Source organism: Aythya ferina, assembly GCF_964211825.1.
Source record: "Aythya ferina genome assembly, chromosome: 7".
Classification (NCBI taxonomy): Eukaryota; Metazoa; Chordata; class Aves; order Anseriformes; family Anatidae; genus Aythya; species Aythya ferina.
In genome coordinates, this window is record NC_140302.1 from 6,199,655 (window position 1) to 6,271,743 (window position 72,089).

Consider the following 72,089-nt stretch of genomic DNA (forward strand, 5'->3'; position numbering starts at 1 on the left):
ACTTGCTGGTGGCAGGGCTTCCTGCAGGTGGTTAGACCCCTGCGAGAGCACTTGCTTAAGTCCAAGGCAACAACACAGTTACACGTTTTCATGCCTCTAATTTGTCATAGGTTTGTGGTTTCTCATTTACATACAGACTGCACGCACACGAGACGCTGCAGGTAATTACTGCTTCCATGTAGGGTTTGAAGACTTGTATCTGTGACTCAAGGGATGAACTGCATGGTCTTAGCTTGAGCCAGAGAGACCTGGAGTTTAATTCCCTTTGGGAAACCGGGTGTTATTTGCTGTGTTTGTAAGAAAACAATTGGCAAAATCTTAAACGAAAAGAAAGGAAGGAGTGGATGAAGATTGTTCCTTGTGGGGTTGGGAGATTTTTTTTTCAGGAGGTGGACAGGCAGGAACTCAGATGACCTTTTACAGTGTAGTAACTGTCTTGACAGTGAGTGTGGCACTTGCTGTGTATTCAACAGCAATTTTTGCTATTAGAGCTAATTAATGCAAACAGGAATTGCCTTCCTTTAGAAATATGTGAGGTGAGAAGTGGGATTCAGCTGCCCAAGTGGCATTTTGGTGACCAGGGGAGCCCTGCCTGGGCTCCTGGTGCTGCCGAGGATCCCGTCAGATCTGCTGGAGCAGAGGGGAGGGCCGTAGGTGCTCTACATGTTGGCCACCTCCAAGCAGCAGGTGATGGGAATCCAAGGGATGGTATGAAAATACCAGTTGGTGGCATTGTGAAGGAAGCAGCTTTCAAACCAACATCAATTTTTAAAATAAGAAATGTGAGGAGGTGGGGTAGAGGCAGAAGCTACAGCTGATCCAGTTGTGAGGGATTCCAGCACGGGAGCAGACGTGGGCATGAACCACTATGCGGGATTTTAAACTATGCTTAGCTTTTGATTGCTTGCTGGTTTCTGTACAGCTCATCTCTGTATTTGGAGGTCAGCTGCTCTTGGTTTGACGTTTGGGATGCAAAACATGGGCTTTTACAATCAGTGCTACATTTCAGCTTCGTATCGGAGCTATTTGCTTTCCCCAGAAATATACCCATGGCAAATTGTTTCCATATATATGGCTGCAAAATATTAAATATTAAAATGGTAAATAGTCTTCCTTTTCTCTGAGTATATTTAGAAACATTCATTATACAGGCAAAAAATACACATCCATTAAACCAGAGCTGTTTGGGCTTTGAAATATCTCAACCCATGTAGTATTTTAATGTTCACTGTTCATTTCTTTGCTTTACTGAGTAAATTAAAAAGAACTTTCTTTGTTCTTATACAAACATTAATAAAAAGAAAAATCTTCACTTCAGCAAGGGGTTTGCTTGAACAAAAAGGCAGCGCCGGGCCTTGGAATAATATTTTTGCAGTGGTTACGTGAATAATGAGCTTCATCTCTGTGACTGCACAAAACCCAGAAGGAGATCCTTGGCTGGTACAAAGCATCACTCAATTTGCACTCCGACTTACATCAAGCAAACTTTCTTTTGTGTGTATGTAGCGCGGGGACAAAGACAGGATAAATCTAGGCAGAGAGTTGTTTTTTCTGGTGCTGTAGTGAAGAGGCTGCAGCACTGCGAAGTTGGCCGGGTTGGACTTGTGGTGCGAGGACTCCAGCCCCAGCCCAGGCGGGTGGATGACTCAACTGCACATTTGTGGACCCCTCCTTCTTTCTAACAGGCTGTTTGCTTAGAGGGAAGAATCTGATATTTGATGTGGGCTCGTGGAAAGAGAGCTTCATCTTTGGAAACAATGATTATTGACATTCTGGTAATTCATAAGGAAATACTTGGGTTGATCAAGTACATTGTATGAGCAGTGAGTAACTCAGCCCTTTTGCACAAACTTCCTATAACACACTAAATACATGGAAGTTCACATCCAAATACAATACAGGTCCTGAATTATTTACATCCTGCTCCCATGTCCCGCTACCTCAGTGGCTGCGCTGGTATTTCGGTGTGTAAGCAAAGTGCCAGGAGCACGTGTGATGCTCAAAGGACAAGGCAGCCTCTTCAAAGTGGTAAGTAAGATTTTAGGTAGGGCAACACTGGATTTGCACAGGACAAACGCTCTGGTTGGAAATGTTCATTGCTCCTGCTTGTCAGAGTGTATAGGAGGGTAGGATTAAGTTACATAAAAAGTACAAAGTTTTAACACTTCTAATTTTTTTTTCCTGGCTGTGTGGGTGGAGATTTGGAAAGCCTCTCTGTTGGTTGGTGAACCTCACAGATTAAGTTTTCTGTAAGAACTGATACGCTTCAACATGTCTGAAGAGAAAGTTTTTCAGGTAACCAGCTTAGATCAAGCCACTAACACTGCATTTTTTCACCTCTTTTAGTAACGGGGAACATAGGACAAATTTTGTTCCCGTTGGCTCCAAGGGGAATGCAGCTCTGCTGATTTTAGAAGGCGCGGGATGTGGCATGGTGTATGCAGCTTGCAGGCTGAAACAAGCATGCATTTACAAAATCTCATATATAGAACACAATTTTGTCAAAGTCTGCAGAATTTAAGTAATTGCATTTTCATCGCTTAAGTCTGAGTTTACAGATGTAAATGTATGCACATTCAGAGTTCAGTCTTGCTACGGGGGTTGCCAGGAGGAACTTGCCACTGACTTTCTGGCACTGGTAAAAGCCTATCTATAAAACAAGGTAATTGAATTAATGCATTTGAAATGGATCTTATGTAAAATATAATGGAAAGACACGTTTATATTAATTTAAAGAATATGAACATTAAAGTGCTGCCTTGTAAAGCAATTTAATTCAATGGTCTGAAGACAATTTTTAGCTAAATTAGTGTAACTCCTGAGAAAACACAAGAACAATTGAGTTACTCCAATTTATGCTCATCTGCCTGAGACTAGGATCTGTCCGAAGGCAGATAAATACATCACTGCACATTACTGTAACTTGGTAACGTCGCAGAAATATTAAAGCATAAAAGTGCATCCTGTGTAGTTCGGCAGTTCAGAATACAAGAGCCTGCTCTAAGTCTTTTGTATTAAAGCCCACAACCTGTACTGAAGTCTATCTGTAAGCTTTTTAATGGTAGCCAAGGTACCAAAATATATTTATAGGGAAAAAGTGCATTATCAGCACAACCAGTCCTGCCAGGAGCTGGTGTTACTGGGAGAGCTGGCCGGGTAACAGGCTCTTGTGAGGTCTGCTGGAAGTCTGGTGTAAGGCAGCCTGTAGGTGGTGCTGGCCAAATAGTTGCTGAATGAAAGAAAACTTTGAACGGTAATCTGGCTTTCTTTGTTTCAGAGCAAAACAGTAAAATGTTCCAGAAACTGGAAAAGCAGAGCAGTTAAAAACCATGGTGCATCTCAACCCTTCTGGAAATGGTGCTTCATCTTGTGGCTGTAAGTGACTTGTGCCAGCAAGAAGGGAGATGTTGGAAGCAGCCTCGTGTTTGACAGGTGCTAGTTTTGACTTTTATTTATTTATTTTAAAAACACACTTTCTGCTACCTTGTGAGACAATAATTATGAAACTATGGTACAGACATTGGAAGGGAGCTGGGATATCAAAATGAGAAATGTCAGAGAAATGTGTGAGTGTGATGAGTACTTCAAGAAAGGTGAAACCTGGGAGCCTTTGCAACTCATAGAAGGCTGAAAACTCATCTTGCAGTTTAGGGACAACTGAGTATTAGGTAAAAGGCGGAGAGGTGCTCGGAGAGGGACTACGAAAGATAAAAAAATTAACCCTAAAAGAGTTCATCAGCAAGTTATTCGGCAATTGAACTTACAGTGTTGGCAGTGCTTTAAATATGTGAAGGAGGCAGCAAATCTGGAATATCCCAGGGATGGCCATGAGGTAGGATGTTAGCTGAAGCTCAAAAGTTTTCAAAAAGAAGATAATTCCAAGAGTAAATGGATTAAAAAAAAAAAAAAAAGAAAAAGCCTGACAACATAATAGTGAGTGTTAATACAAAAAGGTAAAGACAACGAGTGGTTGGACAAAGGAGGTGACAGTGCCCCATTAGCCTGGAGCAATTCTCCATGGGAGCAGGGGACAATGGCACAGCAGAAGATGAATGGACTGTATTATCTGTCTCAAAGCTGAGGCTCTTGGTTGGTACTAGAACATAGATCGGTGTGTTGCCAGAACCAGGGATATCAGCACTGGGAGGAAAGCTAGAAGCAGGGGGAAGTAAACTGATGAGATCCAAGGCTTTTAGCAATGAGCTTATCTCTGCTGAATGGGTATTTCTACAAAAGACCTGAGAAAATAACCACTTGGAAAAGGTGCAGTATGTAATTGTACCTGGATGGGGGGACAGGGAACCAACCCAAGGTCTGGTTAGAGAAGTGCCAAAGCCTTTCGTCTCATCCAAAATTGCTTTCCCTGGGGAGGCAGGGAGTGAAGGCAGGAGCGGCACCGCTTCCAGGATGCTGCAAAATGCGGAGGCGCTCCCAGAAAAACAGAAAATGGGGCCAATGGGACTTCTGCAGGCAGGCTGTACCTGGCACACCTGTGCTGTTCCTGCCCCATGTTTTTATGTAGTGCACTGAGGTAGATAATGCAATTACATCGGCCTCTGATGATGCCCAGGTCTTGCGCTGCCTTCTGGAGGCTGCATTGGAGGGGAAGGGCACGTGTATTACAGGCATCAGTTGCTCATATGTCTCTTCACTGCAAATAGTGATGTTTGCATACACATTTTTGTTAGCAAAAATACTTAACATGGGGAATTAAGTCTTTTTAAAGTGCACTTTTCTGAGATGGATGGTTAGTAGGTCTTCACATACAAAATCAGTCTTTTTTTGCTGTCTTATATTAGCTTTCAGTGGGTAGTAGTTCTGACAAAGAGAAAAGAAGCTAATAGAAAATAACAGCTAATAACCTGTCATTCTTGGAGATAATGAGGTGAATTTTGATTCATATATATAGAGAGATCACAATAACAGCAACTTTCCTCATCTACAGCTGCGTCTTCAAAACCTGTCTTAAAATTGAAGAAAGGGGAATGAAGATAAACTGTATGAAATAAAGTCAATGTGGAAACATCTTTCTCGGAGTGGCAGGAGACCCAAGCTTTGCAGTCCCTTTTCCTGTTGACTTGAAGTCTTCTGGCAGGTTAAAGGTCAGTTTACCTCTGAAAGAGGTCACTAGCTTAAAGTGGAACAAGATAACTAAAAATGTCAGTGAGAGCAGGAGAATTCCTCTGTACAGCCAGTATGGAGTGCGCGCACATCCTCAGTATGAGAGGTTTTGGGTTGAATATATCATTTCTTAAAAAGCCTTTCCCTTTTGTTTCACATTTCAGAATTAGTGGGATATACAGAAAGTATGCTCTTTTATTGCATTAACCCTTCTTGTTAAACCGGAGATTTTGGAAACTGAAATCAAGCTACATCGTAATCTGAAATCTGGCAGACTAAGAGGTAATGATAGTGTATCTCACCCTTCAGGCTTGCCTTAAGTTGTTACCAGCACTGAAATTATTAATACAGGAAAAAGTTGTCATGCTCTACCAGGTCACTGAACAGTTTAAAGTTTGCAAACTGAGAATAAAAGAGCTGCCTAAATGTGGTGTAGTTTCCTTGCCTGCACGTTTTGGAGGATAAACCTTGGCACGAGCCTGGGGGAGTTGTTTCTTGTATTTATACAGACCCTTGCATGTATAGGGTTTGTGTGTTCAGGATACACACCCTGTGTGCACAGCTGGGGAGCAAAAGTAAGGAAATGTGCTGGGCTACTACTGTCTGTCTGTGCAAGCTGTGTTCTTAACTCACTGGCCTGGATTTCTTTACGTTCTGAAAGCTGCGTTCCGGGGTGGCACAGAGGAGTGAGAAGATCAAGAAGGTAGAGTTACTCACTGATAAATGACAATTTGGATAAATTCCTGTAATTGAATGCTGAGGTAACCTGGAAGAACATAATCAGGATGGAACATCTGTAGTGCTTTTTAAAAATGCCATGAATTGTAAGTTACAAGAAGGTGATTTTCATCCCTTTCTTGTTTTGCCTATTGCAACAGAGGCTGCAGCACGTGCCTTGTTGTCTCTGAAGGGCTGTTACGGTCCAGAGTGCATCTGTCCCCCTGTAAGAATGCTGTGTGGGATGAAGAGAGCAAAAACTGCATGTTGAGTTAGATTCTCTCTCTTCTGGGGCTACAGAAAGATCTCGGTGATTGGCTTAGACCCCAATTATGGGACGTCTGAAGTTGGGTGACGTCTGCACAGGTGGGCTAAGGCTGTTTTCTGTGCTGTACCAGAAATTGTTCCAACCTGCAAGGAAAAACAGAAACCTGGCATTTGATCAATGTGGGGAGAAAAGTGGCCTGGAAAACATGTAGGGGAGAGAAGCGGTAACAGTCCTTGCCACTTGGCAGAGGTTCCGCGTTTCCCTCAGCCATTCACTGGTGTTTTGGGGGGAGAAGGTTTCTCTCTGCTGTGAGCACAAACTGGGTTTCCAGCAGGGTAGATAAAGGGTGGTGCAGAACTGCTCAGTGGGGAAGAAAGGCTCGCGGTCTGGCTAACGAATTCTGAAACAGGTTTAATCTCTGAGATTTCTGTTACTTTTGCATGCAGCTGAGGTTTGGGTTTGTTGGGGTTCAGAGGCTACCTGCCTTCTCCCTGATGCTTATAGGTCTTAAAAGAAGAAGTGCTGGAGGGGCAGGTCCCTGCAGACCCATCCAGCATTTACAGCTCAGCCCCCTGGGCCTGATGGTTGACCAAGAGGTTGTTTTATTGGGACAACCTGAGGAGGGTCTGCTCTGGGGCCTTTGCTCCAGTTGGCAAGCCACATAAAACTGTTACTGAAGGACCATGGGTAAATAATGATTCTTTCTTCTCTCTCTTTGGGTTATAAAATACTGTGTGATAGATTAGGAAGATTCATTAAATCTGCAAACAGTAAGTAGAAGTGACAGTCTTTACTTCTTTGAGTTACTTTGTCCAGTAATGAACGTCTGAATTCCTCTGCCATAAGCAGCAATGATACACGAGGAAGGACAGCTTTGTAGGCCTCCTCTCTAGGCATTATGTTTGTAAAATTAATTTGTTGTCATTTCCCTATTATATATTGTTTTTACAACCCACCAGAACGTTAGAGGCTGAATGAAATGAATGTAAATGAAAGCAGACACCTATGTACAAACAGAACTAAAATGGATAAATATGTAACAATGAGAGAAATGTTTAAAAAGATTAATTTTATCATTAGCTGAATCTTTTAGGGCAATTTTGCTGTCTCCAAAGCAACATTAATAAGTGAGTCTACGGTAAGACAGAGCAGAGCTGTGATTAAAGAGGGATAACAGTGAGCTAACTGCACCTCCCAGCTGCACGGTGCTCGCTCAGGGCACCCACATGCGAGGGCCTTGCCTGCTCAGGGGCGAAAAGGGAGGTTTCTGAAAGCCCCAAGCGTAGTCAGATTCAGCAGTGGCATGTAGGGATGAGAGAAGACGATGACCTGTTCTGGTAGGAGTCCTCCCTCAAATGTCAGGACTGTAATTTAAGGAGAAGCAAAAGAAAAAAAAAAAAAGTGTATGATTTCCCACTGCTTCCCCTTTCTTTTTTTTAACACACATTATGAGGAATAAAAATGACACTGTAATTAAATAGTAAAAGGCCTTCTCATTCCAGCTCTGGCAGGAAGTGGGAGTACTAGAAATCTGTTATGTTTTTTTATATTAAAAGAAGCTGGGCATGTTTTTTTCCCGTCAAAGATAGGCAGGAAAGTCTTTGGTACTTTGCATTGCACATAGAAGATTTACCTGGCAGTGTTGATAGAAGCCATGGAACAGGATATGAGAAATCCTAACCTTTAATAAAGATGAGGATCTCTCCGATATGAAGTATCACATGCAGATCTGCAGGGACATGCTTCATTCTCCTATGTTTGTTATTCACCAATTTAAAGGCAGTTCCTTACTTACATAAGGCCAAGTCTTGGAGTTCATAGGTAAACTTGGACTAAAAAAACAGCTGGAGTCAGCTTTTTTCTAATGACTGCAGTGGCCTTTGGATGAGCTTCTCAATTATTCATTTTTTTAATATTTAGGAAAACTTGTACATATCCTTTAATTTACTTGGGTAAGTTCTGAATAAAATGTGGTGATGCAATTAGCAGTAATATAATACACAAATTGCAGTAATTTGGTTGTTGGGTGCAAGTTCACAGGCTATAGAGAGTTCTTGCTATATCTGATTTTAGTTTATAGTTTACAGTGAGACTTAAAAGTTTGATCAGTTTTATATTGCTTAAACTTTTGAAGTGAATACTTCAAAACCATTATAATCATTCATTAAATCAGCAGTTACGACTTTGCTAGATACGTTCCCAGTTGGAAATAACTAGTTCAGGCTGCAGAAATCTGACTGACAGCTGACGCTGAATTGCTTCTAAATTCTCAAGAGCAGCATGGTAGCTTCAAGTTTGTTTTATAATTGTTAGAGATTCACGTTCAAAGGTGTAGTTTTGACTTTCTGCTAATCCTTCTGATTTAATCAGTGTAATAGTCTTTCAGCAAAGCAAGTTAATCAAAAATAATGAGGAGTGACAGGAGAAAGTAGATGGTACATCAGATTTTTTTGGGACAGTGCCTGAAAGACTCAGTGGGATCATATCTAGTGCGAGCACCTAAGACTATGCCAAGTACCACGATAATTATACGAACTTTGTGTTCTAGTAAGTCTTTAAATACCATATAATGAACTGTGGGAACAAGCTGAAGTTCCCACCTAATCAACAAGCAGCGAGAGATGACCTGCTTTTTGGGAAGATGTGTATTTCAACTCATCGTGATTTTTCTATTCCTAATCAACTTTTCAAAGGGGAGAAACCACGGGCAGCAAACAGGTTAGGAGCTAGGAGAAGTGCCTCCTGTTCATGCATACTTGCTTTAGAGGGAGTTTGTTAGGAACAGAGCCAGGGCTGAGTCCTGTAACCCTCACACGTGAATGGTGTAGATGTGACTTAGAGGATCTGGCTCTGTTCTCACTGGAGGTTTTTATTCCTTGGTTTTTATTCTATGTCTTTCTGCTGTGGAATTCCCAAATTCACGCCATTCAGTACTTACCTTCTGAATTCCCACCAGCTCTCTGTCCAGAGTCCCACTGCAGTCCCAGGAATTGGTGGGCGCCTCTACCAATTCTTCCGCAGCCAGCTGATGAAGAGAGTCCTTCCATGCTGCTCCAGGTCTCATGAAAACCTTTGCACAAAGAGTCAAGGAACAATGAAGATTTAGCAGTTGAAAGCTGTTAAAAGGCAGAGCAAAAAAACAATCAATGTATTGGCTCTAACCTTTGTCTTTGGAGAAGGACATAACCCAGGTGAGGAAAAGGTGTGACACAGTTAATGCCATTTGTACACAGTGACTGTAGTATGCAGGTGAGCATCTTTGCCCGAAACATCTTTACCTTCAAGGCCAATGGCTCTAAATGCTTTTTATTCTTTCTCTCCCATCTGCCATGTTCTGACAGCTACATGCAAACTCTTTTGATATATTTGTGGCTTTTTGATCACTTTTTCACTGGTCACAGGACCCTGAGAGATAGGATGGCAGCGGTGCAGCAGGGTGATTTGTACACATTGAGGTGATGCCAAGGTTCTCTTTGAGAACCACATTTAAATTCCTGCTCCAGAGAGAGGTGAGGGGACCCAGCCTTGTTTCTCAATGTTGATGCATCTAGCATTTAGGATTACTAGTTGGTAGTTGGTGTTGCATGGTACCTTAGAGCTTTGGGTGTAGACCACATGCACGCTGCTGTCAAATACAGAGCAAAAAGCTGTTCCTTCCCTAAGAGGGCCTTCAAGTGTAATTACATGTAGAAAGCAATAGATAGATCCAAGCAGAATATGGGATTAAAATAAGTAAATCAAAATGAAAGGAGTAAGGGAAGGTTATGTGCTAGTCTCAGCCTATCTGCATCCTATCCAGATGGTTGTATATAGTAACCAGAGCATTTTGGGAAGGGCTTTGAAGAAGATACTTGGAAACTATCTTCCTGGAAAGTCTTTGAAACTGTAGTGGGCAACATGGGAAAAAGAAACAAGGACGCATAAGTGCGATGTGCAGGTGGGCACTGGGTGCAAGCTATGGTTGGGTTTAGGAGGGCAGATGTTGAAAGATGTTTTCGTCCTCAAATAATGATGAAAAGCTGTCAATACTCTCACTGAGCTTCACATGGGGAAGGCTGGCAGAACAGGAGGGAGAGTGTTGGAAAGACACCACCGTATAGGTACAGAAGAGGAAGGAGGTGACAGATATTTGGATAAAGGCAGGTCTCAAAACCTACCACGTTTAGCTGTGCAAAGACTTGAAGCAGAGGAAGAAGAGAGGGAAGCAGTAGAAGAGCCTGGCTGCCTTGCAGGATGGGCATGAATGGCTACAGGAGCAGGAGGAGAAGGGAAGATTTATCTTGCACTTGCTCTATGATCTCCTGAGATGGCATTAGTTCTGGTGAGTCTGATAAAACACACGTCCTCTCGCTCCTTATCCTTCAGCTGCAGGAAGGAAGAAGAAATTACCTTCTGCTTTTCATCCTTCTTTCTCTCTCTCCTCTCCCAAGGAGGACAGTGCATAGCCTCCCAGGTTGCCTGCCTCTAAAACCACAGCTGTATTTTAGCAAGTTTGCTTATCTGCTTGTGGTCTCAGGGAGTGAATCTGAACTGCAGTGATGCACTGGCTCTTTTCTGTCTTCTATCATTTCTTCTATTATTTTTTTTTTTTTCAATTATAAAAAGAAAATTATAAAATTATTGTAAATTATAAGGGAAATTATAGAAATTGTAAGGAAAGGTACAGCATAATGAAGCGCATAAAATCAGTGTTGATACTGATTTTACTTCTTTAACTTCTGGCCTTCAGCAGAGAAGATTCGCGTATCTTCATACCAATGAACTAGTAGCACATTTTCACATGAGTATTCCAAAATTTTTACGATTTTCCCAGCAGGTTTCGTATTACGCAACATTTCAATTAACCATGGATTATCACTAGAGACGGAGGCGAGGATTCATCTGACAAATGATGATAATTTAAGTAATGATTTAGGTGATGTGCACTTGAATGCTAATTCTGTTGTGGCTTGGAACATGAGACGTGATTAATTTAGACAGTTTTCATGTGACTAAAAGGATCCAGATATCAGCCCACAGCTGTTCCCTTTTTGGAAGGCAGCTCATATTTTTCAAGAGGTGATAGAGTATCAGTTTGCGAGGCATTTTGTTCTCTGTTGTATACTTCCAGACTTCTGTGAGCAAAGGCAGATCCAGAAATGAGGATTTAGTCTTCCAGCAGTGTGTCAAGAGCAGCCCGTCCCCTCTCCCAGGTGTGCAGGGACACAGAATAATTAGCTATGATGAGAGTGATTTCACTGCTCAGGGATGCGTACAGAGCATCACTGCCCCATGTGGGGTTTTTCAGCATCCCACAAGGATGTGTGTGCCTGAGTGATGAGCTCAGCTTGCAGACAAGCTGTCCCAAACACCACTGTCCTTGCAGGGGGCTCCTCTTGGGCAGGAGGCAGCTGCCCATCAGCTCCCAGGAGGATGGAGGGGCTTGGGGAGGGCATGTTTGGAGGAGAAGGGGAAATCCTGCATGGGATCAAAGTGAGAGATGAAAAAATGTCAGTATATTTTTTTCCTCCATTCAATTTGTATCTTGTTTTGGAGACTGTAGGTGCTGCCCTCATCAGAGCAAGCCCATGGAAACCAGTCCTGCTGGAACTTGAGGCCCCTAAAGACATTTCTATGAATGCAGATTTTGAATATAAAGCAACAGGCAGAATCGGCCAAATTATGTCTAAAATGGGCCTTGAGCTCCTGGGTTATTCGGATTCCTTGGAGATGCCTCAGTTCTGCATTTCCTGATGTGTGTGTGCATGGACAGAGCTCAGCTGCGAGGTGGCTGTACACACCGCTCTGTTCCTACCCCTGCGTAACACTCTGTAATTCCATAAATGATGTTAACTTTAATGATTTAACAAGAAATATAATTACGGTTTCTACAGCAACCGTGGCTTTAAATATCCTGAATTATGTACATGTATAATCTCAAACATAATGAAATAGTAATGCAGCTCATTGCATGTAAATTACATTCAAAGTTAGGACTTTTAAGAGAAAACTGCTTTTGAGTGGTCAGGATGGAAAAATATGTATGAGAAGCCCCTCCCTAGCATGAGAATTTCTGCTGATTCGTGCTTGGAAAGCTAAAAATAAAATAAAGCAGAGGGTTGGTTTTTGCTTTGGTCCTCTGAGGTCTTGCTTTGGGGTTGGTTGCTTTTGGAAAGCGCGTGTCCTGGGAGTGGTGGTAGCCCCGTTGTTCAACCAAAAAGTGGCCAAGAAACTTTAGCCTTGGGGAACAGATGAATTTGTGGTGGTTCACTTGTAGTTGGTTCATTCTCTTGCAGAGATGTAGCGCACTGTGCACTCGCCAAGGAGAGGAAGAGGGGTGTGAAGACGGGTGGCAGCAGTGTTACGAGCAGGGAAGTGGAGGGAAGGAGTGCAATGCGTTGGCTGATACAACAGATGCTCCTAAAATAGCTGGGAAAATTGCCAGTGGGCTGGAAACACCGGAGTGATGGGTGCACGGGGCCTCCCTGCCCACCTAAACACCGAAAGGAGCAGTCCTGCCCCCGGTGAGCAGGAGCTGTGAATTCTTCTTGTTTTAAAAGGCTTTGAGGCTGTGCTACAGCGTGGGCTGGCAAGGACTTTTTTGATCTCTTGCAATCACAGCCCTGTCATCTCGGGTACAGGAGGGGAGGGCAATCCAGCTTTCTCACTCTTATTTAAAACTGAAGTGGTTTCTTTTTATGTTTTTTATCTAACCGAGGAGTTTTCTTTCTTCCTTTTCTTTTGGATTTACATTAGTGTAACTGAGAGGAGGATTTGATTTTATGTCTCCAAATGAGTAGTTCTGTGTTTCATACCCTAGTAGAAGATCTGTGGGTATATGGAGGAGGTTTAGATGTGGCACTGAATACTTGAAGTTTTAATAAGGTCCTAGACTTAAATTATGAATCCTTATAAATCACTCTAATAGTCATTAAACTGTGTTATTAATGAAGATAAAAAAAGCATGGATCTTTGACTTTGCCTCAGAGTACCTGCGCTTTTCTTGTTTTTTGATCCTACAAGTTTAGAGATTTTATTTCTGAGCTGTTCTAGCTGTAGGCAAGCACTTCAGTAAAATTATACTGGGGAGTTAGTGAACTTTTAAACAAGAAGCAGCACACCAGAAGTTAGAACAAAAGACACGGTAACTAGGTTCAGGCAGAGAGAATGATTCTGTCTAGCAGTAGGATTTAAAATATTCAGTATCTCCTGTCTCTTGCCCCCATCATACTCTGACTAAATCATGGTAAGTTTAAATACCACTGAAAGAAACATACATTAATTTATGTTGAAAAATCTTATTATTATTTTTTTTTCTTCTACTGTAAGCAAAGCTGCCAAATCACCATAAACAAGGTGACCTCTTGGGGTAAATTATTTACCTCGGTATGCGCAGAGGCAGAGAATAAGCTAATCCCTTTCTCTCTTTACAGGATACTGTTGTTGAAAAAGTAGAATTTATGTTTAATACTTCCATGGTTGATTTCTCTCCTTAGGCTTATATAACCACCAGATGTCTCTAAAACCATATTCTCTCATAAACATTTTATAGTCTTTGAAGATGTTGAAAATCTGGGATTTATAGGACTATTACATCCATCTACCCAGGGATCAAAAACTCTATTACAATTACCCCAAGTGCAAAGTCAGAAAATTTATTTAGTTCTGCAGATAAGTTTGAGAATTTTCAGAAGTCCTCATTTAATCTGTATACAGTAAAATTTAATATATTAACCTCCTTTTGAGACATAAAATTAAAATCCCTGTAGGATACAATAGTTTTATCAAAAATGTACGTAAAAGAAGATTTATTAAGCGGGGTAGCAACTCCGTGAATCTGAATATGCCATATGGCATTCTGCTTCCTTGTGCTTGTTTGAAGTTCATTTGGTTTCTTACAAATACACTTTTCAGATTCAAATAAAGAAGTCCCAAATGAAGCAGAATTCTGGATGAACTGGAGAAAAATGTCTGCCTCGTGTTCTGAAGGATGCCTGCTGCAAATATGCTGCCCTTCATCTTCCTGTATCAGATCTTGAAGCTGGTAGTTCAGGCAGATCAGATCAGCCAGGACGTGATCTCACAGGTATTCAGAACAGGTATGAGCAAGCTGAATGAATACCCTGCTCTGTTGTCACCTCTGCCAGCGGGCAGCAAAAAGCACTTCCCCTTGGAAAAGGTGAACTTGACCCTTACAAATTAAGAAGGGTGAGGAGGAAGAGGGTGAACCCAAGGGTCTCCAGTACAGGATATTACCCATGGCTGGAGCAGGGAATGCCTACATCTGGTACTTCCTAAGGGGAACCACTTAGCACTATCTTTGCATTTGCCCTTCTGCCTTGTCTTGGGAGCATTCAGAGCTGTGATCTGAAGTTAATTCACATCCAGCTGGCGTGGCTGTTGGGTTGGAAGATCTGTAAGAAGCTCCTGAACAGGGCAGAGCCCCAGATGTAAGCTCAGACACTGTGGTGGTGTCTTGTCCACGGAGCCAAAGCCCGAGGAGAAGGCACCGAGGGCTGCTGCGATGCAGCGGGACTGCTGCTGGTGGCTCTTGCACAGCATCTGCCTCGGTTCAGCTCTTGCTACCCTCAGAAGCATGGCCATGCAAAAACACTGAATTGGCAGAGCTGCAGCTGTGGTTTGGTGTTTGGAAGCCTTTGTCTTGCTGCCTCCTTGGCTGTCACAGGGTCTTGGGGATAGGCTTGTGCTCCACCTGTGTCTACAGCCCAGCTAGCACTCATGAGCTGTGCTGAGGGCTCTGTCAGGCAGCAAAGACAAGCTGTAAACCTGACTTCTGTGCAGGGGTGAGTGTGGGCTACTAAACAGCTGTTAGGTGATAATAAGTTTCATTGCCAGCTTGAGCCAAATTGGTTTCTGCTATTGTATGTTTTACCTGCTTCGTATCCACATAGATGGTAGGAAACAGCTCTGCACCTGGAATGTAATTCCCAAAAGAGGGCAGAGAAAGCTCACTTGGGATGGAGTCTGAGTGCCCTACAGGTAGAGCTGTGCTGCTATTAACCATAAGCAAATGGTTTTCAAAGTTCTAACTACTTTTATGATCCAGTCTTGCTAATTTTGTTTACCATATGAATGCTATTACTGATGTTTATTTAGAGCAACATAACTATAAAATGGCGTGTATCTCCTTAGGAGTCCCAACTCTTTAGTAGCATCTTTGCAGTTAAAAAGAGGTAAGGAACTCTTTATATTTGCAGTGGAGGGCACAATGCCTACATTCCTAAGAGTTTGCAGCTCCTGCCCACTACTACATCTGCAGTGTCCCCACTGTCGCCTCCACTCCCTCCCATGTCTGCAGTGGCTGCTGCAGAGGAGCACAGAAGTGTTGAGGCTGGGTTTGGGGGGTGGGAATGCTGGCTGGCTGTCAGGGTAGTTGTGCTGCTTCGCAGCAGCATATAGCTGTGGAGTTGAGTCTGCAGCCCTAGTGTAAGTGGGAAACCCACTTACAGCCACTTACAGAAAGGCTGCAGACTGAGAGGCATGATTTTATCCCGTTGCCAGTGTTAAAAAATTGTAGGAATTTAAAAACTTCTGAGACATCTTATCATATTTGTTTGTAATTGCCCAATGCGCTCGGGGATTCTTGGAGGAAAAGCAATTTTAGGTTGCATGGAGTAAAACTCAGTAAGAAGGCTGGTCTGCCTCATTCTGTGCTTCACTTTTCCCCCCTTAGTTCAGTAGGAGTAGTCTGTAATAGGCTGCAAAAAGCTATTTTCTTTCATGTTAGACCAGAAGCTATTTTTCTCATGACCATGTTGCTTTGCTTCACTAAGTGTGAAACAGGACCTAATGCAAAAGGCCAGCTCAGGAAAACTTGCAGGCCCTGATTCATTCGCATGTCAAACACGTCCTTGTAACTCCAGGCTTGCTTAGAGCTTAGAAACGTAGTGAAGGGTTTGCAAGATCAAGGCCATTCTGGTTAAATCTAGAAAAGGGCTATACAAGTATTTCCATTCATTTTTAAAATTTTTTTTTATTATGAGTAGCTCCTGTATATTTATTTTAATGACCAATATTTATTGTACTGAGACCTGATTACAAAGTGTTGATTACTGTCAAAGTCACCTTCCAACAGCATCGTTAATTTGGGAACAGACCCAGCACAGGCAGCCAAAGTTCAAGAGGAGAATGAAGTTCATTTCAACTGACTTCAGCCCTCCAAAGGTCAGGAAGCGGGGCTAATGTTTCTCTCTAGCCTTTCCCTTCATCACTTCCCATTCAGGAAAATGCAGTAGATGGGAAGAATTGTATTCTCCAGTACCACTTTTCTTCCACTGACCATAGAGGAATGCCATTAACAAGCTCCAGTTAGGCATTTAGATACTCTACCTACACGCATATATGTAGAACATATGCACAAATCATTAATTTTCCTTCCCTGATGTGCAGTTATAGTTAGCAAGTGGACATATGAAACACTGAAGCCCTTTTTTGCCTGAGTAGGCTGTTTATTACCTTATTCTGTAGAGAACGCAATAAATTAATTAGCACAGTGAACTGTATTTACGTGGTCACCTGTACACTGTCAGGCGGAACAAGGTTAAGAGATGCATGGGCAAATTTTGTGGCAGTAGGAATGATTTATTATATTATTATTCGTCTTCTGTAGGAACCATTATTGAGTTAATGTAGTGTGTGAATCTGAGGCAAGAGTTTTAAAAAACATGTGTGCTAATCAATAGTTTGTGAGAGCTTGAGAAACAGGTTATTGAAATCAGTCATAATTGGCCATAGATAAAATCCTAATAAATCACTGGTAATGCAGTAGTTCTCTTCAAATTGAAAAAAATTGAAAGATTATGAGAGGATTGGAGCAGTGAGCTGTGAAATTATTCACGAAATGAAATGATGGCAAGAAGAACTGATAGTGTTGCAGGGATACCTGTATGGGAACATCTTAGTGAAGAAATCACCATTTCCTGATGGACAGGCCTTCAGGGACGGAGAGAAATTGAGAGGAGAAATTGATTATAATTTCCCAGGAAGCAGCAGCCTCCCTTCAAAACCAAGGCTGTGTGCTACCACCATTTGCAGTGGCTGAAATGCATGCTGTAATTTTTCCTTTCTGCCATATGATTATTTTAAAATGGGAATATTTAATTTAAATCAGAAAACTTCATCTTTCAGATGAGATGAAATGCCAAGACCATGCCAGCCTCAAGACAGATTTTAACGCAGGGTGCTGAATTATTTTAGAAGAGGTAAATCCACTCTCTGTCCTATGCAGAGGACAGGCCCTCCAGAGCACTGGCATTGTAGCTCCTGAAGTATTGTAACTTAATGCAAACCAATTTTTACATGGAAGCCTACTTAATGCAAACAGTCTCTAACAGCAACATTTACATCCCCAGCAGCAGCACAATTTCTTTAAGAAGATATTGGTGTGGGTCAAGAGGGAAAAACAGCTGTCTCCAAGGTATTGCCTTAATACTGTATGAAGTATTTCTTAGATCGTGTTTGGAGCATAGGGTCAAATTTTGGCCATCCAATTTCTAAAAAGATTAAAAAAAAAAAAAAAAAAAAAAAGGCGAGCTAGTAAATAATAAAATAGTAGAGTAGCCAAGATAACAGATAGAAATTTGATGCAGGAAAAGACCAACAACTGGATTTTTTTTTGACCAGAACATAATTAAGAATCAACACTTAGTTTAACTAGTAGTTAACTAGTTAGTAGTTAAACTAGCTAAGGACCTATACAACGTTTTCTTATGGTTATGGACCCTTATAGCATGTCTTAAGGACCTATAATATGTCTTTAGGGTACACGGTTTCAGCATAGCAGCAGCCATAAGTATTGCAGAGCACCTGCAGGTGGAGACCAGGCACATGCAATAAAACCATTGTTGCCAGTGCAGCTTCAGGTTGACAGCAAAACAGAGGTCTAATTGCACACAGTTGATTGAGATCACCTTTACAGCACCTCACACGTTGCTGAAAGCCATGCACCCATGGGAGGGTAGAAATTAGGCCTGTGCTTGGTAACTGCATGGCTGTGAAAATGCTGCAGCCACGCTTGGAAATCATGTCGCTAAACTAATTTTCCAATGTGCAAACCTTGTAATAAGAATCTCTACACAAGTAGCATTCAAATTGTCTTCCCATCACAGTGCACAAGGCTCTTAATGACATTGTCACAGCATTTTCATGAACTTCCTAAACAATTTCTTATTATATTCCTGCATTACAATGACACCATCACGGGCTCTCTGCAGGTTGGCATTGAGCTATTATTGTTGTTGTAATCACACACACATGGACTACATAAGGATGCTCTAAATATTTTATTTCTATGTATAGTAAAATTGCAAGACGGGAGTTATATGAAGTGATTTCCTTCGCTGTGAAATAGGGACCGTTCACAAGATTTTAGCTGTTCACCTTCATCTGTTGAAAAGACTTGTTTTTGCAAGATGTCTGTTGCCTCCATTTCCATGGAAAGGGCTCTAACATGGAAAACTGCATCTTTTGAATATGCTGTATTTAAGATGTCTTCAGAGCTGTTCCATTTAGGCCTCTTGAGCCAGAGGCAGACAAAGATAAAATATTTCTTTTATTTGTCAGTGTCTAACCTGATGTGAACCATTAGAAGTAGTATATTCTTGGTTTGGTTTTGTTTCAGGAAATACACTTTTCCATCAAATAACGCTTTCATTTGTTACAAAGGTGATCAGGGCTAACTACCGTATCACTGCTCTCACAAGGTCCAGCTACCAAATGGGTCAGTGCTTTGGTGAAACTTGCATTAAAATAATACTATAGAGAGTTGTTTTTTTTCATGTACCAGACAGAAAGAACAGTTCTGGTTACATGCATTATGATCTGGAGTTCCTCCTTTCGCTTCATCAGGCTTCAGATAATAACACCTTCTGTTGCTAAACTACTTCTTCCATATCTGTTGTCACTATGAAACCATTTGAAGTAGAACATCAGTGAAGTGTTTTGGGCTAAATAAGGGATTATAGACCAAATACAGTAAACTATCAGCATTTTCTCTGGAAGAATAAAGGTGATGCATAGGTTTCTACAGCTAGACAATTTACACGTGAGAAAGCAGTAATTCCAAAAGCCTTAGTTTTATTTTTTATTTTTATTTTTAAATTAAGCAATTTCAGATTTGCTGCTCTGGAGACCCAGATTTTTTGTTGTTACAATGTTTCTTTCTTTTTTCTTTTTTCCTGTGTTACAATTCCTGTTTGCTGAATCAAATTTGCATGGCTTTTGGAAGCTAAACTTTTATAGGACCAGTAATAATCTTGTTGCCATCGTATTATCCTCTTACTCAGGCTTAAAGGCCAATATGACTGAAAGGGAATATCTGCAACTGGTAGGTCCCTGAATCTAATTTGCATGTAAATTAAACATTTCAGAATATGCCTATGATTTCTGAATACATACAAAGTGCACTATTTTGATTTCTGGAAAATAAAAATGCATAACATTAATAAGAAGAATATGATTTATATAGTGGCTTTTTATCTTACCAATTTCTGTTCACTCAAGCCTTTTTTTTTTTATTATTTTTATTTTTTAAAAAAAAGCTTCAGTGGCAATGGCAGATTATTTCTGCTTGTAATGTGCATCAGGATGAGACAACCCCCCCTCGTTTCCATTCACATTAATAGATGACTCTCAGGTTAAATGCTGTCTGAAGCCTAACATACTAGGAATTGTTACTATCAAGCATTATTTTACTATAGTCAGGTGATGAATGTATGAGAGCAAACGGAGCGGAGGAGATTTTAATGTATGGATTTGTTCTTTGGCTTGTTTTGGTTCTTTTTGTTATACCCAATTATATTAAACACTGCCCTCATTCTTTGCTTGAGATGGACATTGCAAAAGATGGTTTCATAAGGATAGCTGAGAGAAACTAAAAAATCAATCAAATAACAATAAAAATATGATGAGAAATGGAGTTGAGGGGGGAGATGTCTGCTTGATTTTAGCTTGTATTTAGAAAGTGTTTATGGATCCTAAAGGATTCACTGAACCTGCTGAAAATTTGGGCTGTCTCTTTGAAAAAGAGTTGCTCATATTTACTGCCGAGTTATTGTTGAGTTTATTACTGAGTTACTCTAATTGTTTGGTTATTGGAAATATGCAGGCTCAGCAGCACAGTCAAAAGGGCAAAAAAGCACCAGAAGAAGTTGGGGGATGTGTATGTGTGTATATATATATACATATATATATAAAATTATTTTTTTTTATGAGCATGTTAATAATGAGAGACATTCCCTGTGCTGGAGCTGCTTCCCTTTATTCTAATGAGGATGTGATGAGCTAACCACAGGATGCTTGTGTCTTAAAGGCAGCCGTCAGCCTTTGCTATGTGCAAGCTAGCAAGAAAGAAAGATGTGGAGAAAAAGGGGGGTTGGTGTGTGTGCAGGAAGAAGTCTGCATGTGCAGGGGTCAGGGCTTAGCCTTGCTTTGCTTAGGCAGCCTTTGAGGAGGTTGAGCACCTGCTGATCCCTGTGGGAATTGAAGATGCTCCATGTTTTGCAGGAGAGAGGCCAGCCTCTTCCAGGTCCGTACTGCCAGCTGCTGTGGCAGCCAAAAGAGATGCAGCTGGGAGCTTATTGATCTCAGCTGATGCCCATAGTGTGAGGTAAAACTTAACTTTTGCAGAGCTGTGGTGTCTGTGCTCACTGTCATGGTTTTACGTCAAAATGGAAGCACCCTGCTTCTTTAGGAGCACAGTTGCTGTGTGTGTGGTGTGTCCAACCTGTGTAAAAACCAACCCTCATTGTGAAGGCCATTATGAAGAAAACTATATGTGAATTGCTATCCTTTATTTTAAACCCATTCTCTACACTCTGTCCAGGAGAGGAAGCAAATCCACCCAGGTTAGCACAGCTGCATGGATAAGGAGGGATTTTCTCTGCTGCTTCCCTGTTCTTGTACATATGATTTAAGCCCAGACTGCTTTCTGCTGCCCTCCCCACAATTCCCTCTCTCTCTCAGGTCTACCAACTTATTTCCCACTTGCTTTTGATGCTCCTGAAGGGCAGACTTTGGACTGCTTGTGCTTGTTGATCCAGCTCTGCATTGCAACAAAGTGGCCAGTGTGGTGGGCTGCTGGCTTGCAGGAACAGCGTGTGGGATTTTGTCCATCTTAATGTGCTCCCTGGCAGTTGTAGGGATATACCTGACGTAGAAATGCCAGCATGGGACTGAAAAATACAGCAGTCAACCAGCATTAGTGTGCAAACAAGGAAGCATTTAAAATGAATGTTTTAGTACGATGCTCTTGTTACTTTTTGCTTTGCGGAATATAGGTCAGCTGCCTGGCACAAGCGCTAGGGTTGTGCTCGTTTTAATCAGCCTTTGAAAACTCATCAAGTTCATGAGCTCATAAACACTTTAATTAGAAATAATAATAACCATAACTGTAAGAAGAAACCACCACCACAATAAAAAACCTCTTACCTATAAACTTCTATTTACTTGTTTAATTTGACAAATGCTGAGAAAGTCCCCTCTGCTGGCAGTTGGTGTAACAGTTTTTCAGACCACAAGATATTTGTACATCAAAATATATATATACTTAGGGTTTTCTGAAGAAATTTCTGACAAATCTTAAACTTTGTTTCTTCTATCAGCTGCACTGGTATTTTTGACCCTGCCAAAACACAGGGGATATTATAATGCACAGCCTTGCTATTAAAAGGAAGGTGATATTGAAGTTAGGAGTGCAATGAAATATCTGGAGAGATGGAAAGCTCTAGTTGAAAGGATGCTATTATAGTCCTTTCTGAAAGTTATCAGTACAGAAGGGCCGTTTTAATATACAGCGCTAGTTTCAGAAAGCATCAGATTCCTGACACTGTCATTAGTCACACTGCTCTTTCATTCAGAGCGGCAATACTTCATTTTCTTACTGAGCGCCTGTAGACTTTTTTATTTCAAATAGTTTCATAGCTGATATCAACAATTGAAAATGTGCTGATCAAACATCAGGATCTCAGAGGACTTCAGAAAATTAACAAATAACACCTCACAAATGACATGTAGTGTGTGTGTTGTTGTGAGACGAAGAAAATAGGTGGCTGTGCAACTAGAGAGCTGGTTTTGCACGAATTGTCATTTGGGACATTTTCACCCTGTCCGTATTTTCTCCAAGGCTCCTTTTGCTTTAACCCCATAGTGTCTCTGCCCTTTTACTGGGGTTTGGCTGCTGCTTCTGGCAATTGCCACAGCAGCTACACAAAACTTTTCTAAACATGACCTGGGATGAAAACCTGTCCCTGAATGAAAAGCGAAGGAAATTCAACAGGGTACAATGTCGTCTTGTGTGCTGAAAATTCGATAGGCCTTTTGGCTGGTTACTGCTTTACTCTTCTGCAGGAACGTCTCCTACATTTCTTATTCCCAGTTGCGTAAGCCTTGTCAACACTCAGGAAAAGGGACAGGACCTGGAGATGACACCCTACTTTGGAGTGAGGACAGATATACCGCAGAAAAAGTGCTGTAAGCCCCATCTATATGCAGCTTTCATTCTCACTAAAATCAAAGAAGTGCTGGTATAAAATTATTCCTGTTAGTACTGAACACTGACCCGGGAATGAACCTTGGCCTCATTTGCAGCTTGCATGTGGCAGCCTGGAGAATGCTGGAACCTTCTGGACAGCCAAAAGGGCTGTTGCTGTTTAAAATGTATCTTTAGAAACATCAAATGGAGTGAATAAATTAAAATGTGGATAGCTGTCATCACTGAGAATGTATTTCTGGTTCACTGATCTAATGTAGACAATTGTGGTTTTCCATGGTGATTGCGTAGTAAGTCATGCGGCTCGGAGAATTAATTGAGTTGTAACACCTTGTGATTTAGGTGATGAAATGTTTTCTTCCCTTCGTAAGTTCTGTGACAACCCTACGTGCACAGCTGAGTACGTGAATATTGGGAATGTCTTCAAAGTGAGCCAAGCTCCATTGAGGAGCAAACGGGAGTAGTTGTAGGGCAGAGCCCTGCAGTTAGGAAACCTCACTGTGGGGCAGGATTATAAAGATGTTAGGGTTGATTAATTGGAAAAAAACAGAAAGAGTTCTGTCAGAACAAGCACCCCCAGGATGTATTTTGACAACACCACAGACAGCTGGGCAGGGAGCAGCCTGAATTTATGGCGGTGATCCTGGACTGCAAAGCCAGAGCATCGCACCGTGTGTCAGCCACCACTTGGTGCATTACAAGCTGTTTCTCATTGCCTTCCACTTTTCTGGAAGTAAATTTTTTATCATGCTATAAATGAGATAACTGAGGGGAACCTGCTACTGGCAATTTACATGCTAGTTTGTCTCTAATTACTGGAATATCATTACTGAGGCTAAAAGCACGAGACGATAATATGAAAAATACACAAAATCCATAGGGCTAAAGGGCAGTAACTATTTTTGGATGAGCAGCTTTGCCTTTTAACAGGGAAGGAAAAAAAAGCACCTAGATTTATTACTAATGATGGTATAAACGCAGACTAATGCAATTTTAGAATTCAATTAAAAAGGGAAATCTCAGAAGTGATCTGTAGTATCATCTAGTGAAATACCTGATAGAAGAAAAAAACACAGAAAAAAGATGAGACCAGTGCTGTCCCAGAGCCTTAGTTGTCACAGTGGAGCTAAAATAGTCAGGGGGACCATAGTCTTTGTGAGAGTTTGGGATATGAAGGAGCTGTGCCTTTGGACCATTGGCGTCCCCTTTAGTGTAGGAGATGTAGTGACGTGAGTGTGCGAGGGCTTGTGGCTGCCTCATCTGGTGTAAGAAGGGACTGGAAGCACTATAGTTGAGGTGTTACCAGAGCCTGTTCTCTCACCTCGCTTTTCCTGTCCATAATATATCTAATGAATAACATCTTTCCAGGTCTTGTGGTACCTCAGACAAGTCTCTTTGCTTGTCTTGCTTCAGGTAGTGCTTCTCTGTCAGCCTGGGGAATATCAAAGTATGGCTATTTTTTTATTTTTCCAAAATAATGGATTTAAATAACATCCTTGTCTTCTGCTTTCTGTCAGCTAAAGCAGCATCTTCCTCGTGCAGCTGTAAGTATGACTCCTAATGAGTCAGTAAACAGCTACATGTATAATTTGTTATCTAGCTCTGCCTTATTTAAAGAGGTAATACAGCTTTCAGTAATATTCGATGACTACAAGCGAGGTGATAAGTTAGGAAATTGCTAGCAAAGTTACTGATGCAGAACAACTTAAGTAAGTGTAAAGTTTGTCAGGCTCTCACCAGCTTCCTCCCATCCTGGGGATAGAGGGCTGTGTGGGGACATATCTGTGCAGCCAGAGGAGGCCGATGTGGGATTTAGGGGCACTTTTCCTCCACATATGGCATGGTGAAACCTCAACAGTGAACAAAAGCACCCTGTCAAGAAGTAAGAGGATGTTACTGAGAAATACTGCCTCAGAGAGCTGCCTGAGGGGTTCTGTGAGGAGACTGCGGCACTACCTGGGAAGTTCTAGAAGGTTCCACCACAGGGCCTGGTTTTGGTGGTACCTTTGTGGAAATGGGCAGAGGACCAAAAAAAAAAAAAAAAAAAAAACTCTGGGGAAGGGTGTTCTGAGGTAATAATCGTGGGGAGCAGCCCTGTGGGCCCCGAGGGGCATTTGGGGGTGCTCCAGGCACCAGGCAGAGCCCCCTGCAGTCCCCAGAGCCTGCGGTGGGGCAGGGAGAGGTGGGAGGGGAAGGGGCGGCAGTGAGGGGCAGCAGGGTGCAGGCCGAGGGCAATCCACCACATGGGCAAGCTCAGAAAAAGAGGAATAAATCTGCAAGTTGTTCATGCAAGCTGTTTTTCTTAACAGGAGGAAGTTTGTGTCTGTCTGAAGAGAGAAAATTCATCTTCAAAGGCTGTGGGGCACTTACAGAATGAAATAGACGCTGACTGATGGAGTGTGGAATGACCACAGGTATGTTCCCGCTCATGATGCTGACGCTAACAATTCCTTTTCCTCACTATCGCCTCACAGCTCCTGGTCTCTACTGTGCCAAAGTGGTACTGAACATCCCAACTGTTAAGATTGAGACCTTGTCCTCGTCTTGTCTGACAAAGCCTTCCTGCTCCCCAGATAGTTTCCATGGGGTTTCCCTGCAAACAGTTTGGTGAAAGCTGAGGGCAAATGGCTTTTTCCAGTATCTCTGTTTGGAAGGTTTTTCTATGCCACTGCAAGTTTAGTTGCTGCTATTTACATTTTACACTTAAAGGATACCTTTGGTTCTAGCTATAATACCAACATGGGCCACTTTGTAGTATTTTGTCTCCTGGTGCTTTGCCATTCATGTTATAGCTTGTGCTTATATGAGCTGTTCAGTGTATGACTGAGTGGTTACACAGGTATGTTGTGGGGATTTATTTTCCATTATTCAAAAGAATAAAAAGTATTTTACTGGGCAGAAGAATTAAGGTTCTTGGAAAAATCTGATTCTTGAGCTGATACTTTGAAGCCTAGTTAGGTAAGAGACAGGCAGTTTAGCAGGTATTTAGCAGTTACAATGAAACAAGTAGAAATTTTTTCGGTATAGAACTGCTGGATCTCAGTCCCATATTAACAATGTGAGCACAGTGCTCCCTATCACTAAAGTTATTGTTAATGCCACTGAATAAGTAAAATATTATCTCTGTGATACAGTAACACAATCACAAGTGAAATTACACAGTATAAGAAGTTCTGCTTTAGCGAGTTGGATGGAAAGATCAATACACATCAGTTTTGCTTTGTTGTATTGTAAAAGTGAAATGGTATCTGTGGTACAAATACATGATTCCAATTATATCATTTTGTAAAAATAAAAAGTACAGGCTTTTGGACAGGAATAAGAAGTCTTCCAGAAGATACCTTTAAAATCCAGAAAATAAGAGACTTGTGTTACATCACTTCCTTTAGAACTGCTTGTGCTGAATTCTCCATTAATCTTCATCTGTATTTTCCTTTGAAGTAGATATGAGCTGTAACACTTAGCTTGTGCTTGTGGCTTCAACTTTTTGGGGTTATTCAATTCACTAATTGATTGGACAGATTGGAAACTACTTAAAGTAACCTACTACCAGGGTATAGAAGTGTAACATAATAGCTGGGTTTTTATTGTTGTTTTTTGTTTGGTTTGTTGGTTTTGTTCTTTTTATTTAAATCATGAAGTAAGTGTTTTGTAGTACACTTTGAAAAAGGCAAAGGTTACTCATGCACTGAAAACTCTATGTTTTTAGTTGTCAATTGAAAATGCAGGTACTAAGGAAAGAAGTAAGAACGTTTTAAAAATATTATTGTAATGCTTTCACATTTTCACCTTCAAAGCTTAACACTACTGTGTTTGCATAAGAGTTACTGGGATAAAGTCTCCAGGGAGAAAACTTGCTGGAGTAGAGAAAGAAACTTTAACAACTGGGGCTGCAAACTGTTTTCCCAGAAAGGGACCAGCCAACCAGCCTTAAGCTCAGAGGACCTTTAAAAGTTGTGCTGGTTTGCTGGCAAATCTTGTGCTTGAGCAGTATGGATGTGCATTTATTGTCTCCTTCTCTTCTACTTTTCTAGATTTCTAAGTGCTAAAAGCAGGAAAGACTCACTCCTTTTTCTTCTCATTTCATACTCATCCTCCTGTTACTGAAGTTGCTTTTGTAGCCAAGTGTATTAAAATGGTGAGACTCCATGTCACACATGGTTACAGAGCAAAACGACTTCATACCGTCCTCTTCCTCTCTCATTTGTGCATAACTCAGAGCTGGATGTTTTACAAAACTTTGCACAGTTCTTGGATCTGACCTTTCAAAACATGGTGGGTCAGTTTGGAAATAAAGCCTGAAAATTCAGCTGGGGCACACAGTGTGGTGTCTTGGTGCTTTGCTTCTGGGGTAAGGAAAGAGACTTGTGATAAATCATCAGTAGTTGGAGCTTAGTAAAAACTACGGCCTCTTTAACATAGTCAGAAACAAACAACATGGTGATTTAATGTGCAGTTGATTTTGATAGTTGTTTTTTTTTTTTTTTTACATTTGGTTTTGGTGAGGATGTTTTTCTCCTCAAGGGTATGTTCAGGTAGGTAGCCTATGGTGAGGAATCCGGCTGTATTATCACATGAAAAGGGTGGAAAGTATGCTTTCATAATAATGTGTAAGAAGCATAAGATGTATCCTAACTATATTAAGAAGCAGAACCAGTTGCATTATGGAAGCACAAGCTGAGCAAAATCACGTTGTATAGGTGTGCTTCTTACAATAAGAGTTTCCTCAGTTGATTGAAACAGCGTGCTGGGTGAGCTTCAGGAGCATTTGGTACAGACAGCTTTTAAAAGCCCATTCTTTGGCAGAAACAATACATGTTGCCCAGTAGTGGTTTATTCAATTGAGCTATTGACTATGGGACTTCAGAGTTGCCTGCTGCTTATCAGAATCTCGCAAATCTGCCTTTTAATTCAGAGATGGGAAAGGGTCAGAGCTCTTCCCGAGCTGTTAGCGTTAAAGGACCTTGGATTCCCATTAAGGAGCAGGCTTAGCCCACCTGTGAGTTAATGGCAGCCTTTTTTTGCTGTGATTTCAGCTGTGTTCTCTTTCAAAACCTGTCCATTCCTTTCCAGACGTGTATATTTGCATTTTATTGTGCTGGCAAAGTTGAAGACACTTGGGAGGAGAAATGGAAGCAAACATTTTAATTCCTTAAACACCCTGGATTAGGGAAGCTTCTTAAAGCACAGAAAATATGGCAGAGGTTTTAGCTATGTATGGGCATAGTCAGTGTAGTCATAGTCAGCACTGCAAGTTCCTGCTGCATTTTTTTTAGATCGCTTATTTACAGCCAAACTTTTTAAGGAAAGAGTAAGTCCTTTTTTCAGCCTGATTTTTATTATGGTAGCTCATTTTATTTAACACATGATCAACTGTGATTAATACTACACAAAATGATGCAGAGACCAAATGAATCTAGCCGTGCACAATTAAGTACATACCCTGTCTGTAGTGTTTGTAAAGGACTTTTCTTAAGCTCAGTTTATTTATTTATTTTTTTTTTCAGTTGGTCCCTAGGAAACAAAGAACTTTCGGTATTTTATGCTAGGTGTTGGAATGTATAATTAATTACTGTTGTTAATGTGCTTATGTGCCTGAATTACAAATTAAGTAGTTCAACTAGACTTTTTCAGAGGCAACTATATTGGTTGGTCCATGTTTTTCTCTTCCATGGTAGAAATTAAATCTTTTTCCAAAGTGAAGGTGACCCTCGAACAGATTAATCCAAGTTTTAGTATGGTATCCTTTAAAGAATGTCTACTAATCTTTGAAATTAAGACACCATTGATGTGAGCAGATGGGGGGAGTGCTATTCCTCCCTTTGCTATTATTATTTTTTTTAAATTAGCTTGAGGCAGCAGGTATCTGTATGACTAAGTTTAAAAAACAAAAAAAAGGGCAGAGCTTTATACTGTGGAGGGTCTTTGTAATGTAAATACAGATAAACACAAGGATTTTTTGTTTTATATCAAAGCCTGGATCTTGAGGGAAACAGCAAAAGTGCAAAAAAAAAAAAAGTGCAAAATTTGCAGAACCTAATTTTTACTTTCTGCAGCCAATGAAACAGTGAAATATTAGAAATACCAGAAGCTAGCAATGTCACTAGTCCACTGTTCATAAAACCTGTGCTATCCTTGCTAGCAAGAAAACGGAGATCTCTAACAGTTACATGAGTTTTCAAGTCATCTGTTTCTGCTGATCCTGTTTGGAGTTTCACTATCAGATCATAGAATCACAGAACCACCTAGGTTCAAAGAGGCCTCCAAGATCACCTAGCCCAACCACTGACCTAACACTAATCAGTCCTCCACTAAACCAGATCACTGAGCTCTACATCTAAATGTCTTTTCAACACCCCCAGGGATGGTGACTCAGCCACTTCCCTGGGCAGCCCATCCCAATGCCTCACAACCCTTTTGGTAAAGAAGTTTTTCCTAATATCTGACCTAAACCTCCCCTGGGGCCACTTTAGCCCATTCCCCCCAAAAAGAAGCACTCACACAGCCCCTGAGAATCAGCAAGAGCTGTTTATTGCCGGGACATCTTGCAGGCAAGCCTGCGGGATGTCCGTGGTGTTTGGTGGCTCCAAGCTAATGCTTGCGATGGAGCCTGAGCTACGAGCAGGGGGCTTCACCGCACTGTATGGCTGTCCTCGCACACAAGGAGGCCTGCTGCTCGCCTTGCTCTTCTAGTCTTCTTCCTGCCGCCCCAGCTGGCAGTCAGAGGGCCCAGATGCTCAGCGAGTGCTGGGCCAGCTGCAGGGGGCCTGTTTTATAGGGCCCGCAGCAAAGTGGTGGCCACGGTGGCCTCAGAAAGCCTCTGCGATGGAGTGGCCCACTCGTGGCCAAAGGTGGCTGTGCTGGGAGCGGCCTGGAAAATGCCCTCCCGGGGACAAGGAGGAGGGTTGGGGGGCTGAGGGCCCCTTTTCTGGGGCTGGCTCACCAGGGCCATTTGGCTTGCCAGAGAGAAAGGCTGCCCCTCGGCCACAGGGACTGCCCTGCACCTCCCAGCCTGTGCCTGGGTTTTCAGTCTTAGCCAATGATTCTCGAAATACTGTGAGGGAGAGGGGACTCTGAAGGATGATTAGGCAAGCCTTTACCCTGGGCAGTCTACGTATGTGCTTAGTATTATTCCAGGTTTGCTCTTCGCAAATCTGAGTTCATGATCTCACCTCCCATGCTCTGTTATATCCTTGTCTGTGTTGTTTTATGTCACCACTGCTGCGTTCACCACTGAGGCAGATAATTAAATCTGTCTTCATCCTTGGTGTTCCTTCTTCTCTCGCATCCAGGTTGCTCGGGAAATGAAGCAGTCAGGGCTTGTAGCCACCTGTACTGTTAAAGCATCAGCAGAGGCACTCCCTTAGTTTTGCTCCCTGCAGTTGGCATGGCAGGGCTCTCCCAGCCAATGGATAGGATGTGACCCTGTTTTGGGGGATGTGAAGAATTCAGCTGTTTGGACACAACTGTGCAGGGATAGGTGACAAAAGTGGGCCTTTTTATTTAGTGGTACAGCGTGGAAGTCAGTGTGGAACCAAATTGTTCCATGCTGAATATGCCGAATAAAATACTTAAATCTGCATTCTCCAGTCACATTTCTTAACTGCTGTCCAAGCATTTCCTTTCTCAGCTATTTCACCTCTGTTTTTCTTTGTTATTAACCAAGCTAAGCTATTCTTTAGTCAAGAGACTGCCATCAAAATTTTCATTCTTGTAATTCATTGTCATCATTGCTTGTTCTGCTTGCCCATGTCAGTTCCTGTGCCTTATGCCAGTGACATTCCCTACTCTTTGTTTCATCTTTTCCCCATATCCCTCTTTTCCTGTTTCACCAGGAGCTACCTTGTGTGTGTGGACGCTCTTCTGCAAATGTGCAGTGAACCACCCTGCCTCCTTCAAATCCCTGCTGAAAGTGTCTCTGCTCACAAAAGCAGTAAGTGGGAAGGGGGAGGGTGGGGAAAAAAAGAAAGCAAAAAGGTGGCCACAACCAGGAGATGTGTCACAAAGCCTTTGCTGAATAACCACAGTCATGACATTCTTTCATGTATTTTTCTCAGTTCCTTGTTTATTTACGACCAATATTTGCCGTTGTGTTCAATTCACATCGAGACCAATTTGGGAAAAGGTGACTGCGTGTTATTCAGAAGTACAGTCCCCGCAGAAATGCACGAGCTGGCTGTGCCAGGAGGCATACAGAAATTAAGCAGCCTGGAGTCTCCCTTGTATCCCCATTACCATGGAGTAAAGGTTACCTTCTTCCTCATAATTGCAGCCCCCTCTCAAATGACCACATAACAGCATTACCTGGAAATGTAAAGAAAATAAAATCACAACCAAAAAGCAGGAAATCCCATTCATACTGGCCTTAACAGTAACTGGCTGTTGAGAATCTCCCATTTGCAAAATGTCCGCGTCTTCTCTTAAGCTTTTGTCTGTGCTTGTTATGCCTCACGTTAATTGCCAAGTTATTTATTTATGTGATAGTACCGGTAAAAGTGAAGGTGGAGCTGCGCTGGCACGTCACTGGGGATGCTTGGAGCTTGCTTGATAAGTGGCAGACAGCTAGTGGCTGCCTTTGGGTGCTTACGGCTCTGCTCACCCCCTGAAAGCCGGCGCTAAGCACAGGAGGTGTGGTAATTGGATATAGGTTGATGGCTATGCAGTTGGCTGCACAGTGATAGGGTGTGGAGCAGCACTGAGTAGGTGTAATAAGAGTGACCCACCACGTCAGCCCCGACTGACCAAGCTGTGGTGGAGAGCTGCTGCTCCAAACCTCCCTCTGCCACTGATTGAGATGTGGCATGAAAAATGGGGAAGGCCTGGCTGCCCCCATTGTTCACGTCCTGTTACAGTGTGGTTGGACAGGAGCAAGCGACTTAAAAAAAAGGTTTTCCCTGTCTCTTCTTGGGGGATCGTAATGTTGTCACATAACGGAGACTGCCTTTCAAGCTCTCAAACCTGCTGAAAAGGTCACCTCCAAGGGGGCTGGACAACACTGCACCTGTCTGGTGGCACTGACAAGTCCTGCAGTTTGAGCCCCCCAAGTCGCTTGTGTCGTAAATCCACCGAAGCAAAAGTGCTCATGTGTGCTTGAGGTCATCAGGCACTCTGAGTCAGAAGACAGCTACACAGTTATCCACGTTTTAAGGCCCTTTTGTGATTTAGCTGTTCAGTTCTTCTAGAAACCCACTGAAAGCTTCTGTAGGAGAAAGCCCTGTCTGAAAAGAACCCAATAAATGCTGAGGGTTGAGAAGCTGTTGTTCAGCCACTGCTAAAGAGACCTGGTGTGCTGTGGAGCTGCGAGAAGAGATTTTAACAGGCTGGATGCTGCCTCTGCTTGGTGCTTTGCCAGGTGGCCAAGCCCTTGCCATGTATCCACGATTACCTGTTTGTGCTCCGTGCTTTTCATTTCACAAACCAGTCACTTTTGCCACATTTGTAATGCCTGTAGTGATTAGGCAGGAGTTTGCATTTTGCTTCTGCAAGAAATGAGTCAGGTTCATCTCTCTGGGGTTCACATCTGAAAAGAATTTGGGGGGGGATTTCTTCTACTAAATTACTTTGATCGTTTCCCATTGCTGCGAAAACCACAGATTTAATTTGCACCAGAGCTCTGCTGAGAAAAAGTGTGAAATGGAGATAGTGAATCCGTATCTTTTCCATCTTGCTGATGCTAAAACCTTCTCCCAGGATTGCTCTGCCTTTCCTACAGGTCCCGCTGCCTTTCACTGCTGCAGCTGCCTCTTAGAGAAATGCTCTGTGCTCTAGGGGCACCCATATTGATTTGTCTCAGTTTATTTTCAGCCCGCTTCATATTTGAGATGTATTTTTAGCTATGAAAGAGAGCGAAGATGTTTGAGAATCCAGCTTTATTGATCTTGTTTTAAAAAAGGTCTGGATGTTTGTGATCTGAAAAATATCTGAAAGGTGTCGTAGTTATTCAAAGCTATATATTTTATTTTCCCTGTTTGTAGTGGCTGTGCAACAGGCTAAATGCTGGTAGTTTTGCAAAAATCTACAGCAGCAATGTTGCAGCAAGCAGCATAGCTGTTTGCATGTTGTTCAACTATTTTTCATGAATATAGCTCCTGATTGACTTCTAAACTATGATTTTCTGAAGAACCAGAAGAAAAGAACCAGTATTCTGAGCTTCCAAATGCAAACCCAGTTTTCGAATGATATTTGCATGTTTTATAGCTCATGGCTGTATGCATATTTATAATGTTATTTGTGTCAGGGCAGATCTCTTAAATATGAGAAAAATATCTTAATTTGCCCAAGTAATTGAGGTGGAAAATTCCCAAGTAAGTATAAACATTGATGAAATTTCATGTTTGCATTTTCCATTTCAAACCGAAAAATACTTATTTGGAGGATATTTGAGGGTTCCTGAACTTTTGAGTAACAGTAGTTCAGAAGCGAATGTGGCTTTGACAGGGACAATATGCAGAAATATGCCTTTGCTAATGTTTTGTTAAAAATGTATATTCAAAATTCCTTAACAAAATGGATTTATTTCAAATTATGAAGTTAATTCATAAATTTACAATTGAAAAGTGGAGGGTTTTTTTTTTTTCTATTTAATGATACTTGTTAGATTTTGCAAAGGTTGCATGGCCCAACAGATCTAAATAGAATTTAAATGAATTAACTCCTCAGCTGTCTCCAGTTAGAAATTTTGCATGATGGCTTCCCTGGCACATAGCAATGGAGGTGACAGCAGCGCTTCCCTTTTCATCAATATAGAACCATCTTCTGTTACAGCGTGGCTTTGTCTTCTTACTGGGAGAGTTGCTAGTTAGTTTCAATGAATTTAAGTCTGAACGCAGTGTATTTTTGAGCCATTTTGGAGTAACAACTTGTGGAATGATATTTCCCGCTAGTGGCATTCTTGTACCCTTCCAGAACAGATCCCATAACCCACGTGTTCCCGCTAGTGGCATTCTTGTACCCTTCCAGAACAGATCCCATAACCCACGTGTTTTCAGGTGGTGGGTCTCTGAAGCCACATCTCCTTGGAGATCATGCTCTGTCCTAAGGCTTGTGTATCTCTAGAGTCTTTACTGTTGTGAGATCCTCTCTGGTAAGGTGCTGTTCAACCTACACAAAGACAACTGTTGCTTTCAGGAGGGATGAGTCGCTCAGCATCGCCAGGCCTTGCTAGCTGACCTATAACTACTCCACTCTGCTGTACCTCTTAGCAAGAGGCTTGAGCGAACCATCACTCGGCTAATTTTCAAGGTGAGTTCACAATCTGGCGGTTGTGCTCCAATGTGATGACTATAACATAAAGCAAAGGTCATATTCAGAGTTATTACAGAGTAAAATCTTTGTGTAATAAAAGATAATTCACTGTCTTGAATATATCCAGTTTAATGCGGATTTTCCACAAAGATTTCTTAAAGCTCTCAGCTGGATATAAATCTAGAAATAAACTTTGCAACATGTGAACAAAATAATTTAAGTGAGGAAGCACATATGCAGCAGGAAACAAGCTAAAGATTTCTGTTTTCCAGTCATTTATGTTAGCAACTAGAATAAAGTGCCCTCTAATAAATTGAGGTGCATAGTGCCTGATAAGCTCTAAGTGATTTTTATCACTTGGGCAACATAAAGCAGCCACTGGTGCTTAAGTTGGGTTTATGAATGTTTTGCTTTGCCAGTGTGGAACAAAGAAGCCCAAATAAAGGGTCTGCTGGCCTCATCTATTGGAGTTGATTGCTCAAGATAAACCACTGCAAATTAGGTATAACTAATTTAATCTGTTTAATGTAGGAAAAAGATGATATGACGGCAGCTATGCATGTCTCCTTTTCCTTGCAGTGATGTTTCATATCAGATGCTTTTTAGTTAACAGGTACATAGTGCTCCTTGGAGAAACGAATGTGTGCGAGTCTTTTCATAAATAATTGCAGCCAAGTAAATGTGAGTTCTTCTATCAGCTTTACAGTAAGATCTGAGTCACTCTGAATTCTCTCTTTTTTTTTTTTTTTTTTTTTTTCTTTTTTTTCCCCACCACTGTATACATAATGTTGTCGTGGTTTAACCTGGCTGGCAGCTAAACACCACACAGCCGTTCGCTCACCCTCCCCCCTCCCTCTCTGGGGTGGGGGAGAGAAACGGAAAGTGAAGCCTGTGAGTTGAGATAAAGACAGTTTAATAAGACAGGAAAATAATAATAACAACAATAATAAAATAATAACAATGATGATAATAGTACTACTACTAATAATGTGTACAAACAAGTGATGCCCAATGCAATTGCTCACCACCCGCTGACCGATGCCCAGCCTAACCCCAAGCAGTCCGGCCCCCTCCCCCAGCTAGCCACCCCTATATATTGTTTAGCATGACGTCAGATGGTATGGAATACCCCTTTGGCTAGTTTGGGTCACCTGTCCTGGGTCTGTCCCCTCCCAGCTCTTGCTGCACCCCCAGCCCGCCCGTTGGCAGGACAGAGCAAGAAGCTGAGACGTCCTTGGCTTAGTATAAGCACTGCTCTGCAACAATTAAAACATCGGGGTGTTATCAGCACTTTTCTCATCCTAAGCCAAAACATAGCATTCTACCAGCTCTACTAGGAAGAAAATTAACTGTTCTAACTGAAACCAGGACAAATGTTCAGTAATTTGTTGGCAAAAAAGAGAAAGCATTTTGCTGCCCAGTAGTATAAAATCATGAATAGGGCTGAAGTGGTTGTTTTTGTGGTAAGAAAAATCTGCCATCTTAAGGCACAAAATAAAATCAGCTCCACAATTTGTTCATGTTTCATTGCTAGCACATGCTAGAGGCATGATTAAGAAGTCACCACTGCGCCTGTTAGTCTGGAAGACACTATATAGTCCTTCAGCAAGTGCTCTGGGATAGCACAGGGCCTTTTCTGAAAGAAATTTTAATTGAAGGCTCATCTCACTGTCTTGGAGACAAACCCATTTGAAAGCAGTTATCTTGTGTAGTCTGAGGCTGATTTTTGCCCTGTAGGAATATGTTTTGACTTCTGCAAAGTGATAACAGCCTTTTTCTTTATGATATACCATTTAATTAAAAGATACATGTTGTTGCTTCAGTCGATGCTTTCAGAGACTGTCTGCCATTTCTGTTAATAAACTTGAAAGTAAGTTCATCTACATATTGTGATTAGAAAAATTCCACAGGAGGAGAACAAATAGAAATTGCTGAAGGTGGTAGGTTTGCTGGCAGTTTGTCTGGATTTTTTAAAAAAGGTTGAAAACAGAGCATTTTGTTGTCATCTCTTGAATCAGTTTTACTACTGCACATTCTTGTGGCTACAATGGATAACACAGAGGTACCAGGCATAGGATAATGAAGCATTTCCTAGGAATAACTTATTTTACATTGATTCAGGCTAAAGCCCATCTCCATTGCTGACTTTACAGGGATCTTACGCTTTGGGACTCTGGCTTCAGCTGTGTGTAGGCTGTGAAGCCTGATTCTGAGCTACTCATTATAGAGATCAGAGAGATTACACCTGGCATCCGGACGTGGCTTCATTTGGGGGAAACACAGCCCAGTAACAGGAATTTGTGGACATGTACTTTACCAGGATGTCATTATTTTCCTTTTCTTATCTTTGTATTCCTTTTACAGTTTATAATGTCAGAAACAAACTGTACAGACTTCAGAAATCTGAAACATTCCTATATTGTATAATGGCTCCTAACACTGTAAGTCATGTGCAGATAGGGACTGAAACAACAGATGGCTAGTTCAGAGGGAGGATTGTTGTCTCATGTCTGGAAGTTCATAGGTGCTGTCAGCTGGGTTGCTTTTCAGTAGATTGCAACCCTTTTCTTCCCTTTCACGCAGCTATGAATAAATATATGGTCCTCTGGCTTGGGATAAAATTATGTTGTAAGAATATCTGTGGAATCAGGACAAAAGACTTGTCACTCTTTTTGGTCCAGTGGTCATTTAAGTCACCAGGAAAATACAGAGGATTTCATTCATTTCATTCATTGCAAAAATCAGAAGTCTTTTTTTTTTCTTTAAAAAAAAATAATTTAATTTAATTTATTTTTTCTTGATATTATTTCACAGAAAAATTCAGAAAAGTTGAGCCCAAATCACATGATGGTGAGAGGGAGGGAGGAAGGGATGGACTTTTCGGAGAAGACCAGACTTCCAGACTTTGGAGATCCTGTAGTGTAGAAACTCTTCATGTGGACTGTGGGTTTCTTCACCTACAGTTAGAATTTTTTTTTTTTTTTTTTAACATACAAAGTGCTGTCATGGAGAGTAACGGATTGGGAGGATAATAAACAGATTAGTAAGTGGGCAATGAGTTGTTTAAGCTGAGTACATATGCAAATGATTATTATCTGTAAGAAAAGGATCACAAGAAAACACTTTTCAGGCAAATGAAGGTATCATTTTCAGCATTAGGTAGAGTCAGATTTTTTTTTGACAGGGAATTAGGAGAAACAAAAGGCTTCCTGTAAAATTATGTCAGAAAGCTTATTGTGATTCAAAACAAAGGTTTGGGTGTCATTCTGGCTTATGATATGTTGTTGTCTTTTCCTTTTGGTGAAATACAGCTGCAGGATGTAATTACTGCGTTTGTAATGTACCTTGTCCCATAGTCATCTTTTCCCCTTGAAATATCTTATGGGAGCTAAAATGTCCTGTTGTAATAATGACCCATTGCAGTAATAAAATTGTCAGGCCAGGTGTGTGATTGACCACTTCGTGTTGTTGTAACCGTCCTTTTCATATCGCATTAGTCTGCCTTTATTACTACTGTGCATCATGTTTATGGGGACACCATCAAATTTGTAGGCACTTGCAGTGTATTCCCCTTTCCCCCTCCATCAACGGGGGCTCTTTTTTCCCACTCTTCCATTTTCACATTTTGTTGTACAAGAAGTTCTTGTGCTATTCTTTTAGTTTTGGGGCAGAAAAAGACGTGAAATTCAAGGCTTCCACAACTTGTGAAAGAGTGCTGGCCACTGAACGGGAAGGTAATGGCACCCGCTGCTTCCACTCTGATTTTGTTTTCCCTGGCCAAAGTCCTGGACCAACTTCAACACTGATTTTCAAGTAGTTTTGGATCTAATCTCTAGGATATAAGCCCATGCAGAAGTAGTCCACATGCAACAGCAAGGCTGAGAAGCCCAGAGTCAAATCCAAAGTTGAGGCTGAAAATGGAAGTGCCATCTATTTGACACTGTTTTCTTATAGTATTGCAAATTAGTAAATAAGTAATTTGTTAGTATCTCTGGGGGATTATACAAATAAATTGCTTATACCAGTTTACAGCCATCAAGCTAGAGTACAGCTTTATTTTGAGGTCTGCTGCTGATCGCCTGCACTGGTGGTCAGCTGGTGTGAATTATCTGAAGGGCTGCTTTGGGTGCCTTAGGGGACAAGCAGCGTTCTCCATCACACAGGAAAGCTGGGCTGGAATACTCCCAGCTCAAAATCCAAACGTCACCTGGACAGGATGAAGCTCAGTGCCACCAAGGAGAGAGCAGGAGCATCCACACCGTACTTCTCAGTTCTTGGGCTTTCTGGTGGGCTCATTTTCTCAGGCAAAGTGCCACCTTTGGCCAGCCCAGTGTGCGATAGTTGTGCCCACAGCTAAGATTCCTTATCCAAGGGGATGTGATCATTTGCTTTTATGTATGAACATTTTTGCTTCTCAAAACATTTTCAGATGGTTCAAGGTCTTTTAGGGATACCACGTCTTTTTCTCCTCCTCAAATGACTAGTAGCTTTGTGCTGTGTCCCCAGCAAAAGACACTAAAAAGTCAACCTCAGTAATTATGGTTGTTTTTTGGACTTGTGATTAATGGTAAATTGAAATGGGAGAGAGATGTATCTAAAAATAGAAGATAGGAGGTTGTGGACTTGAGGAGAAAAACATACTCGTTTAATTAAAAGTGTGCCTTTAATTTAAAGAGCCTTACAGAGCTTGTCAGCGACTAGAAGATGACTTTTGTTCTGGAAGATACAGCTGGTCTTTCGCTGATAGCATAGTTTGGCATTCGTAAATCTGCGGCTCCTGTGCTGAAAGTATTTCTGCAAGTAAATTAAAGGGTTTTCGTTCCTATGTCTGATTTTAATAGGCAACTTCTCAGGAGTTTTCTAAGTAGAGTTTTGATGAAGACGACTGTTATTTTCCTCCTCACCCCCCATAAGTCTTTGTTACGATCCTTTATGCTGTTGTTTTGACATCAATGGAAAGCTATGCCTTAGTACAGCTTCCTGTATATTGTATTCTTTTTCCTTTGTGCTCTAAATCTTCCCTATGGTTTTAGTTATATGCTCAACTGAAAAGTGTTCTGAAAAGCTACAGGTCCTTATTTATGTCAGCGCCAGCTTTAGAGAGCTTTCCGAGTTTAAAAAAGAAGAGCCTATTTGGAAATCGTTTTCTCCTTAGTTTGCTTTTGTGTTTCTCCAGTTGTGTCATCTCCTCAGTGTGTGTGATTGCAGGGAGGGAACGATCCCTCCTCACTGTGCCCAAGGCTGTGCAGCTGAGCAGCCCTTCCTTCCCATCACAACCAGTTCCCAGCATAGTTCATAGTCCTCAGCCTGGAGTGGTGAAGGGGCATGAAAATGTGGTTGGCAGAGGAATACGTGCAACACCCTGTAGAGGCAGCGCTAACTGTAAGTCTCCGGGCAAAGGTTTGACCTCATGAGGGAGGAGGTTACGATAAAAAAGGTGTCCAGTAAAGAGGAAAGCAGGGAAAAGTTCAAGTGATTTATATCTATATTATTTCCAGTCAACAAGAGAAAGGGTGGTCTCAAATGTCCCTGTGCCAGTTTCCAGAAGATTAGTGCCTCATCCTAACGAGACAGGGATTTATTAATGTAAGTTCCTCAAGGGAGGAAATTTCAGTCTATGGATACAAATTCACACGAGTTCCATGCCAGTTTTAATGCTGAGCTGTTGCTGTTTGGTGGCGATGCTGCTTGTGGAGGCTCAGGATGTCCTGGTCCTGTCCCATTGTTGGCCAACTTCAGACTTCAATTTGGGATGCTTTATGCAATGTACTTAATGGAAAAGAGAGGCACTCTTAAAGTGTTTCTACTTATCTCAGAGGGTAGTATTTGCTCTGTTATGCCAATTACTTACAGAGGCATTGGACATGTCTTTAGAAAAGCCTCTAATTATTGTAATAATGAATTAGGGAGGTTTTTGAGCTCTGAAGAGGTGTTTAGCATTGTTAAAAGGAATAGATAGCAAAAGAAGAAAACCGTGGAACCAATGCCTAGTGTTTAGCGTTGTTAAAAGGAATAGATAACAAAAGAAGAAAACCGTGGAACCAATGCCTAGCAAAAATGGTCAAATTAAACTAGTCTTTCCCTACAGTGTAAAATTTTGAATTATGGTATTCAGCAATTCTTAGGAAAAATTAAGCCGTGAGGAAGGGGATTTCTTTTTACAGAATTGCAGAACCTTAGAATCACTTAGCACTCGATAAAAACCACTCACTGACCCACAAATGGAGAGCACTGTGTGCCACAAGGCTATTGTAACGTCAGGGAGTAATCTGCTCGCACATCCAAGGTGGCTGGGACAAGAAAGGCAATTTGAAAGGAAAAAAAGTACGAAAAGTTTTAGAGGAATCCTAAACATGATGGATTTTCTTGAAGAGAGCGTTCACCCCACAAGATCTGTCAAGAATAACGTAGACATGGCTGCATTTGCCCTGTGGGACATGGAGAAAAAAAAGGCAGAGTGCTGACGCTCTCAGCCCCGTGAACAGAACTGCAAAGGGTGCTTTTAAAACTGAGACACCGAATGGATGCAGCAGTTGTCATAAGTGGGTGATTTCTTCAGACTTCACTAAAGAGTTCAAGCCATCTGTGATCCCATCAGGGGAGTAATGGGCAGCAGAGTACTATTTTATCGTGTATATTCAACTTAAAGGATCCAACTCAGAAGAGAAATGTGTATTTTCTTACAGTTCCTTCTTGGCAGAGGCAGGCTATTATTTTTGCATGTTCTACTGAAATTTTTTAAAAAGAATATAGCTACAAGAGAAGAACTCTTTCTGTAATTTGTTCAGCAGAAATCCTTTTTCATCTAAATGAGTAGCAATGGCTTGCGGTCCTGGGCATGTGGGATGATAAAATGACACAGCAAGGCTTGAAACAGGGAGAGGAAATTATGGAGACAAAGAGAATGCCTCAGATCTTAGGGACAATGTAGATGTACTGGCAACTGAACAAAAAAAATTGCTAACAGTCGTATGGCTGCTTCTCTGACTCCTGGATATGCTGGCAGCTGTAGAAATGGAGGGATCTGGTGAGACAATGGAGCTTCATCTGCCCTCTGCCCTGTGATCAGCCCAGTTACATCAGCAAACGCGTCTGTGTGGATGCCACACGTGGCAATGGCTCTGTACACAAAATCAACTTCTCTGTGTAGAGAAGAGCAGATGGACTTGGAAGAGCATGACTTGGGTACGCCGTGACCTGGATCATACCTGTGATAGGCATTGGAGGACTGACAGTTACTGTGGCTTTCCACGTGCTGCCCATTTGTCAGAAAGCTGAATTGCAGAGAAAGAGGAAACTCAAAAGGGCTTTTATTGACATCTTTCTTATGCTCTATTGTTTATAGTAGGTGTTTTTAGTTTGCTTTTAGTTTGAGTCTGTTAGTAGCAGTAGACAATAAATGACATGAATCTCCACATGCTGAGTCTGCCTTGGCCGTGACGGTAACTGGTGCAAGATCTCCCTGTTTTATTGCAACTCACGAGCCCTTTTTCTTTGCATTTTCTCTCCCTCTTCTTTTGAGGAGGGGGACTGAGAGAGTGATGTGCTAGAGCTTGGCTACCTGTGGGTGTGAAGCCACCACAAACACAGCCTGCAGAAGGTTCCTGGTCACCTTTATATGGGATATTGTTTTTCCAGGTGACACTCTAACACAGTAATTTTAAATGCCCTTTTTAGTGGAGCCCCAAGCTTTAATTAGAAACCAGCTTCTCTCTCTGCAAAAGCTGCTGCTGTGGAAATGAGAGCTGTAAGTTCCTAAAAGTATGCCAGTGTTGGAGAGTGCTGTTAGGTGCAGCTCTTGGATAGCTGCTGCTAACATCCCCAAAGGCACAGGATGTAAGTTGTCCTTACTGATAGTCCTCAGCCAAGACTTGTGACCTTAGTGTCTGGGACGTCAACAACTGGAAGACTAAAGAGCTTATTTGTTTAGGTACTTTCCCTAAATAAGTCATGTGGGATTTGTGTTTCCAGTCTGAAATATGTGCCTGTGTAACGTACGTCCTCATTGAAAGTTTACTAAATGGGAAAGTTTACTAAATGGGAATTCACTGAAAGTATTACCTGAGCGGCTCATGCTGTCACAGCACTGAGCCTGAGCCAAAAGCAGGAGGGCAAAAACATCAGTGGGGCACAGGAAAGGACAGAGCTTCCTTGTTAAATGAAGAAATCACTTGAAGTGCACCCAGTTACTTGAAGGGTAAGGTATGTAGAGAAAAAATATGATTGGTTTTGGACAGCATTATTCCTGGCTTTCCTTGTGCTCACTGAGAATCTGCGTCTGTGTGCTGCTCTTGTGCTCCTGCTTCTCCTAGCAGAGAGGAGTGGTGCTCTTCAGGGCTCAGCCTGTTGCCATGGATTCTAATCAAGGTTTTAATGGTGAATTTCTAATGCTGGTATCTCAAGGAAGGTTGAATGAGGCCTAATCTCTGTGAAAACATCATGTCCATTTCTTGTTTGTGTTTTTCTTTTCTTCTTTTATTAGGAGGATTTCCTCCACAGAAAGCAAGATGAGGGCTTCTTGTCTAGTTTTGCCCAAAATAAATCACAGAGTCACCTCGATTGGAAGAGACCTCCAAGATCACCTAGCCCAACCACTGACCTAACACTACCAAGTCCCCCACTAAACCAGATCACTGAGCTCTACGTCTGAACGTCTTTTCAAGACCTCCAGGGATGGTGACTCAGCCACTTCCCTGGGCAGCCCATCCCAATGCCTCACAACCCTTTTGGTAAAGAAGTTTTTCCTAATATCCAACCTAAACCTCCCCTGGGGCCACATTAGTCCGTTCCCCCCAAAAGAAGCACTCACACAACCCCTGAGAATCAGCAAGAATTGTTTATTGCCGGGACATCTTGCAGGCAAGCCTGCGGGATGTCCATGGTGTTTGGTGGCTCCAAGCTAATGCTTGCGATGGAGCCTGAGCAATGAACAGGGGGCTCGCTGGGCACTCCTGCACTGCTGTTGGTGCTCTCGGGTGGCAGAGCACAAAGACATGCCGCAGCAGTCCCAGGCCTGTCCTGGCAGAGGTGGATCCACTTCCATCCATTCCTCCACACCAGGTCAATCCAGCTCCATGGGATCCACGGTGCTGGGCAGAAGGCTAAGCCAGTCCTTGCCCGGGACTCCCCAAACGGGACTGCCCTGCACCTCCTATCCTTTGCCTGGGGTTTATTTTTAACACTGCTTTTTAGGCAATTTCATCCCATTCTTTACAGAGAAGAACAGAAGCAAGGTGCATCTCCAGCCCTAATTCCCACCTGCGCTTTGTGCTTCGAGTGAAGAATTTCTTCCTCACGTCACATCTCATCTAAATCTCCCCTCCATTTGCTCAAAGCCGTTGTTCCCAGTTCCATGGCTACACTCCCCGACAGAGTCCCTCTCCAGCTTTCTTCTAGGCCCCTTTTATGGGTAAGGTTAGGTGGCCAAAATGCAGGACTGAGCAAATTGCAGCCTCCTCTACCTGGTTCCACACGTTCCACATGACATTTTCCAGCTCAGGCTCTAGCCTCTCATCAGTGTAACACAGAATCATGAAAGTTGGAAAAGACTTTCAAGATAATCTGGCAGCCAAATGTTTTCCCCTTTCCCTTTCTGTCAGGTCTGGCCAAAACTTCAGAGTGCTAAAACCTTCCCTTGGTCATTCATCCCTATTGCTACCATATATTTAATAACAGTACCAGTTCTTATTTAGAACATGAGTTTTTTTTTTACATTAACTTTTTGTTCAAAGCTGTCTTTTCAGTTTGCTTTATAGTTACATTGGGTTGTACCAGTTATAACTTCCCTGTCTCTGCTATGTGTGCTGAACCTGTCAGTATCCCTCAGGCAGCTATTAAAATGGTGTTTTTTCTTGTAGAGTTTGTTGTGCTGAGTATGTTGCATTGATTCAAATTAGATTAGTCACTCAGTGTGATGGAGAGACACTTGAATACATGCAGGGTCCTACACTTGAACTGGGGAGAGATTGTAATTGGGTGCTCTTCTCCCTTCCATACATGCAGCCTGTCTTCACTGGATAGCTGAATCGGGGCAAAAGAGAGTTTTGTTTGTGTTTTCCAGAATGGCCTGCAACTGCAGAAATACAACTGTAAAAACCCATCTGCAATTCGCCTGTAACCACTTATTCAGTATTCATGGATGAGCATACATTTAGATATGGAGATACCATGTTATATCTTCTTCTTATTATTATTTTTAACCTGCTGAAAGAGGCGAACACTATTACCTATCAGCTACTGAAGGTAGCTTGTTGATTTAAGTGGGTGGCTTAGATGGAAGGCTTTGGGAGTCCACCTTCCAAGGTGAGCCCATCTGCAGAAGAGGGAGGAGGGTTTGTTTTGCTCTTTCTGCATCACTCACCTTGTATGTGTCTATTTTTAAAGTTTCTGCAGATGGAGTTGCAAGTTGACTCCTTGTTCCTGCGAAATGGCTAATTGAGTGCGAGACTACTCGGGCAGGAATGATATACGCCGTGTGAGTACGGCTCAGACTTCAGAAAATACCAGTGGATTCTGCCAAACTGTCATGTTACCAAGTTGTTCTCTTCTTGCCAGGCTTTATCAGTGATTATTAGCTTTTTGATCTGGCTCAAATCCATTCATTTGGGTGGAGTGTGAAATTGGTCTCTGTTTCTCGTTTCCTCTCTGACGCATGCTTTGGTGGTGGCCGGATGATTGATAGCAGCAGAGAAGTGGTGCTCAGCAGCTGAATGTGCAGCCCTATGCTGCAGAAGGTACTATGTTCCATTTTACACCTTTCTTGTCTTAAAATGTAGAAGGCACTGGGGGAACTGGGAAAATTCTGCCTGCGTGCTCAGTCTCCAGGATCCTACAGGGGTTAAGTCAAGTTGCATCTGTTGAGCTGCCTTCCAAGTTAAGTGACTTAAGGAACAAAGTCTTTCTTTTAAAATTCTATCCTCCCTTGGTCAGGTTGGGTTAGTCTTATTGTGTAGTACCATGGGGAGAAGTAAGCTTGCAGGTTTATCTACACATAAGAAAAGACGCTTGCAATACCTCCTGTGCTGAACGTCTGAGCTCGCTCTGCCCGGATATACAGCCAAATGCTTCTCTTGCTGTCTTCTTGCTTCTTCTCCTTTTTGATAAAAGGCTTGTCTGTCCGTGTCCTTTAACTGATACAATTTATCTCTCTAAGGAGAAAAAGGCAGTGAGCTAAAAGGGCAAGTGAAGACAAATGTGGAATGCAGCACTGTACAGCCGGACACGTGGCATACTGCTTGCCAAGAGGCATGCAAATACAGGGAAGGACAGTACCAGGTTGTTGTGCATCCATCTGAACCACAACCAAATACAGCGCTGTGTGCACACAAATAGAGGCTATGCAGGCCTGAAGAATGTAAAATCTAATTCTGTAACTGCTTATAAGAAATGCTGGTGGGTTTGAGAGCATTTGTGGTGAGTTAGGACGTGGAGCACTGGGAAATAACTGGTATTTGCCAGCCTCAATGCTTTCACATGTGTACCAATAGTCTTTTTCCAGCATCAGTTGGTGACTTGATGCTACATGATGCCTGGTTTGCGCACTCAGTGCGTTTTGTCAGCTGCTGTGGACCAGGGGCTGGCAGGTGGAGCGCGTGCTGCCAGTGCTTGCCGGGGCTTTGCACAAGCAGCTTCTGCACTGGGTGAGTGTGTAGCACCTGCAGTGCAAAGCTACACGCATTGGTGAAGCTTTCCTAGCAATAATAAACAATGCAACCAATCTTACCATGATTTATGGAGTAAGCCCGAAACCCTCATGTGAATTACAGCCTTGATGGCTCTAGAGCGAATGCAATTATTCCTCTGTACATAAATATGCAGTGCTGTCCTAATCAGTTATGCTACTTCTGAAGCCTTGGGAATAAAGAAGCATTTTGCTACTGAGTAACATATACACAAGCCTGGAATATCTCAGCTGAAATGGTGAAAGAAATCTCATGCCAGTAGTCCCCAGGAACGAGCTAGATGGATTTCTGCTTTGGGTATTCTTCTGCGTGCTCTCAAACAGAAAACAGATGGATAATGTGGTGGATGAAGAGACAGCAGTAAGCACCCATATTTTAAACAATATATTTTAACATTCCCCCCTCCTTTACAGAGAGCTATTGTCTGCTTTTTTCATTATTTGTATCAGGCTTCCTGAACAAGATATTTCCGTGTGAAGCATTTTTTTAAAGGTGTTGTTATGAATTCCTTAGGAAAACATTGCAACAAAATTTTGTAAAGGAAAGTCTTCATTGAATTGGAGCACTTTATATGGTTATCATTCCTGGTGAATTTAAATTCCAAAGCTTCACATTTACTATAAAGCCTTGAAAAAAACACAAAGGGATTTGGTAATAATGAACTGCTAGCCACTAGATTAGTAGAACTTATTTAAGTAAGGTCTTTGAGGTTTCTCACTTTTCTGTCTTCTGTTGCAGAAACGGTCTGACACCCCCTGAATGAATTAATCAGCTTTCAAGCAGTAACACTGCAAGTCACCTTACTGCTGTAATCCATTTCATTAGCCTCCCTCAAGCTTCTCCAGCGTATCCTTTGCTTGAATATGGGACCACAGAGGCATTAAGGTCTTTATCTGTCATTGTAGCCAGCTATCTGAATGAATCACCTGGCGGTAGCATGAAAAATGCGGCATTCTTTGCTGGTTTGGTGTCTACTTTCCCACTGCTGTTGTTTGCGATTTGCTGTTTCTCTTCCAAAGTTTCAGTATAAGCAAATTCCTCCATTACAGCAGGTTATCAAGGCTCAGAAGAAGGACTGCTGTCTCATCTTAGTCTGCATGAAGCACCTGAATCATTAAAGCAAAGCAGAGAGGCAAGCACAAATGTTTCCTGTTGGAGACCCCCTGGACCTGGGGAAGATGGTGAAGTCTGCCAGGGCAGGAAGCAGCTCTGGCTCCTTGCCCTAACTGGGCCTCTTGTATCTTGCTTGAATGTCTGTCTTACGTATGTTTATCCCAATGCATTTCAAGCATTTAACCAAGACATTTAGTCAGCACAGTAGTCGAGGTAGCAGGGTTTACATTTCTAGGAGCAATTCAGCCAGTTCAGATCAGAAATTGTTCTGGCCCTCTAAAATGTCAGCAAAGGTAGGACAGCAACACTGCCAGCTCTTTGGGTAAGTCTCTAAGGGGTGAGCCAGTCATGAGCCATCTAACACACCAAAGCCTTCATGACCAACTGCATTTATTTATTTATTACCAGAAAATATGTCTGCCCTTAATCTTATCCATGAGGTTAATGATAGATTTTCTTCAGATTGTTTGACGTAGAAGATGTATCACCAATTACATCTGCTTTATAAGCATCTTGTAGCATCAATTTTCTTTCTCTAATAATTAAACAAGCTAGCTTATTGCTTCTTCTCTAAAGTGCCTGACCTCTGCTGTTACTGTCTTCTGAATCTGTCCATCTCATTTTATCCACCTCATTCCAGCACTAAACTCTCAGCTTCCCATGTTCATTCACCCAGTTTATTGATTATCTGAACTGCTGCTTCACTTCTGTGTGGTAGTGTGGGTCATGCTGCAGTGCTGCTGCAATGTTCCTGCTCCCCTGTGTTTATTAGCCACTGCAGTATTTTGACCTCAGTGCCTCTTTTCTCATGCAGAGGTGTTATACAGCCTCTCACTGTGTCTTTGAGTGGCACTTAGCTCTTGCTGAGAGCTCAACAGGTGTGTTTGCTAGGCTTGCATCTTACCAGCTATTTGGCTGCCTCCTCCCCTACCTAGCCTGATGGGGAACTGGTTCAGCTTACATACTCAACTCTATTTCCCCTTGCTGGTAGGAAGAGTTAGGGAACTGCATTTTCAGGAGTTTTCACTGGTGGGAAGTAGCTGCCCTCTAAATTTGGAAAGCAGACATGCACGGAGCAGTCCGAGCCAGGATATTGTTCAGAGCCAGGTTAAATCCTGATTCAAAGTCTCTGAAGTCAGTGGCACTGCTCCTGTTAAATGCCTTTGATGCAGAATTACGGGCCAGCCCTCAATAAATGCCAGCCTGGCCAAAATGCTGTGCTTTTCCCCTCCCTGCCTGCTTATAAACGTGGTGATGTGTTTTAGACTGCCCATCACCTGTAATCAAGAAAATGGAAGCGACTGAGTACCTAAATGCAGCGTTGGGTAAATATTATTAGAGAGCTGGGCCAAATGAGATATCCCTCTAAAGGTAATGAGTGATTTTAGTCTCTGCTGCAACAAGGTGCAATGGAAGCATCTTTCTTATTTTCAAACATAGAAGTCTTTGCTTTGTGGTAGCTGAACTGTGTGTGTGTTTTATGGCAATTTTCTTTTAGGAATAGCTAGGAGACAACATTTCACCGGCAAAGAAAAATGAGTTTTGAATGCTGTATGTATCTGTGATAACCTGATGTTGTGTAACTTCATGTTGCCTAGTCAGTCTGTAGAGTCATTCGCATTCGTAGGAATTGCTTCCTTTCATATAGGAATGGAGCGGTCAGTACTTTGGCTGCTAAATGGCCTACAGCAGGAGTTTTATCTTCTGCACTAAGAAAGAAATTATGTTTCATATTAGCTTTCAGACTCTGTCCTCCCCCTGCCTCGCCCCCCTCCTTGCAAACCCTGCACTTTCCCCAGTGGAGGTGGTATGACAGTAAATTGTGGGGGAGCTTATTAAATCTGCACATTTAATGCCTCAATTTAAACCTTGGATAATAAAGGACCATCTTTTAATTTAAGCTGTGGATTTACCATCTGCGCAAATTGGATTTTTTTTTTCTTTCTGTATTACCTGAAAAAGAGCATTACTATGGATAATTTGTGAAGCACTGGTTTCTACATGACCACCCACAATTCACAGTTGGGTCAGTGTGCACAGAAGTTCAGAAATAGTCACACACACTTGGACATGGCTCTTCCTTTAGCCATAAATTAGGTAAGCAGAGTCCTTAAACAACATTTTGTTTCCTTTTGTCATTTCTTCCTGCTTTACTTTGCTCTGATATCTGAACCTTGCTTCCTTCCAGCACTAAAAGTAGTAACAGCACCTGAAACCCCGTGGTAGGACGGTCTTTGGATGTATCTTCTCAGTTTGAAGGCAGGATAACAGCTGTAACGAAAAACACACTTAATGTTGTTGCTCACTTGCCTGCTTTTAAAGGTGAGATCAGAGAGGGCAGGTGTGCCAAAGGCCAGCTTCCCAGGGCAGTAATATGGAGCTCATTGGCTGTCCTTCTAATTTTAGACAGCTTTGTGAATCTTCCCTAAACCTTTGTGCTACCTAAAGCTGTGAGGACCAATTAACCTAAAAAATAATAAAATCAGTCTGTCCAGTGAATGAATTTCCATTGCAAATACTCCAGTTAGGCAGGAATATTTGTGGTGTGCTCTTCATATGGCAAACGTTTTAAAGAACACTCCTAATAAGTGGCGTTCCTTGCACTGGAAGCATGATTCTAATTGTAATCAGGAAACAAAATAACAATCTGTCTGGGTAATGGGACTAAAAAGGTTGCATATCTGATGTTTAACAATTTTGGGAAAACAAAAAACAAAACCTCTTTATTGTGGAGTAATGAACTAATCTCAGCTGACAATGCCTGAATGAAAATTGCAGGCACGGGGAATCCTGCAGCCCCATCACTCATTCCACTTGTGCCTGAGCACCCTTTGCTCCTGGCCCAGGACAGGGGTTGGGGCTGGCTTGCAGCAGGTGCTGGGGACTCTTTTAAGGGAAGCCATGTCAGGGAGTGTGTTGGAAGGAGAGCTATAGGGGGCAGTCAGAAGATCAAAACGTGATTTCTTGTGTCTCCTCTCTCTGCTGTGTGCGAGTGCACTCAGCAAATGTGCACAGTAAATGCAGTGCAAACACACTGCAATTTTCAGGCCCAAAGTCATTTTTATGTTTAACTTTCCATTGACAAAAATGAGTAGATTTAATATGGCAAATAAGAAAGCCAGGACTGGCCCAGACTTGTCCTGTTGTGCAGCTTGTATCATGAAGAAGGAAGACAAGTTTGTCATTGTCGCTTTTTCCCAGTTCTTTGCCTTTTGTTCTCCTTTTCTTCCTTTCTCTAAGAAAATAGATTCTTGTCCTAATAATTTTCTCCTCTGCAGGCAAAAGGTTAAAATGAGGTAGGCCCATGTGCTAGGCCCTCTTCCCATCACTTCTTTTCCCAGTAATCCTTGAAGCATTCAGAAAATTGTAGCCAGAATCGAGGAGAGGTGCTGAAATGAGCGCGACTGCCAAAGAAGAGGTGGGAATACATGGGGCTGGTCACAAGCCAGATAAAAGGAGGACAGCTTGTGTGGAATGGCAGAGCTGGGCAAGCTCCTCCTGAGGTGGTTCCACAGGTCTCTTCTGCATCCCACCAGCAGTGTTGGTGTCCCTCTTGTCCACATGTAAGGCAGGGCCGTGGGTCATTAACTGAGATATTTTTTGCAGAGTTGCTAGTTCCACTTTGACCTGGCTTGTGTCCCCCCGTTAGCCTTAGACTGGTGAGCCCAGTGTTCTTGACTGAGCTCATGATTGCATCAGACAAAAATTTTACCAGTAGGGCTGAGTGAAAGAGATGATCCTACATTACTTCTGAGCTTAAATAATTGTTGTCTGTCAGAGCATGTTGATAGGATAGCTTCAGAGTTGCACTAAGACACGTTATTGAGGAAGTCATGAGGACACGGGAGGTTCCTTAACACACGGCTGTAAATTCAGTGTGTGCACCAAGCAGGGCTGAAGCTCTGGTTGAGCCCAGCTGAATCGGGGAGAGGGGGGGAGTGTAATTTTCCTTTCTGATTTGTCAGCTCTGGCTGTAGTTTCTGTAAATCTAACTCTGTTGCCTGTCTATATGTTGTAAAAGCAATCACACTTAATCATACCAATTGTATAAAAGGATGAAGGATTGCAAGGAAGGGCATATTTCACTTTTGACATTTGCTTAAATTCTTAGAAGATTGCATGGCACAGTGTCCAGCAATGTTTGAAAGTCGCTGCAGATTAAAGCTGAGGGCTGATTTTAATCCTCAGCACGCCTGAGCATTGAGTCCATTAGTATTTGTTACCGTGTCAATAGACAAAACAAACTCTGAGCACTACCAATTAACTTCACCAGCAAGCATATCTTCCCCAGAAAAATCAAGTGAACATGCATCTTTTATTAGGAGGCGGGAGACCAGAGCCAGTGTTTCAGACATCTGATGACCTTTGTGTGCGTCTGCTATCTCATTATCTTTGACAGGGACTAAATGCAATCTTCAGAGCTGATCAGTGCCTTCTGTCTCTCTGAGGAGACTTTATTTAATTTACTGTATTATATTATCTCATCTTTTCTCTTTATCTAGAGACATCTCAATCTTTTCTAATGATAGTTATACAGTGTGTGCATATAAATACAGACACATACAGATAGATGTGGCTTTAGTCTTTATTTGGAAAGGTGTTAGAAACCATGACTCTGAACTTGTTTGAATAGATCTAAAAATGGGTAGTGTCTAAAATAAAAATGGGGAGGGGGGTCTAAAATGGGCACCGTGCATTATTCTGATTATTCTGGAACAAAGCGTTTGCTGTAACTAATCAAATGGCTGAGTTGGAAATAGGCTTGCTGTGAATTTCCCATGAAATGGAAATTATTGTCATTTAAGTCTCATCTTGTCTGCTCGCCAGCACAGGGCTGAGCACTCTTTTCAGAAGCATCTTAATGGCTCAGCTTGGACACATCAGCAGACCCCTGACACCAGCTGTACCTGGAGCAAGAGCTTCTCTGACGCTGTTAGCAATGATCGTGGTGCTCGTGTCAGATACACAGTGTGCCAGAACCAGAAACAAAAGGTGTGCCTGAATACTGTGACACAGCTGCGTGCCCCCAGTTGTACTCGCAGCCTCTGGAAGGGGATGTAGGTAATTAACGTGTGCTGTGCTTGTGTGCACTCGGAGAGGAACACCTGGGCCAGCCAGGTACCACCCTGCCAGATTTCTGGGAAATCAGGAAGGCTTGGTGGAAGAGCCAGGCAAAACTCCTGCAGAAGGAGGTTTTTTTTTGGCTGAGTTAGGTAGTCGTATAATCTGAGAGGGATATGAAATCCCAACTGTATGGGGCTCTGCTGGAAAGGGCTGAACAGTGGCTGAAAAAAGACAGGTGAATGAAAACTCAGTGGTGCCCCTTCCCAAAGGAAGTTTTTCATTCAGGTCTCCTACCCAGCTAGGAGCAAGCCTGTGATGTGTGGTGTGACTAAGGTGGGCTGTTACAGCGACGGGCTGGGAAGCAAATGTGACCCGTGTGACAAGAGATTTCTTCTGGGCAGCCCTATTTTGGCTAACATGGTTAGAGTGTTGCTCTGTCCAACTTCTCATTTTCCAGCTTTGATTTTCCTAGCTTGAACATTTTTTGTTGAGAGTCCTATCTGATGTAATATTTTTAATCTTCCTTTATGAATGGTAGGTGTTGGAGGAAAGCACAATTACATTAATAGTACTGCAGAACAGGAATTTTTGCTTTTCTGTGCAGGTGCCGACAAACAGAAGTATGGGGACAGCAGCTCTCCAGTAGCAGCACATTGCAAGCATATGTAATCCTTTGGACAAAATCACAGTAAGTCATGATCAAAGTAATAAATGCTTTGAAGCTATGTGCAGAGGAAATATACTTCTCATTTCTGTGCATTATACTTCATTAAACAGGAAATGACTAGCATCCCCTCAGACATGGCTTGAGAAACAAAAGCCGTCTACTAAGGAAACTCGTCAACATGCTTAATTTGAGTACTGTCTAAAGCTGGTTGTCCGTGGCTGTGTCTAAATAAATGTTTTGGTTCAGAGTGGTGGAAAATCCCTTTATTCATCCCCATGTGAAGTCTGAAGCAGAGCTGCAGAGCTTCCTGTCTTTCCAAATCTCTCCGCTCATTGGGGTTGCTCTCAGTTGGGAAATTTGCAATCTCCCATTCACAATGTGGAGAGGGCAAGATGGCAGATTGAGACTCTCGTTAAGCACCTGGGTGCCAATTGCATTCCTAGCTTGAATGTGAATTAAATAACTCGCATCACAACGCCTTTCAGGAGAATAAGTTTGCTCGGCTTAACAAGATCAGTTGTGGTAGGATATATAGCTTATCAGTAGCAAATGAATTGAGAAGCTGCCGCCTTGCAATTTTGATAGCTTTGCTCTGTGTCATGCCAACATAAGCATCTTAAAACTGCAAAGTTCACTGGGAGGCAATGGTTATTTTTAAGTGGTAATAAAGTACAGAATATTTAGCTGTCCAGAAATGGTTTGTACCTCAGCTGGATCAAAACCCACTCATCTGAGCTATAGGCTCCCCACTTCTCCGCAGTGAGGTCCTGCTGTCCTCTCTATTATGACCGAGTCAAAAATGAGTGAGTGTGTGATGTCCTACAGCTACAGGGAGCTGTGATGTCCTACAGCCACGAGAAGCTGTTACACGAGATGACTTGGGAGAAGAGGTCATGCAGCGTGTCCAGCAAACTGGGTTCAGCTTTGAGGAGAAGACAGCCTAGGCTGGACAGCCCATTTTCAGTTCAGAAATGAGAAATGCTCTTCAGGATTAAAAGCCAAGTGTTATTTGCAGATGGAGGTATGTTAAACCACCGCAGGAGGAAATTACTGCCTCGAGTGTCTGTTTCAGAGGAAGAGAGTTCAAATGTGTAATGCCACTGGATGCCTCTGGCTTGCCAAGGAGCTCTCTGTGCCTCTGCTCAAACTGACACCAGGTCTGTACTCATTGCAAACGCCAGGAGCTGCATTCATTGCTTCTTTTAGCATCTTTCATTAGATACCGTGTCTGGACACTAACCCTTAAACAAGCTCTGCAGTACTGCTCTGTTTGCTTCAGCCTTTGAAGACTGGAAGAGGCAGCAAAGTTACTTCTGGGTTTGTGTTCCTGTTAGCCTTAAAAACAAAAAAAACCATTTGTGAATCAGTATCTCTTTACTTTTCAGACGTGCACTCCCAATGACAATCAGTCTGAAAACCAAATTCTGCTAAGTTAACTGTCTGCATTATCCTCTTCTCCTTAAATGTTTTCCTTTGGAGCAATCCAAACAAAGAAATTTATTTACAAAGCCGCAGTGCTTCTGTGTGGGAGTGTGTCTGACTAGCACCAGCTGGAAAACCAGACAGATCTTGCCTGGATCCTGGAGGCTGCAGCTCCCACAGCATCTACCACCTTTTTGTTTGCTCACTTGTTCTGTTTCACCACTGGTTAGGTTGAGGAGCTGCATTCAGCCACAGAAAGCAAACTGCTGCATACTTGTAAGGTACAGTCAGCAGAGGAGAGCTAATCCTTCAATGTTCAAAAGAGTACTGAGGCAACAAGGTCTCTGGAAGACTAATTATCCTGCCTCTGTCACTAGACAGCTCTAAAAGTTGTTTCTCCCTTCTTTGCCTGCTCGGCTACCTCCAGCAAATGTGTTTCAACTCTCCCTTCAGGATCCGTGTGCAAGGCATGCCCTGAAAGTCCTCTGAATGTTGCTCAGCATTTCTCTGCTGCTTTGTAAGGCTTGAGTGGTAGCTTTCAATTTTCCTGTGAAGGACAGGACCAAAAATAAATAAATAATAAATAAAAAATCATAAAACACCAAGTTTAACATCTCTTCTTTTGAAGCACAGGACTATGGGCTTGGCAGCAGGTGGGAATACAGCTTTCCCTTTGCAGCGTGTGGCCATCCAAGGAAAATAACACAGAAATAAGAAGCACAAAACTGAGTAGACTGACAGAAAAATAGCCGAAACCAAGTGCTATTGCTGCTTGCTCTTAATAAAACTCCTGGATGGTTGTTTTATTCACAGCTTGGGCATTTATTCAAGTCTGCAGTTTGACTGCTGTTCACAGCAAATGGCTGCATGGTCTGACTGCTACCAAGAGGGAATTTCACAGCTTTTCTCCCTTCTCAGAGTGCTCCATGGCCTGCCATTTTCTTTAGCCGTGTCCAAAACAATTCCCACCAAATTGTCCCAAATACAATGTTCAGTACTGTGGTGTTTCCCTCTGACTCGAGGCGGTGTGGGGGTAACTGGTGATTTCTTAAATGTATTTAAAATGTGCAAAGCTGTCAAATATGCATCTCGCCCTTCCAGTAGATTGCTAATGTTCTCTGGCTGCCAGCTCTTCAGCATCTATATGGATATGTTTTATCCGTATAATAATTCTGTATAAAGATTGATTCTTTTCCACAAGAATGAAAGTCAGGCTGTTCCACCCCTTTATTTAGAAGTTAATCATACTCACTGAAGTGGTTCACAGTCTGCACGTGCTCTTGTCTCCAGGAGTGACTTAGTGTCTGTAAGATGGTATGGAACATATGGCTTTATTTTACACGTACCGTTATCTGAATAAGATCACCCTTAAAGCTCTTGCTTGTATACTGTGCTTTGACAAGTTTTGCTAAAACGCAGTTTTTTAAAAAATTGAAGCCCCAAAGTAGCTGCTGTGACAGAAGGCTCAGGAACCGCCAAGTTCAAATTAGGCATTCTTGACTTTCCGTGCTTGAGCTGTGGTGCTTGCTGGTTCCTATTAGAGCAGCCAAGATATATTGCTAAACGGAAGGGAGAGCACAAATATTGGGATTTCAGTGGCAAAGTGCAGCAGCGAGAGTGCATAAAGTGCACCAAGTTTATTACCTAGGCAGACCTGTAATTGACTAAAACGCATGGTGTAGCAGGGAAGGAGTGGGAGCGGGCAGTGCCTCTGTGTGCAGGCTGTGAGGGGAGGAAGCACAGCAGAAATACCTTGGGGAAGGAAAGGAAAAGGCACACTGCAACCTGGCGCCTTCCAGCCTGCCCTGGGCACCGTGTGAATGGGCGCAGGGGACTGTGTCTTACCTGCATCTCAGCAAAGGCTCAGTTTCTCTAATTATAGCTTGCTGCTTTTTTTATTTTCACAGCTAAGCTTTATTCCTTCACCTTTTTAACAATGTTCTTCCTGTAGCAAAGTCTTACTGCATGGACATGAATTTAAGCGTATGGGGGGACTCCTTTTGGCACATTCAGATATGCTCATCCGAAGGAGGCTCTGAACATCAGCAAACAAGCATAATATTGCAATAACTAGATATAATTATAACTTTATTTTGCATCAGTCTGCAGGGAGCGCTTCTCTTGTGGACAGACAGCCTGGGTGGGCATACCAAATGTCCTCTAAGACCTGAGTAGATCACAGAGTGTAAGAACACATCTTGAAAACTGTCCAAGGGACTGATCAACGGTGGTCCGAAGGCTGTGTTGACTGTGAGTGTTGAATCTCTGAATTACTACTTGTGTTAAAGCCAAGGCTTTGCAAGCTTTGTTTTTCAGAGCTTTGTTTTCCTCTATGGAGGCAACATCTGGTCTGCTGCAGGAGGTTTTACGCACATGCAGTGGCAACTAGAAAGGCAGTAATTGTTTCCTGTAGAGACCGCACAGGGATGTGCAAGATTTACACACATACTCGCACACACATATATAATGTCTTTATAAAAATATCTTTATACTGCATATATGAACTGTACCAGAGTTGGGAAAGATGGGAAGCCCCTAAGCAAAACACCAGGGCATGTGGACTCCAGTGATTTTGTTCTATGCTAGTACTGAAAATGCTACGTATGGTATTTTCTTCCACAGAAAAAATCCTCTAAGTGCTCTAAATGTGAGGAAGAAATGGCACGACCTCTTTTCTGTTTGTAAAACTGACTGGCTACTATTATTCTTCAGCATATTGCATAGAAAATTGAGCTTTAATTCTGTATCATACTTCCCTTAGTCTCAGGAAGAAAACTTCAAACTGTACTTGGGGAAGGGGTTAGCTGAGGTGCAGAAAGAGGTGTCTAGCTATGATTTTCTCACCTGCTATGCTACTGAGAACAATTTCAGGCAGAAACAGTTCACCTGGTTTTCTCAAGGCATGTATGCAATGTGAGATCTGCTGCCTCTTTGACTGGATCAGAAATGTAAATGCAAAAGCCAGTCCTCGCAGCTGTCATTTTCATTTCCAGGGCCCCACTTGGCCTTGGGTTCACACACGCATGTGTTCAGGTGCAGGATTTCCTTCCCAGGCAGTCTAATAGGGGAAGACAATCACATTTTGCAGCATGTTCAGGTATAATTCTGTCAGTAATAGATACAGAATATTGAGTTTCACTAGAAAATAAAATGCAGGACTAGGAATATATATGTACCATGCTACCTTGTAAGATGAATAAGCAAGAGCGAGCTGTACACCCATTTAGCTTTGCTTTACATAGAAGCTGCAGGAAGAAATAGGAGGTAAAGGGAGGTGCTGGAATTGAGCCGTGTTTGGAAAGCAGAATTTAACTGCATGAGCTTGGTAATGGGCTATCTAATTAAAAATAATAATAATTTCCAGCCATGTAGTTGTCTCAATGCCCAGCGTGCAGTATACAAAACACTTCTGGAAGAGACACTGCCCTTTGGGTGAGGTGTTGCGAATAGTTGTGCAGTGCTGGGCACCTGATGCTTTGTGGGACGGATGTGCCTCTTGGATTTGACAGCCTCGCAGAGCTGCGTTTTATTTTGCCGTTGAATGGGGTGCATTCATCAGCTTTAATGATCACTGGTGGATATACTAACAGCTTACAAAAGTTGCACTTTCCGTTCTGCTGTAAATGGAGCCTCAAATAGCTGTAGTTGCCTACGGCTGTGTGCTAGAAAGCCTGTTTTCTTCTGTGGATCACACTCTCACCCTTTAATCAGAACTTGTTCTGAAAATGGCAATGCCGTGTCTCTGAGGGTGATCTCATTTTTGAGGGCAGTAGCCGAGGGGGATATTGTCATCTGTTTCAACCTGTTCAGAGAATGAGACTGAGAAAAACACATTTTGAACTTCAAGAAAAAACATTTTTCTGGTTGTTAGGCAGTTCATCTGGGAGTTGGTCTGCACAGAAAAGTTCTGGGTTTCATTCCCGCAGTTCCCCTTCCAGGAACGCATCAGGACCTATCTCCATGATGACCCTGAGGGACTGCACTCCAGGGAGTGGCTTGAATGTCACAGTGAGTGTCTGCTGGAGAGACAAGTGTCTCCCCTCCCATTAGAGAGGGCAGGCTGCAGAGCACATCAGCTGATCCTAAAATAGGCACAGAAGGGGGGGATTTGGTTGCATAAACACAGCTGTTGGGATGCAGTGCAGAATCTGCAATGGCTGCATGCAGCTGGCAGCTATGAGGGCAGTCAGGGGGGATCTGGGCCCTTCTGGACCACCAGCTGCTACCCTCAGGCACCTAAAAGGGCGTTAGGCACTCACAGGGGACAAACAGCTGTGTGTGGACACTTCAGTTCAAGTGCCTCTACCTCAAACTAAACCTTATGTCCGGGCTAACTTCCCAGGGCACTGTAACTCGCTACACTTAAATGGTTTTTCTACCTTAGAAAAGATGGGGATGATACAGAGCACACGTACTGGAAGAGTGCTATAGAAAGCATAACTACAGCAACGTTGCTGTCAGGATGTGACTGGCTTTGTATGAACCCGGCGCTGCATTGCTCTGATTTTCCAAAGTGGAGTCTTTTTGTTCCACCACCTTTATGTGATTTAAGCTAAAAAAAAAAACACACCAACAAACTTACTTTAAAATAAAAAGCTCAAATACAAATATTGACCAATTTTATTGACATTTGTGTTCCTTAATTAATAGGTTAAGGTGACTTTCTGCTTGAAAGTAAGGCTGTTATTTATTTTCCTGTCTGGTGGAGGAAATGCCACAAAAAGTCCAGCAGTGGTGGTATAAACTGACAGTAAAGCTTCAGTGATTTTTCAGGATAAAGGGAAATTACCCCCCTATCTGGTTGATGTTAAAGATATGAAAATAAGTGTTGTCATGAGCTCTCTCTTCTAACCAGAGCTCTATCTGTATGTCTAAACCTGGAACTTAGCATTTTGATGTGGAAGTTTAAGGGTAATGGTGTGCTTTCTTGTCAGTTAGCTTGCAGAGTTCAGCTGTGTCGTGGCAAAAAAGAGGGAGGGGAGCTTCACCCTCACAGGGGGGTGCTTCAGAGAGGGGCTGCAGTTCACTTGCTGCTCACCTATCTTCTTCCTCAGTAAATCTGCACCAGAAAAAAATATGCTTTTTAAAATATTAAGAATATATTTTAGTCCTTGAATACGTATCTGATGTGGCGTACACTTATCAGAAGTAGCCACAGGACACCTCAGCTCAGTATGCCTTTTGTATTTTTGATCAGCATTGACTTCTGTGTCAGCATGCTCAGAATATTTTGCTATCATTATGAGGTTTAAAGTATAAATTTGTTTTAACCCACTTTTATTGCCTGTGCAGATTGACCCTAACCATGCTTTACGTCAATATTGAAGACATTTTATCATTACAGAGCGTCTCATTTGAGCGCAGAATTAGAAATGAGATAATTAAAATGGCATCAGGGAAATCTATTGTTTCTAAGTGTTTTATTTGAACACCAAGCTGGAATTATGATAAGTTGGTTTGAATCAGTAAGATTCAAAAGATAAATTATTTTCAGTAAGTGCTGCAAGTATGTTCGGTATCTTAGGAGCCTTTATTTGTTACAGTGCATATTTGGCAGAACATAGCACTTCAGATAGGCGGCACGGAGATGCTTCCCAAAATGAATTGCATTTACTTTGATAAATCTTATATAAGACATAATTTCTCTCCATTAGCATATGGATAGCATTACGTAGGGAAATACTGCATTTAATTTAAATACTTCAGTTTGTGGTTGACACGAGCAGCCACTTTAAATTCACAGGGAGCATTAAGTTGCACACTTTGTTATATTTTTTTTTTGCATGCAAAATGGAATTGAGGTCTACATGTAAATGTGCCGTTACTTGGCCTGGTACAAGTCACTGTAGGGATGTGGAAGGTGCAGAAGAAAGCGAAGCACATCGCAGCAACACCCGAGAGGTGCAGGCGTGCCGGCTGCGCTCATCAATCATGCTGTCTGAGAGGAAGGCGGTGGTGAAAGGGGCATGAGGAGTTGCTTCCATTTCCTGCTCACAAACAGAGCAATGTCAGAAAATGACATCGCCTTGATTGACAGCATCATGGTGGAGGTAATGATGTACCGAGAGGCTTGCAGGGATGGTGTTGGCTGTTGAGAAAGGAAGAGGAGAAACTGTCTGTGCGAGCGAAGGTCAGACGGTGACATGAGCTAATGTGGCAGTGGGGAAGGCAGGTGCCAAACCCAACAATTATTTTCAGGCACAAGTCACTAGGGCATCATCAGAGCCCTAAGTAAATCGATGGCTTTTTTTTGAAGAGCTTTGACATAAAATGCAACAATTTGTTTTTTAAAACAAAACCAGATAAATTCTCTGTGAGTGCAGCCACGTAAAGCAAATAGTATTGCAAGAAAACAGAGGTCTTTGTTACCAAAATATGAACAAAGTATTTGTGCCCAGGAGAGCATGCCAATGAAACATCTGGTTATTTGCACCCTCTGAAATGATAAACTGAATTATGGGGCAGTCTGTGTGCTGAGCCGACTCCATAAAACTTCTCTCTCCATATTCAGGAAAGATTGTTTTCAGAGCAGTAGAGCATCAAACGTGCAAATAAAACCGCTGAATTCATCTCGTCTGTTGAATACTGGCAAACGTTTATGAACTACTTAGTTCAAAGAGGGCTTTGGCAATACCTCGGACAGATGATGACAACAGTGGAAATCCTGTGATACGATACTCACAGATTACACTGGTGTATCCCTTCCTGCTTTGTCAAAGCTTCCAATTCAGAGCAAAATATTCTACATGACACTACAGCATTCTTCATTTCTTGTTCGGAGTTATCCATTTGTATAGGAAAACGTAGCTGCATTTCACCCCAGAAAAGACACTTGAGTAGTAGAGATCATTGCAGGTTCTTTTTTTTTTTTTTTTTTTTTTTTTTTTGTGTGTGTGTGTGGTGAAGATGTATGGGCTGAAATCCAGGAAATAAGTATAACAAAATTATTATTATTTCTCCCACTGAAAGGGTATATCGGAGTTTCTTTGCCTGCCTTTCACCCAGCCATGCATGGGTGAAACAAGGGGTGCTAAAGGCATGCCACGCATGCTCTGCAACACAGCAGAGAAGCCTGAAACCATACTGCCATTGGGATTTTTCATTTTTCCACCTTTTTTCCACTGTCGACACGGAAATAGCTCTGTTTCTGAGAGCAAAACAAAGTTTCAGAGGGGAACAGGAGCACTGTGGCTGAAACACCAAATCTCTCTGTAAATGCTGGGGATTTATGGCAGTATCTTGTGGCACACTTGAGGCTGGACTGATGACACCACCTTTCAGTTTGGTCACAAAGGCAAGCTGGCAGCTACTCTCCTCATGTTTCCTTGTACACCTTTCTGACCCCTTCTCCTTTACCATCGCCACAGCCCCACCGTGACTACAACACGCGACTGCTTCTAGTGTGAGGAGGAATCAATAAACGTTATTGATTAAGGAAAAAGGGAGGAGAACAAGGAGCAGAAGGTCTGATTACCAGGTCAGTCTCATGGGGGTGTCTGGTGTCTGTCTAGAAAGGCAAAACTCTGTTCAAAGTTATGTAGAATCTGGATCCCTGGTCTCAGGACTAGGGTGGCTGTGTGGAAGTAATTATACTAATTATGCTGTCTTTTTCTGTAGCCCCGCTTTTCCACTTTTCACACAGCTGTAGACAGTATGTGACTCACTTGGTATTAGCTTCAGCCCCACTGCTGGGTTCTAGCAAGGCTCTTATTGCAGGAAGAAGGATGCAGAAAGTCAGGAAATGAGGGACTGCTCAGACAGAAAGCCTTGACAAATGCACGAGGAAAAGCGTGAAGCATCTTCCCTCCTCCTCTGTCCCTTTTCAGCGTCTGGATGTCAGGTGCTGTGTGACAGTGTCTAGCTTTCAGCTGTGATTTTTGTTGCTGCTGGTGGCAGCCCTTAATTCACTGCACTTCACCAGCTCAAAGGGCTGTATGCTGCCCACGGTCCTTCCTCGGAGGGCATCTCCCTGAATGAGGGTCCACAAAACCAACCCAGAAATCAGACATCTTTCTCCTCCTTTTCCTGACACCCAGACCCATCTCTTGTCCTTGCTTCTGTCCCCAAAAACGTTTGCTGTGCTTCTGCTGGAGGTTGTCTGTCTGATCCAGTGAACAGCCAGTCTTGGTCTGGAGGTCATTATCAGGGCTGTCAGCGTGCATGGTGTCCTTTTACACAGCTGCTGTATTCCACCAAGGGACAGATGCTACTGTAGGAAAGAAATGAAGTGTCAGCACCAAGAGGAAAGATTTAGTTAGACATCATCTCCTAGAGCGACTGTGTGGTTTGCTCAGCTTTTGTGCTATCTTTAATTCTAGGGTGTGCCGCCGCTCTCCTTCTGACCTTCATCCCTGTAATGCAAATGATAATAAGAAGGAAAAAAAAGGATGGCCAGCTCTGTTCCCTGGGATTACAGGATGGGCTAATGTTGCTAGGAGACACTTGGCTGTGCAGCCAGAAGGACTCTGCACATGCACAAAGCACAAGGAGTCTGTGCAGAAATACAAAATCAAAAGCAGCGCCTGTAAAATCAGCCAAGGTATTTTCCTTTAGTAATTGGGAGGAGCGTGCAAGAGAGCTTCCTGGCCTGGATGCATTGGCAACGCTTTTAATTACACTCCGCATTTCTGGATCTGAAGGCAGGGAGGACAGAGGCAGAGTTGAGCAGGGCTGGTCTTTTTTGTTAACGCAAATATTTTATTTGACATTATACTACTGTCATTTTCTTCTGAATTCCCATTAGTTTTTATCACTTCTCTTTGTATCTCAGTTAGCTGTGGCAGAAATTTTTCATTTCTAAAAGCTTTTTGGTGTCCTTTGTGAGACAGTTTAAGCAGCTGTGATTTAGAATGACTGTAATGAACCAGAAGCAGAAGTTTTTGTGAAGTGTGTTTTTGACTTCCCCATCCAATTAGTCCTTGGCCTCGAGTTTGCTGACACATGTGCCAGAAGTAATTTGTCAAACATTAGAGAACATTTTTACTCCTTGAAACAACGTAGCTGCTTGGGAAAATAGACCTTCATTGTGCCAAAGACAGGTTTCAGTCTTGAGAATGGCTTAAAAAATCCACTGAGCGCTCTGTGTAGTAGCTTACTGGAGCCACACCTTCTCTCTGGGCCCCCTCCCAGAAATGGGGCTGTAGGACTTTCCCTGTTGCGTGACATCGTGGTTGCTGCTGCTCCGTGCTGGCTGGATTTGGACATGCCAGTGGTGTATGGAGGCACATACAGGGCGTTGTGGCAGCTCCCTTATCCTCTCTGACACACGTGTGTACAGCAAGGAGCTGCCACAGCTCCTCGAATTGCTTTTTCTGACCAGTAACAGAAGGATGCTCTTGAGAGAGACCTTGCTTTTGCCATTCTTGTCTTTTCTGGGGTAGCCAGCTGTATTTGTGATGGTGTCTTTCTTGAGGCTGCACGGCTTGCCTTAGCCATGTGGCCACTGGAGACTTCCTGCATTTCCACCAGAGCCAGAGTGCTGCATTTTCTTCAGTACCTGACCTCTTCTTTGTCTTGTTTTGCTTTGCCTTGCTTTGCTGTTTTTTGTTTTGTTTTGTTTGTTTGTTTTTGTTTTTTTTTTTTGGTAAGAGGTTACAGGACCAGAGGTTCTGACTCCAGCTCAGGCATGAGCCAGTGTCCCTCTGGCTTGCTGAATGCTTCACCTCCTAAAAAAATGACTCACTAATCTCTCAGGAGAAGAAACAGAGAAGCCAGGAGAAAACAATAGCCTCACAGGTGGTACAGTGCCCCTCTTACCTGTAGTCATCAAGTAACCAAGATAAACGCTATCCTTGTCAAAACCGGCCTGTACATTTTGAGGAGTGGACGTTCTCTAGCAGCAACGGTAAAAAACAAAACAAAACAAAACAAAAACCATAAAATTCTTTGCTACTTCTATGCTTTTCTGGTCTTTATCTGTGCCAAAGAAACTGTGAAAAGGAGTTACTGTGTGTTGCCTATATATATTTCTGTTGAAAATCTAGGTGATCTGGAAATAAATCTGGTGTATATACACTAAAGCTGGTTTAATTCATCTGGATTTCTACCACTAAAGCAGAGGAATATCTCTTTGAGGAAGGAGCAATGGGCAATTTTATGACTAAGCATTATATGGAACAGCCATAATCCATGCCATAAGAAGTGTAAGAGTCCTTCCTTGAGAGCCAGAGGAACAAATGTAACTGGTTATGGTCTTAGTAGAATCCAGCATACCAGGTTTGTCCGTTCAGTCTCATTTTATTTTTCTTTTGCTTATAGAAAAGTGGTAAGTGACTTCTGGTGGTAGTGTGCTGTTACCTCATTTGCAAGGCTTCGCTTCATTATGAAGAGAGGCATATACCCAACGCAGGCAGTTCTGAAACTTCTCTAGGCTCCGGCTTTGTCTGGAGATGAAAGAAAGAGGAGCAGTAGCTGTAGCTGGGTTGTCAGCAATATAAAGCAAAGCCAAAGCTCTCTGCATGGCCCAGGATGCAATGCCCTAAATGTGTCTAGCTAGTATGAATAAAGATGTTAAGATTCGCTGCTGGTGTTAGATCAGAATTAAAAGCATCGCTAAAGTGCCTTCATAATGACCCCTCTAAGTAAATATCCATAAGGTAACCTGGGAAATTGTGTGCAAATAGATGCTCAGGCACGCAGCATTTTACTGACCTGCTGCATCAAAGCACCTCTGTCTCTGGTGTGATTTAACAGGTCAGTGAATTCACCTTGAAGCAAGTGCTGGGGCTTCTCCAGCTTCAAAGGCTTTTGGAAAGCCTTCAGAAAGAAAGGAGAAAATGTTGTGTGTGTCTGGCTCTAGTGGGAAGTCCTACGAGATGATGAGCAGTCTTTGTACAAGTGCACAGGTGAACAAGCTGCCAACTACATAATTGACGTGCAGATGAGTAAGGTTTGGTGACGTTCTTGTCAAGGGACTATGCGAGGACTCCTGATAGCTTGATATCTGTGTGTATTAAGTCAGAACACGTTGCATCCTTATTGCTCGTCCTTTTGAGGGCAGAGTAAAATGAAAGGGAGAAGTACAATGAATGCTGCATGTGTGAGGTAGACTCCATGGCTTGAAAAGTACATCACCGCGTCACTCCTTCCCCAGGGCAGCAGACTGGAGGAATTGTTCAGCTGTGTCTCAGGTGTGTGGCTTTGTCCTTTCTTCTGCTGTAGGGATTTGGGCTGTCGTGGCCATCTTCAGGTATGTAGCAGCCCCTTGAGGGCCTCCAACAGATGCTACGAGGCAAAAGATCCTGCAGCCCTTCCAGCCTTCACCAGGTTATTGAACTAAAAAACTTCAGGGAGACGATCTGCAAATTAGCTCAGAAAATAGTGTTTCTCCACAACTTATCTGATTTGGTGACCAATCGTGGTGCTAAGATGAGCTGTGAATCGAGACAACTGGCTTTGTACTACTCTTCCGAGGCACAGCAGCATCAGCATACAGGTATCTCAGACATACCTGGATCTCATACATAGCTCCAGGTATCTCAGTATTTGAGGGTACAGATTAGTGTCCAGTATATATTAGTGTCTGGTAATACTCAGCATTTGCCATGTCAGGGAAGGATAAGACAACCCTCCAGTATGCAGTTACACATACTGGAAATATGTGTTGTGATGAATTTTGGTGATCATTCACCTGGTTGAATGTGAAGGTCAAACAGAAATTGGAACAATTCCTATTGATCACACCACACTGAAAGTATTCAGAGCAGCAGGGAACAAAACTTTTCTTCCTTTTTTTTTTTTTTTTTTCCTTTTAAATATTGTGTCAGGATTAAAGAGGTAATAATAAACTCCATAAACTGTATTTTACAGAGTATTGCCATGGCTAGTTGGAGTTAACTGAGCCAGAATTCCTTGCTGGCTGCAGAAGTTTAGTTAGTGAAAACTAAACAGCAACAGCCCTCACAATTTGTTAATTGATACCTTATCAGTGAAGTGCAGCTGTTGATTCAGTCATTGATGCTTCGCATTTCAGGCAGAAAATTAAGTACGTCAAGATATGGGCAAATCCAGATAAAGAAGTAAAAGCCACTATAAACATTTTTGGAGCATACAGTAAAACCTGTTTATGAATCAATAAAAGTATGACTTAGCGTTTGGATGTTCTTCATCTTTACAGCTGTACTTTGGAAGCCAATGAGCGGATCCAGCAGGCACCAGAACTGGTGTAAAAGCTGCCATTGATTTTCAAACAGACTTTGGATCAATTCCAGGTGGTTGTTTCAAACCCGTGCAGAGAGGATCCTGATCCAAGATAGAAGTTGGGGGAAGGTGGTTATTCTTAGTCTCCTCCTGTCATTGCAATGCTGCAGAAGCAGAATGCACTTTTTATTTTGAAGGAAAGAAAACTTTCTTTAATGCTCCTATGGTCAGTCACATGTAGTAGGGCTAGAATTATTACTTCTTGGTTATTCCCATTCTGTTATTATTAAGACCGTTACTTTTCCCCATCTGCGTGATTTGTGAACCAAAATCTTTCTATGTATCATAGAAGTTTAGGTACAAAAAGGGAGGTATTTTGCAAGTAGAAGCAAACCCCACAGTGAAATGAAACGTGTGTTTTTGAAGGCAGCAGTATTCATGCAGTGTTTGCCTGGAAAAAACATTCCTGATATTTATGTTTGGTGCCAAAATCTGAGTCGGTGGGCTAATACTCTGCAACCAAGTTTTCCAAGCTTTCCCTGAAATAGCTTGGGTGTGCAATTTATTTATTTATGTATGTATGTATGTATTTATTTATTTATTTAGTTTAAGAAAGGGTAAAATAGTGACTCCATGGTGAGCAATCTTTGCAAGCTACACAAGGTGAATACAAAGTACATTTAGGGTCCAGCATGTAGCTGCACCGAGTGCCTGGCTCAAACACAACAGAAGTTGTTGGTTCAGGTGGGTTAGTAGGAGAAGGTAGTACTTAAAACAGGATAAAAGCATATATATACACATAAGAGTCATGTTTTAGTCGTGCTGTCTTTTGTGATTGCTACCAAAAATAGCGTTACTTCATCTCTCTCTTCCTGCTGCTTCTGTCATGAGAAACTGAAGTGAGGAGCCAGTCGGGCTGATCAGCCCAGGCAGCCCCAATGAAGATGAGCAGAGCTTGATCTGATGGTCTGAGACTTCCCTCCTGACAGTGCCTGGAGCTTATCCAGCATGTGCCTGCTGCCGGTTGTGTTGGCCTGTTTAGGGAACTCCCACTGCACTCTGTACTCCCTCTTCACGCAGTTTCAATCACGCTGTTCTTATTTCTGCTTAAAATAGTTGAAAGACGTAATCCCCAACATGGGCTAAATACTGTGTGACATATGAAAGCTTCAGCTGATGGCACTGATTAGCCAGTGAGGCACAAAACGAGCATTTCAGCCAGCAAAAATGTAAGGTATGGAGAAATAAACTAACTTAAGACAGCTTTAATGTTGCTGCAGGATGTGGCTTTGTGCTGCAGGCTTCATGATGAATTACATTCTTTGTCATTTTATAAACTTTTGGAAAATGGGACTGTGAGCGGTAGGTACCTGGTTATAAGCAACTTTTGATGCAATAGCTTTGGGTAATGTTGACTAGAAGTACGAATAGCTGTGTTTGATTTTTCATTTGTTTTACCATTACTAGGCATTCCTATAACTACTAATCGAAAATGCAGATAGTGTGTGTGGTTTTCATCAGTAACTATAAAATGTGTTGCTAGTAACTTTTAACAGCAATTTTGGTCCTACCAAGTTCTACTGCCTACTGTAGGAAAAGCTACAACTTTATCATGACAGACAGCAGCAGCATGGCAGTGGATATAAATGTGGGAATAAAAAGAAAAAAATACTAGATTATACATCTGTGAGGTAGAAACAAGGTTTTTTCCATGTCTCTAAAAAACTTAGCATAGTTAAGGGCCTGTGCTTCTCTGGAGGCTGTAGGCACTCCACATATATATACCAAAAATGCCATGAGTGTGGTCTTTCCACACTCCGTCATCAGCAGCTAGGAATTTTCTTTGCTTTACACAACTGTTAATTTGAAGGAAGGAAATAATATAGATGGGCGAGGCAGCATTCATGTAGCAGAGGAAATAGGAAATAGCCACTTGAAAAATCTGAATAGCCTTCCTTTGCAGAATAACCCACAGAATCACAGCACGGTTTGGGTTGGAAGCGCCCTTAAAGCCCCCCCAGCCCCCTGCCATGGGCAGCAGAGGGGCTTCAGCCCCTGATCATCCCTGTGGCCTCCTCTGGACTTGCTCTAATAGGTCCCCGTCCTTCTTGTGCTGGGGCCCCAGAGCTGAGTGCAGGCTCCAGGTGGGGTCTCATGAGAGCAGAGCAGAGGGGGACAATCCCCTCCCTTGTCCTGCTGCCCACGCTGCTGTTGGTGCAGCCCAGGGTACGGGTGGCTTTCTGGGCTGCAAGTGCACACTGCTGGCTCTTGTCAAGCTTCTCACCCACCAGTACCCCCAGGGCCTTCCTAGGGACGAGGATATCATGGGGGACAGTGCCAGACTCTTTGCACGAGTCCAGGTAGATGTTGCAGTGTCTCTTCCCCTGCCCACCATTGCTGTAGCCCCAACATAGCAGGCCACCAGATCTGTCAGGCACGGTGTGCCCTTAGTGAGGCCATGCTGGCTATCACCAGTCACCTCCTCATTTTCCAGGTGCCTTAGCAGGGTTTCCAGGAGGATCTCCTGCTCCGTGATCTTGCTAGGCTCAGAGGTGAGACTGACTGGCCTGTAGTTCCCTGCGTCTTCCTTTGTCCCCTTTTAAAAAATGGGGGCGATATTTGCCCTCTTCCAGTCAGTGGGAACTTCCCCAGACTGCCACGATTTCTCAAATGTGATGGACAGTGGCTGAGCAACTTCATCCACCAGTTCCCTCAGGACCTTTGGATGCATCTCATCAGGTCCTGTGGACTTGTGCACCTTCAGGTTCCTTAGCTGGTCTCAAACCTGGTCCCCTGCAGTGGGCGGATCTTTCTCCCAGGCCTCTATTAAGCTCTTAATTAAGATCTTTTCTGGTCTTTTTGGCACTTATTTTTTAGCCAAACCAATTGGAAGGTACACACTGAAAAAGCCCAAGCCTGTGCTGCAGCTTCACACAAGCTCATTTTATCATGGACGTGAAAGCAAAAGAGAAAATAATTAGCAAAGCCAGCCCCCATGGCTTAGGGCTCTTTAGTTTTCTCTGCAAACATCGCGCGGAGCTTGTGCGGGCGGTGATTGATGGCTCCCACCTGGATGTGGCTGCTGGGCTCGTTAGGAACAGAGGTGTCTTTTATCATCACGGACAAGCGCGGAAGGGTGCCGAGAGCTAGCGCCTGTCATTCTCACCTACCTGCACCCTCACGGGGCGAGTGCAAGGAGCCAGGCTCGTTACCGGGGCTTTTGCTGTAGTTGCAGAAAATTCCATCCTCAGCATCGTGCATTTTGCTGCAGCTGTGCTGTGGCAGAGGGGGGGTGTGCGGGCAGATTCGGGGTCTGTGCTGGAGCTGAGCGCTCTCGGAAAATCAAGATTTAATTACATCTAAGTCTGAGAGAGGGGAAAAAATACAGCTGTGAACTCTTTCACCTTTCTGCATTTTCAGCTGAGAGTGCAAATGATATCCTTGTGTTTAGAACTAGTCTGGAAGTATGAATACAGGTATCAAATTAGCTTACAGGTTTCCTAGAGGGCATCAGATAGGCAGAGGGGAAGAGGATTTGACAGTCCTAGCTGTCTGTGTGGTACATGCAGTTTTACCAAATCACTAAGCTCCAGCAGCAAATGTTAAAATGCAGGTGAAACGTAGTACTTTTCCAAACAACGAGCATGTGAATCTCCCCAATTCCTGTGATGTTTAATGGAGGAGCAGGAGCTCCCAGTGCTCTCCCATTCATACAGTACTGTCAAAGGAACAAACCAAATCACTCTGCTCTTAATTATTAGAAGAAATTCTTGCCGTGCAGCCTTAGAAAAAGGATGCAGTAATGGCTTTGCACCTGGGAACACACTGGAGTAACAGCAGCAATAAAGCTTGATTGGAGCACTGAAACTTGATTGGATTTGCCACTGTGGTGTCCTTTTGGAGGCAGAAGTTGAAAACATGCAGCTACAAACCCAAAAAACACATTAAGTGAAGCTATAATATTTTCTTATGTAAATTCTTTGTAGTGTTTGGAGGTGAATTAACAAAAAACCCTCAAATCTGGGAATAAAAACCAGGAGATATCCGGTTCCTCAGGATATCAGTGGCAGTGCAAAAAGAAGGAAGAGATTTTTGGGAATCTCCAGCTGCAGGGCACAGCAGGAGGGACTGGCCAACTGCATTTAAGTCAGAGCTGAAGTATTGCTGTGAGTTCTTGCGCCTCTTCTCTGCCGTTTGCACTGCTCTGCTGGTGCTGGAGGAAAGCCTGCTGCCATGCTCTTTGTGCAGGGCAACTGCTGAGAGAGCTCCAGGGCCAGAAAGAAGGTGAACAAGAGCAAACTTGCTTTCATGGCTTGCTGACATGGACGTGCCTGTGAAAATCAAAGTCCTGATTCCCAGGGAACAGCTTTGTGTTTTGCATGAAAATTGTTGCAGAAAGCACATTTGGAAGCCCACCCCTTGCTCCCATCCTTGCTGGAGAAGGGCTGGGACTTACTCATCAGCTGCCAAGTACACGACTGCAGCACAGAAGCCCTGGAGTGATTTTCAGGTGTTGAAACAGTTTTATAACAGCATCTGTACCAGGGCTGCTGTTCAGGGCCAAACCCGAGAATAAAGAGCTGGGACTTCAGACATGCCTTTCCTCCACATTTTCTGTTGTCTGTTGTAGTTCTGAACCGTAGCTGGCATGCTGACTCTAATAATTTGATTATAAGAAGAGCAAAAATCAGCACTTGGGTGGCAAGGTTTGCTCAAAATCAGGCAATTCAAACCTAAAGAGTCCTTCTCTAAATCTGGCCCTTCTCCTCTTCCTGCTGTTTGTAGTGGGAATGGGTTTTTGAAAGAAAAAAAAAGCGTTTCTTATTTTTTTTTTTCAGAACAGAGAATTCTTTTGCTTGTCTTTGTGGCAAAAACCTTAAATTATTCAGTGAATTCGGAAGCCATGTTTTCAATTGAGCATGTCTCTGCTACTGCCCACCCAGAAAATCTTCTGTGGATGCTCTCGGAAGCCTAGTGAGCTAGAAAGTCTGTATTGATTCTCATGAAATTGATATTTTTGGAATCCTTTTATTCCAAACCCAAGAAATAATAATAATGAAAAGCCCTTTTGTCTCTGCATTGATTTGGAGTTGGATGTGTTTCAAACATCTCTTTGTTGTTTTCCCATGGATAGGGAGTTCCATTTTCTTGTCTGTCCCAGACAGACAATGACATTTTCCTTAGCTTTTAGCTTTGCTAGGCAGACAGATGCACTGGAGGCTTTGAAATGCTCAGCTATTACAGCAGCAAGGTCTTAGAAAATTCAGGAAAACTGACTTGAACTCTCTATGGGTGTAGGGGAGAATAGCCATTCTGCGGTGAGGAGAAAAGATACTGCAGCTAACTTGGGGATAAATGTCTGTACTTGAAGTGGATGTTCACACATTCAGCTCATTCAATTACGTCAGGAGTTTTTTTGAGTGTTGTTCATTCATTTGCATACATGAATCAGACTTAAATTTTGTGATATATGATCATAGCTTCAAATTAGACAGCAGTCTTCCAAAATAACAGAAATTTTATCTGTCTCTAATAATAAAGTGCATCACGGTGGATGAATTTGAAAGCACTGTAACACTCTCCTCCTGCTCCCCATGCCAGTCTCCTTCACTTCTAACACAAAAACCTGCCATCTAGTTTATATTCTTTTTTAACCTTTGGGATAATACTCCCTGCAATACAATACTCCTTAATATAAATTACGTGAGACAGTGATTTATATTTAATTACAAGATATATATATGGAGAAGAACCTATGATTTTAAGACAAAAAATATTTTTTTTGGTAATATGGTTGCAGAATTTGTAAGCTTTCAGCGAAGTTTGACTGTAGTCTGGTTATTTCTTGGAAACAGCATTGGAGATGCCACAAACTGCTGCTGCAGGCTCCTCCGTGTTGTGGTGGCATTAGCAGAGTCCCATGGACCTGTGCCCAGCCCCAGGCTGCTGTCGGCTTTCTGCCCCCAGCTGAGCAAATCAAAGCTGTGGGTGACTGCCTACGTGTCACGCTGTGTCCCCAGGATGTGTTGAGGTTGGGTGGCTGTGCAAAAAAAAAGATGCCACGGGGCTGTGAGAGATGAAAGCTGCTGCAGTGACAAAATACCAAAGCCAAGGAACAGAACCGAAATCCTTGATTTGGTGTTTTATTACTGTCTTTGTCCTCTGCCC

The 72,089-nt window shown here is 42.6% G+C and overlaps 1 long non-coding RNA gene across 1 annotated transcript; it reads left to right on the forward strand.

The window, feature by feature from the left end:
- Positions 1-14,070: 14,070 nt before the first annotated feature.
- Positions 14,071-30,510, forward strand: LOC311439465. Its single transcript, XR_014694729.1, has 3 exons — positions 14,071-14,184; positions 24,902-25,006; positions 30,428-30,510. It is a non-coding gene; the product is annotated as an uncharacterized lncRNA (long non-coding RNA).
- Positions 30,511-72,089: the final 41,579 nt, after the last annotated feature.